Consider the following 72,089-nt stretch of genomic DNA (forward strand, 5'->3'; position numbering starts at 1 on the left):
AAGGAAAAAAATAATGTCACTGGGTGTGGTGGTATCTACTAGTATGTTAATGACAAATGTTCCTGATGCTTACCGTCAGAATACACAGTCCCCAAAACGTCTAAGGCTATTCAGTAACCATCTGTTGACTAGCGTTGTTCACCCTGTAACAGACGTTTACACGGTACGCCTTGAGCCATTTAATAATGTGAACTTGTTGGGCAGAAACTACAACCAAGTCATCTGTTCGACATCCTTGAACGATGATACTGATTATGACCACGTAACCCAGGTTTTTTGATCCAAGTAGCTGTGCAGGTTGAAAATACTATTCAACCGAAGGTCAGTTACGGGAGATTATACAATGTCAAAGTGTATTTACAGAATATCTGTGATTCCTTGATTTAATGAAACGGGTGCCACAGTAGTTAGTTCGAGATGGCACGATAAATAACAGGTTTTTATTGATAATGCAATGAAATGCCGAATATGTCTGCTCACTTCATTCCGCTTGTCACTCCTCAAGGAACATAAGCCACCGACCATGATTATCCAGCCAACTCTGTATAACTTGTCTTTACTCATATTGAACATATTATTCATTCTTCAGCCTAAATGTGTCCTTCAGAAGTACTAAGTATCATGTTATTAAATGTTACGAAAAGATGAGTTGATGTAGACAGTGATGTCATGACAAAGCAGCCTGTTATTAATCAGCAATTACGATTATTCACATATGTTAACCTATTATTCTATTAGTCCTCTGATTAATGCTTACATGATTCTCAACCATCGTTTTTTATTTGAGCTTGGGAACGGCATTAGCCTTTAAAAGTCTTTACGTGTGACTCGCAGTGTATATCTCCACTCATTACTCAGACAATTGAATACTTTGGCGAGCACAGCTCAAAACGTTTCCCCTGTGTCATCAACGATGATTCAGTAAAGGTAATAAAATCTTTATAATTACATTCGCAAGTCACTACATTTATCTCATGACAGACTGTTCATTTCAAACTTTCTCATGCAACTGACAATGAAGAACGGTATAATATAAAAACATCTTAACATGTCTTCTCAAAATATTTTGTTTCTACATAGGGTGAAGTTTCACAGAGTTATTCTATAACACAGGTGCGATTTGTTCTTTATACTCGCACCTGCTCGAGCTAGCATCCCGAATCTCTCAGTTGTAATCTCATTTTCAGACAAATATAAAAATTGAGGTTGGCTGCCATGAGAGAACTGTGGTGACTTGCAAACATAATTATATCCATTAAAAATGAATAAAGTGCTAGTCAGTTATGTAGAGCTTTTATTTGAAATGGAAATGTCTGACGATAGATAAAGATGACCGTATTTTCATGTGAAATCTGTCTACATTCGATACAGGGGAAGCGCAGTAAACACTGAAATATCAGTGGGTAATTACTCGACCGGATAGAAGCAACAATTTCCAATCTGCTTGATTGACCGACAATGTCTGGTGACAGATAGAAATTGATTCATGTGAAATGAAGTGATTATGAACAGCTGAATTTGGTAAAGTTTATATTCCATACGACTTTGTGTGTTTTCAGTTGAACAAATCTCCATAAGATGGTAAACAGTAAACAATGACTATAAGATTATGAGGGAAAGCATAGGTTGTAACCAAGTGTAGTGCAACTGCTAACCGAAATTATTGATAATGGCATGAACTGTTGTCAATGTTGTGGTAAATTCGACAGTAATGTTTTCAAGAGGTCTGCCTGACTGATTACATCTAGATGTTTCGACAAGTTGTTTGCTTTTATCTTTTTTAACACATCACTATGTCTATCAATCGTAAAACCTATACAGATGTGTTTACGAAACAACCTATCTCGGTACAAGTGACATAAAAGCCAATCCGGAATCATCGTGCTTGCTATCTTTATGCATCGAAAATACTGTACATCCTTCAGATATCGATTCGTGAACTGCCGACCTTTAACTGGAGATCACTAAGTCTTTATTGTCATTACTCACCAAGAAGTAGTGAGAAGAAGCTTGTCGAAGTACTCTGTAATTAGGTTATACTTTGCATTAAAAATATAATATTGAGTAAAGATAACAATAATAATTACGCATTGGTGACTTTCACGGTTGATCGTGACACTGAACCTTCGATGAAACGGACAAAGATCTAAGCTGTTTGCTTGATGGGAAACTGATAGAAAAATATACCGAAATCTTCTATGTAAGATAAAGACAACTACGAGGGAACAACATCAGTTAATGACAAGTGACGGTCAATTTATCGACCGAGTTATTAATGATGGGTTAGTCAAGTTTTTTTTACCCAGTTTATGTGATTGTCAATTCGATGCAATGCTTGGTAACGATGTTGAGAAACCGTTAAGAATAACTGGTCATGTTGTTGTTTGGACATTAGCCAGTGGGAATTTCGTGGTTTTGTTCTGGTTCACGATCAGTGATTCGGAAGTGTCAAGGACTTAAAATGGTTTGTATAACAATCGCAAATCCGAGTTGCCTGATTGTATGCCAAATCATGACATGGAAATATCCTTTACCTTGGTGCTAAGTTTAAAAGTGCATATCACTGTTAAGTTCCGAGCACCTGTATTAGAAGCAACTGTATCATGGTTGAGAGGTTACATTTGTGTAGTACGATAGCATTTTATCGACGTGACTTTAATATAGCCCTTTGTTTCGGCCGCTTATAACTGTACACAAACTCATGAACGTGAATACATTCAACCAAAAATACTATGGTGGTTTGGTGGAAGATGTATTGTGACACGTGTATTCAATTGTTTTTATAACAAATGAATGACTACATTTCTGTTTGTAACACATTATGTTTAATCAAGTGTATATTCTGTAACTATGGCTTCTCTGTGTCAATGGTAAAAAGGATCTGATTGTTTGGCCTTACTGATAAATATGCTCAATACCGCTTCTATCAAAAACTAAACGCCAACTACGTCGTTTGTTCTCCTGCTTTATTGGCCACCGCCTGCGATTAAAATTGAAATGGTGTCATAGCATTCTATTAAGCCATTTTACACTACGTGGAATCAAACCGTCGGATTTGATCTTTTTCATTACGCTGTTGGTGCCATCACGTACAGAAGAACCTTCCATTATCAAGGGAACTCGTTTGTGATCGTAGCCCCAGAACGAGCTTACAATTAACACTCATTTGAAAACAATTGTCATCATTTCGTTAACCTATATGCCACTTCGTCGTAAGTGCAATTTCTTACCTTTCGCTTTACTCATAAACTTACACTTGGGTTTCTAGAGTTCTTCTTATTAAATCATTAATAACTGTGTATTGTTATATCTTGAAAAAGCTCTTTTACCATGCCCAACTAGAAATATTAGAGGATACATAATTGTTAGAAACCAAAGTATGAATTTTTGGACGACTTTTGGAACTGCAGTTAGAAAAATCGGAATAATACGGAAGTTTTATGAGAGGTTTCTATAGTTAGCTCATCAAAATTCGTGTGAATTTAAATTATGTGAGGAAATAGTACTTATTTCAATCAATCTAGAACTTCGACAAGATACAATCAAGGACCGGAATCTGAAGTTTGGATTTTGAAATTTTATTGTATCGTTATGATTGTTTTAAAGACATTTGAAAACACTTACTTGTACAGAATGTGTGTTTGTTACTCAACACTCCTGTCATACGTTGACCGTTTATCTATGTATCTAGAATGCATTATGAGTTGGTTTACAATTCTATAAGGCCTTCTCAATTGTTCAGCATTCCGATTTTTATTTCCTTCATCTATATGAAATACGGAATTATTAAAAGAGAATTATTAACAGGGGAATCATTAGAAACAATATTAGAAGTAGCTTTCTGAAGTTAAGAATCATCTTCAGAATCAGGATTAGTCAGAGAATGATCGTGAACAAATCGGAATCACCCACATCATTAATCTTCACCTAGTCTATACGTTTGCTGTGAGCTAAATGGTCATTTAGATCGAAAAGGTTTGCCGTCCGAATACCCATTCACTGATTTTCAATTCATGTAGATTGTCGGTAGTTATTTTTCACATAAAACTGTACTTCTGATAATGTATTGTTCCCTGCATTAGTTCAAAGTACGCAAGATTTAATGGGTTCAGCCTGACTGTTATGAGTTATTGAATGTTATTCATTGAAATATTGAAGCCAGAAATTGGCGATTCACCATTCCAGCTCCTTAAGGATGTTTGTATCCACTGATGTGCTATCACTCCTTAAAGTTTGAACGGAATTATCTGCTAAACTGTCAGGTTGAGAATGTCGTGGATCTGTAAATGGGTTACACCATACAGTATCAGAAAAACGTCTCTCGTGTAACCGGCCCCACTATGTGTTACTAATATACTTAATATTGCTTCAGGAAGAAATATATTTTTCATCGCTATTTGAGTAGTGGCAGCTCGGACTGTTTGTGAGTTTCACATTTCGCCATCATGAATATGAGTCAATAACAACTGAAGTACAATATGAGTTGAAAATTGGGCAACAGCAATTCTCATAAGCGTGTTGCAATGAATCATAAGATGCAAGTCAGAGATTTCGAGTAAGTTTATCAAGGTTAGGTTTTTCCACATATACTAATGGATGGGCACAGACAAGATCAAGATATCCGAAGTTTTACCATGATTGATAAAATGTTCATGAAGTCATACCTTGGAAAAGATCATTGAGAACCTGGAGTCATTAAGAGAAGGAAACGTTTCTATAAAAAGTCGGTGGGACTATTGGAGTGTGGATTAGACAAATCAACTAAATCCACAGCGAAATAAGGACGTTGAATATGGCAGATGAACGATTGAGTCAGATGAGATAAGTGCAGATTCTTTAATGACAGGAAATGAGACAGGCATTCATAATTACTGGACACGAAGAAAGTTAGGACGCCGCACGAAACTAGTTATCAAGCTGAAAGTAGATAGGGAGGGAAAGTCTGACACAAGAGAGTTTAGGAATGGGTGGTTTGAGGACTGCCTCCGGGTCAACTCAAAGAATTCCTAAGAATCTCAGGAAGAGATGGAAGCATTCCGTCCAATCATCTTTTAGAATAAAACCACAAAACCTCGATGCGTAGCTTTCCAACTGAACAAATGCTAAGAACCACTGCATGTGGATTGGATGAATGTAATGATGATTTCGTTTTTTACTAAAGACGAATAATAACTGACAGTTTCGTACCATAATTTACACTGGTTCGAATAAGATTTTGTGATGTTCGGTTGAACCAATGATTTCTTTGTATTGATGACTGTTTTGATTTCGAATTTCAAATACAGTACACTCGTTTGTGCTCATCTAATACTTCTTGATTAAATTGCGTTATTCCTGGGATTACTAGTTTATGCTACAATTTAAATACTTCAAATCATCATTATTGGCGTGGCGATTGAACTCGTGATGGAACGGTTGGTTATACATTCAGATTTTATAGCTTTTGAGGATTACATGGAGATGTTCGAAATCTGGTTTATGACCAAGGAAGATGATGAGGATTTTAATAGACTGGCCTATTTCCCCACATTCATCGGAAAAGAAGCATACAGCTTAGTAAGGACTTTTACACTTCCGATTTCACTCATTTATGCAACTGTCAAACAACTACTGTTGGATCATGTGAAGCATACTAATTTCAAATGCGGTAAAGAGAAAAATTCAATTAAATGACTCGCCAGGACATCATGGGAATCATTAGAAATAATATTAGAAGTAGCTATCCGAAGTTCAGAATCATCTTCAGAATCAGGGTTAGTTAGAGAATGATCGTAAACAAATCGGAATCACCTACATCATCATACAATGAAATGACTCGCCAGATTATCAGGAATTCTACCACTTTACTACGTCGTCTCAGTCCAATTCGCACTCAAGGTTATTCAGATAACAACTCATTGAGTTGCAATACAGTTGACGTAGATGAGCACAAGTTTGGTGAGTGCTTGTTCTGTGACAAGTTTTGCTCATGTAATTCATGTGTAGCCTTTAATTCTAAATGCTTCAAATATGGTATAACTGGACACATTCAGTCAGTTAGTAATAACATGGTTCGTTTCGCTGAATCTAAGGCTACGCTGGAACTTCCTAATTGTCACATGTCTTTATTCAATACTTCTACAAGCGGTATGACGTCACACAACACTCCACAGTTGAATGAAACTCAGAATTATTGTGAGACAAAAATTTCTAATCAACCAACTTATCATTGGATTTTTCATGTTATTGTACCAGATATGGTTTGGCATAATGATTCACATATTTCTGATGACATTTCAAACAACTCTGAGATAAAATGTTGAATTAGTCAAATCATGATCAAAAACCGGATTCGCTTTTGGTAGATGCTGATTTTCCTAATGATCCATTATTCTCCAATGAAACTTCGAATAAATTTGAGGGAAATATTTCAGAAAAATCGAATTCTGATGTCATATCAAATGTTAGTGGTCCTCACAATGAATTTATCCTTAATTATATTCCTGATGAATGTGACAAATATGTTCAGGATGAGTGGAATTATAGTCACATTTCTGATGTTATTGTGTCAGATGTTGGATATTATCACAAACAATGTTCGTTGAGTAGAATCTGTAGTCAGTGGTGTGATGAATCAGAGGGAAGAGCAGGTTTTCCTGAAACAATCAGAGAGCTAGCTTGATCAGAAATGGAGTTTTCACAGGCAGAGAATCCGAATCAAGTCCAAGATTATCCTAATGAATATAAGGCAGACGAATATTTTCCATTCCATTGTTTCGCAGGTGAATGAAGCCTAGATGAATCACATGTTTTCATTACATACATCAATTAATATCTATCTGTGTATTCTAACATGTTTAAGGAAAAGAATACGTATCATGAATTTTATGCAAGTCAATGTCACATGAAGGAATAATTCAAATTATGTATCAGTGTGTATCCCAAAATACTCACATACAGTAATCGAAGCGTGAGATTTGAGAAGATAATGCAAATTGAGATCGTCATATTGGTTATCACATTGCGACTTAAGAACCCATCATTATTTCGTGGGGAAGGATAGTCTTGGAAAGTCAATGATGCAAATTCTAAATATCAGTGGTTTCACTACACGACCGACATGATGATTGCATACAATTCCAGGAATTAGATGAGTCTGTTCCAATTTCGGTTATTAATACCAATACTTACGAGCGCATTCCAGATAATACAGAGTCTACATTCAACACACCGTCGAACAGACTTGGGATAAACTTACGAAGAAGACGTACAGTCGATTACAAATACTTACACTCCAATTTGAGCTGTGGTGGATGTGGTGTTTATATGAACCAATGATTCACTTGAGTTGATAATTGCTTGATTTGGAATTCCAAATACAGTACATTTGTTCGAATTCATCTGATACTTCTTGATTTGATTGAGTTATTCCTTGGTTTACTAGTTTACACTACAGTTCAAATACTTCTAATCATCACAGATTTCATCCACTTAGTCTACTGTCTTTTACTTGTGACCTGGAGGGTTCAAGTGTTCTAGTGCTCAAATACTACGTGGTATATCAAGGATATGAAATATAGACATGACACAGACCATGCAAAAAGAATAATGAATTAAATTAAACTGAAATTTGAAATGTTGTAAAGATACGTCTACGAGCGAGGATGATACATTCTGGGTTGGAATCTCACTAGGCGCAATCGTGGATACGCACTGCTGATGGGACCCACAATAGGACGAAAAGACCGTTCAGTGCTTCCAGGTTTTTATGGTGGTCTATCTTCAAATGACTCATGTTTCCAACTATAAAATTACTTAAATTTCCACAAAATCCCCTTCTGTTATTCATTAATAATTTAACAATCAAGGAATCCTCAGAGAACCATATAAATCGTGAAGCAGTACTTCAATCATCTCGAGTTAATATTCCTTACATATGGTAATACAACGCGAAATGACAGTAAAAAGACAAACACTGAATTAAGTAATCAGTATACAGATAAACAATCGTACACATAAGATGTATGCGTATAGAATTACGGAGATACAAACATGTGAAGTATATGCATTGAAGGTCCGCATTGCTTCTGTGGCGAATAGTTACTAAGTTGATAATAATAACAACTTAATAGTCACATACTATCTGAATTATGAAATTCCAACCAAAAGCCAGAATAAATGATGAAGGTATGTACTAACATAAAATTTACAACAAATTCATCGAATACATGCAATATAATTTACTAAAACTGGTTACACTACTTAATAATAAATAAGTAGTCAACAATAATAAACAAAATAAACCATCTATGATGTTTAAGAATTCAAACGAGAGATTTAACGGGCCAGTATGCATAATCCAATGATATACACTCCAAACAAACACACACAAAGTAATATTTATGTTAGAATATATATTCATTGAGTTATATTTCTTTTTTTGCATTAGCTGACTCAAAAAATCTCTTCGTTTAAAATCTTAACTAAATTCATGGATGCTACTACTGAAATTTATTGAGTTTAAGGGAAAATGTATTTCAGTCAAACGATATCATATTCCTGAAATTCAAATAGATCTATGAAAATTGTTATATCCTAGTGAAGACATAAGTATGGGTCATTTCCACGACCTATTAATGGATGTCCAGTGCTTCCAGGCTTTCCTTGGTGGTCTAGCTTCAATTGACTACTGCTTTCAACTATGATAAAACTATAAAAAGTTGACAATTGATTTTCAACTCACTTCTATAAACTGACAACGCTTCTTGTTACATTAAAATATTCTAATTTCAATTTTAAGTAGGATCGTAAATATCTGTTGCTTTAAAAGTCTTTCAGTAAAACAAAATCAATTAGTCACAGTGTAGAACTTCGTAGGTTCGTACATCAGTTCAAGTTGCCATACCACGTTAGAACAGAGATGCAGTTGTCGATTCAAATCACATAGTGGTAGAAGTAGTAAGAGTAGATAGAGACATGAAGAATTCAGAAGATTAGAATTTAGAAGAACACAAACAGTGGATGCACCTTCACCATTACAAACGATTTTGAGCTACGTTACTCAAGGTCTTTAACTATCAGTCGCTATCGTGTCGAGGATCCCAGCCAGGTGGTCTAAACTTACCATAATGGCTCAGTTCACTTGTCAGTGACTTCATGAATTTGTACCACGTTTTGGTTTGGCCACCCCTAGCTTCCATCCAACCTACTCCTACATTATAAAACATCGTTCGTCGGGGCACTCGGTGGTTCGGCATACATAATACATGTCCAATGCATCTCAACAAAAAAAACTAATTAGTTAATCATTTAAAACAATTCTTACTTTACCAGAAAGGGGTTTTCTTATGTGGATATTATCGAAATTTAATAATTTTATTCCATAATTCAATTGAAGCTGAACCATTGGTAACGTCAACTTGTCCATGAAGTTGAGTAACATAAGAATAAATCCATCAACAAGTATCAGTTCCATCATGAATAATACAGGTAAATGCCAAATAGCATAAAATTTAGGTCCAGAGTATTCTCATGAAATCATGAAATGACATATTTATACCTTTATTCTTTTTCTTTCTTTTCTCTCTTTATTTCCTCTTTCCATTTCTTTTCTTTTCTTCGCCTTTATTCTGACATGATTTTCAATGTTCTATAATATCTAACTAATCATATTCAAAGTGACGAAACTTTACTAATCAAGAAGAACAAAAGAGAAGAACAACTCCCTCCACCGTCCAATCTTTTTTTTTAATCTGATAATAATGGGATATTATATTACATAGATTAGAAAAGATTCATTCAGTGATTATATGTAAAATGGAGTAAAGTTCTTCATTTCAAAATTTCCAAATAATTTTATAAATTACTTATATTAAATTCACTTGATGCTGTTTGCTTATACCTTCTTATTATTGTTGTATAGGACTTCAATTGATCAATCTCTGGTTGGCATATGTGCATCTTATGCGGACTGTCTCGATATTGCCTGAAGTTACAAGCATTATAGGCAATAATGAATAGTGGCTAGTAGTGGAATCCGGTTTGACGCATGTTTCGTCCTATTTGAAACTCGTCAGCTGGATGTATCTACATCTCAGTGTTGATGTTCATTCTGGGACTCGTACCCAGTACCGTTCGCTTCAAACACCATCACGTTATCCATTCACCTACTGAGTCCTGATAGCCACTTGCTTGTGTAATGGGGGTGAAGTTTAAACTCATTTGATATATTCCAGTGCTAGCCCCTATCCATCTTTGTTTATAATGATTGTGAATTAAGGCTATATCCAGGCAATACGCACAGTACACACATATGTCAATAAGAGACTGGTCAGTTGCAGATTCAAACAAATAATACTAAATGAATAGAATGGATTGTCTGCATATAGATGTATTGAAAAACATACTATATATCAATAATGTTTACCAATAATGTCATATTGTAATGTGAAATTAGAGATTACTATCTAATACAACTTTTGTTTATTTTTGATTGAGATCATGAATCTGTAGATGGCATCGAGTCTCGATTGACTATGATAACCCCTACAGTAAGAATACGCACCGGAAAACAACTTGATTCCTTTGATAGATCATAAACCAGAAGGCTGTAATTGGTCCAAATTGAGTATATTTAATGACGATCTCGTGGTCTCGAATGAATATCGACACATGCCAAAGGTTACAGGCAAAAAAGCAGAGCGTAAGAACGTTCGAATGAACAAGATGGACAACGGGACGAAAGTGATTTTGATATAGTTAAAAAAACGAGTACAATAAAACAATCACTGGTACAATTGATTATAATAATAATTGTCTCCATTATACCAATCGCGTTCTCGTTGAGAAAATAAGGTCACTACAAATCTATTGATGTCAGAACACCATTGAAAAACTGGAATCACTGGACGGTCATTTCATCCTAGTAAGAGACTTCTTAACTATACTCATGCATGATCCCTCTCGTGGGATTCGAACCTATGGGCTTCGATCTCACGCGCGAACGTTTAACCTCTAGACCACTAAACCGACATCGAACGATGTTAATGTCTAACCTCAATCAATCCATGAAATTGCTCCATCATCTTGTTTGTTTGTTCTTGATCAAAACTAAAGTGTTGACATTCATTCAAGAAGAAAATTTATGAAATTCCACATCGTAGAGATAAATATATGTTTTCTTTAACAACTTCACTATTCTACATGCATATACAAACTTACTTACATACAAATACACAATTGAAATGATGCTCATAGATCTACTATACAAGAAGAAAGTGTTGATTTCATGAATTCATTCATCACACCCCAAAATGGCAATATAGTAATGGTGGTAGTTATTAGTGATGAATAGCAAGATCATATTAAGAAATTTGATATGAACTACTTGTTGAATGATTGAAAGAATTTCTGTAATATGATACTTATGATAACAACTTTAATAAGGTTTCAAATATCCGTTGTCATTTTATGAATGTTCCATTCTCTTTGTTCTCATACACAATAGTCTTAAGATATTGTGTGGTGTGAACTACTTATATCCACATAAGTAGTATATGACGATAGTCGGGCATTGAATGTATTTCAACAAAAGATTGATAAGGAAAGAATGGGAACCGGACACAGTTGGTATGAGAATGCATGGAATGGTCAAGATTGTGACAATTGATTGATAGCTTGCAAATTCACTGTTTACTTTATGGTTATCAGATTTTACTGAGATAGTACCTGTTTGTCTTCTCGTTCACTACAATTGTAGTAATGAGAAGAGCCTGTAAATTGGATTTTATAATAAGTGGTGATCCAGGGAATAAACTATCCTGCACATAACTAAGAGTCCCATATTCGATTCCCAGTTATAAGGATATAGGTATGCACTGTTATGGAGTGTGTGTTATATGAAGACAAATCGATCGTGCGATGCTATCGGGTTTTAAACATTTGTTCATTTGTTCATTTCACTAAGTCACTTTTTTGTTATTTACATAATCGATGGGTCTCATTAATCCCTAGGCCTTCTTTTTAACCATACAGTAAGAATAATGGAAAGCTGATATTGTCATTTGTAAATGAAAATTAAATATTCAAACTCATTTGGTATGATTTGTTTGAATCTTCTCATTGATCATTTCAAAAGTTTTTAAATAAACACATCGGTCACATCTACCAAGTTTTTTTTGTAGCAAATGTCTTGAAACAACAGAAAGCTCTTACTATTCACAGAAAGAACACTGAATTGCATAGGTACAAAAGAATTGATCAATATTAAGCCAATATTGAAAAACCGGGAAGCACTGAACAGCCGTTTGATCATTCAGAAGATACAGGTGTTTATTAACAGTTGTCTACGCAAGATACTTCAGATCCTTTGACCAGACACTATCAGCAACAATCTACTATGAGAGACAATAAACCAGATTCAAGCGGAGGAATAAATCAGGAAGAAGCGTTGAGAGTGAATAGAATACACATTGAGGAAATCATCCAATTGAGTCCCAAGACAAGCCATCACATGGAATCCTGAAGGCCAAAGGAGAAGAGGAAGATTAAATAACACATTACGCCGAAAAATGAAGGCAGGCATGATGAGAATGAACAACAATTAGATAGAACTATAAAGGAAGGTTCAATACAGAATAGGTTTGAGAATACTGGCCGTTGACCTATGATCCACTGGGAGTAACAGGCGTAAGTAAGTAAGTAAATTGTCAATCGGTCATCTTAAACTTCATTGTTCTTTCGTTTCCACACACTAATCATTATTAGTTCTCATTCTACTTCCTTTGATCCACTTAACTTTCAACCTCCAGGTATTTCATTTTCCATTGGTGTTACATACTACTTATATCTGTCAACATTAGTAGCATATATACAGTATTATAAGAACATAAATGATTTCATATCTGAATTTTATTCTGTATACAATGATGTATATTTATTCATACAATAAGAAAAGGAAATATATTTTTATCATTATGATTCATTATTTAAGCATAATATTTACAATATATGTCAATAAGAATATGAGTAGTATATGATAAGTTCTGTAAAAAAAAGTAATATACACTTTATGGTTGCATTCATAATAATAATAATAATAATGGGGGGGGAAAGTGAGAGTGAGTAAGTGGGTGGGTGGGTTGTAGTGAGAGTGAGTAAGTGAGAGACAGAATGGTATGGTAACCAAAAGAGTAAGTGGGAGTGAGTGAGTGAGTGAGTGAGTGAGTGAGTGAGTGAGAGTAACTGAGAGAGCGAGAATGGCATGGTAACAAAAAAAGTGAGTAGGTGGGTGAGTAAGTGAAGGTAAGAGAGAAATGGTATGGTAAGAAAAAGAGTTACTATAATATTACCCTGTTTTCATAAAAGAAAAAAACAAGAAAAAAGACAATATTGATTAAATCTTATAAATACTGAATAGAATGTTGACAGTTTATTTGTTATTTATATGAATGTAACATAATTGGATAATCAAATGTTTACTCAAAGATGAATAGACTAACAAGCGTCATTATGTAATCAAGAAAGTTGGGGGTATATTTTTGATGAATGTTCTAGTCATTTTAATAATTGAATTCATAAGTCAATGAAAGCAAAGATCATCATGGAATACCTGGAAGTACTAGATAGTTGTTTCTTCCTAGTATAAGACTCTTCAGTAGTGTTCATTTATAATCCTACCTCCCGTAGGATTCGAACTCAATAATGGATCGTAGATATACATTGCTGAAAAGTCCAATACTAGGAAGAAACGACTGTTCAATGCTTCCACGATTTCCCATGATGGTTTACTTTCAATGGACTCATGATTTCAACTATTAAATGATTATATAATCATTTACATTTCATTGATAATAAACATCCTATTCATAAATGATAGAAAATTTGTTTGTTTGAGTAAACATTATTGATTTTTGTTGTTGTTTACCAATAGATAAATCCAAAAAAGATTAAAAGAAAAAAAATATGATATCGATTTTTCTTTCTTTTTTTTCTTTCTTTTTTTTCTTTTTTTGTTTGTTTGTAAATGTGATTAGAGCCAAAAAGTGAAAATCAAAAACAAAAAAAAGTTTTTAAAAAATAAAAAAAACTCATATCCAAGCGTTTTAGAAAGGAAACATTTTTTTTTACAACCTTAGCAACAAACAAAATAAGAAACCAGCATTTAATATTGGATATTATAATATACATTGTTAAATAGGATTCATTATATTCAATAGATATATACTACTTATTTAGCTACTTATGCCTGTTACCCCCTTATAGAGGAGTATAGGCCTTACACCAGTTTACTTCTTTCAACCATGTCCTGGGAATGGATATACATATGTATTACATAACTATGATATAGTTTTATATTAATAGATTAAATAAATAATGAAATATGATAGTTTTCTAGTGTAATATATCAATAAAACCGATGAGGAAATGAATGTAACGCAGATTTTTAAATTAACCGCCAAATCAAATTTCAACGATTAAAACAAAAATGAGAAAGATATATAGAGAGAGTGAAGTATAATATAGATATGAATGTATGTTAAAGATTGTTTTATAATGAAGATCAATGGTAAGTGATTCATGTTTGTTTGTTTGTTTGTATTTGATCTTTACAGATGGCTGTTGTTGTTGTGAATGTGGTACTACTATTTGTCTATTATTCAACTGGATCATCAGCTAATAGCATAGCTTTAAGTTGACTATCTTCCATACAACCTTTCATAAATTCTTCACGTGTTAATACACCATCACCATTTTCATCCATTTTATCAAAAATTTCTTCAGCTCTAGCTTCTGGACTAATATCAACAGCTGTATTATCTGTACCAAGCATTGAATAAATAGCCTATAATATAAACGGAAATAAATATATCATAAAAGGTAATAGAAAACGATGACTATAGTTTGTTAGGAGATAGGACAGCTCATAAAGCTACAAATACATAGAGTGGATTTGAAAAAGAGAGGCGAATATGTGTATATACGAGTAAATATAGAGTAGGATTTACCGTCAAGTCGAATGACGGCACACAAGGGCAAACGCTATTCATACGATTCCAGTACATATATACATGGGGAAGAGAATGATTCACCGAACGAGATATGTGAGTAGGCTGTTATGTGATCAGGTGTACACCTCTATACAGATCAGATAGTGATCATAACAGTACAAAGAAATGGATGAATTGTCACCGTTCAAATAACACAGTCTGTTAAGTGAGTTAATAGAATGTCTTAACGAAAAGTAGCCATAATCAAAGTTAATTATAGACATATATGCATCCTGTGTGGATTGCCTTGATATTGTATTAATTCACAAGCATTATAATCAATGATGGATAGTGGCTAGCAATGGAATCTAGTATGACGCGAGTTTCGTCCTATTTGGGACTTGTCATCTGGATGTATCTGCACCTGATTTAATGTTCTCTCTGGGTCTCGAACCAAGTAACGTTAGCTTCAAGGACTCAGTAGCTAAGTGGATAACGCGATGGTGTTTGAAGCGAACAGTACTGAGTTCGAGTTGCAGAGTGAAAATCAACTCTGAGATGCAGGTACATCCAGCTGACAAGTCTCAAATAGAACGAGACGTGAGTCAAACTAGATTCCACTGCTACCCATTATCTATCTTTGTTTATAGCATTATTAAAAGAAACTTATTTTGAGAAAAAATATGATCTGATTTGTTTTCTCACAGTGGAAATGAAAGTTCCATGAATAAACTATCTAGTTCAGAAAGCTCAACGATGCGTCTATATATATACCTGTTGCCAGATAGTATGTATATTTGAAAATCTATCTTCTTTTATAATGTATTTTAAGTCTATCATATTTGAACATCAATGAATGTAGAACGGAATATCGTAAAAAGAAAGGAAGACAACCGGTGCTTTCAACGTGATATGGTCGCCGGCAGAACAGAATATCATAGTAGGTTGAAATTAGCTAATCCCATCGCAAACAAATAGACTATCATATGTTATGTTAACTGTCTAACTGACTTATTTTGATTTGATATATTATGATGTCAAAACTATGTTGGGTGATGATACATCTGCAGAAATCACTTGGTAAACTTATTCTTTATATAATTTAATTGCAGAAGTTTGAATTTATCACTTTCGCGCTAAAGTCTTATTAATCAACTTCGGTTTGTGTTTCCCTTCTGGAAGGACCTCGAACACCATTGATTCGCTTTATTTTCTGGTATGCTATTTTTCGACGCTTTCTAAGGGCATCCTGGAATTAAATAAATTACGTATGAGTTGTATGCCTATTTTTCGTTCTTCCGGGCTTCTTCTTGGATTTTCTTAGATATATCTAATTTTCTTTATCTAGTTAACAGAGTTGAGGTGTAGAGAAACAGCTTAACTTGTCCTGTTCCTGCATTGATGTTTCTCGGGTTTTTTTTACCTTGTCCAAGGTGATATTATAATCCCTCGGATATACCATACTCTTATGACATCAGTGGAATATTAAGATGACTTAAAAGAAAGAGGTTAACCGGTTATTAAAATGTTCTACAGATGACTAATAATCCATCTTTTATTTGAGCTTGTTTTATTAATTATGTCGATATTTTACATCGATTCCATCGGTGTATCAAGAATTATTATTAATTGTATGTGAATGAAAAATGCAATTCCGCCTGTAGGTCTTCCACAGTTACTGCCTATCCTAACCCCGAATAAAAGAGGAGGTTTGGGCATGAGGGTCAGCAACTTCATCCCTAAAAAATCGACTTTGTTAAAATAACGCTAACCAGTAAGTTAATGATATATACTAATAATTTAAGCCTATCAGCATGGCTATACGACCAAACTAAACTAGACTAAATTGCTAAGCTTATAATGAACGTGTAAATGTTTTTGTTCACGGTTCATTTATGAAACTATGGTTCGGAAATAGTATTGGAAAAAAGAACCAGGATGAAGGTACTCATCTAAAAATAACATCAGTTATTATGTAAGAATCTTGAAATCCATATCCTGGCCCCAATTAATAGAACAATAGTTTCTTAATCTATTCTTGCTTTCTTATAGTTAGCTAAACAAGTTAAAATTTGCAATGTTATTCAGTGGTACAATTCACCCTTGTCTACTGAAAACATGCCCAACCGTTGCTTCTACCTTGATATTGTGGTTGGGCTTGCCTTTCATGATGAACCAATCGATCTATACCGGCTGAAACAATCATTCCACAAGATCCTACCATGCCAGACAGGTCGGTTGACGAGCTGTAAGACTAAAAACAGCAAACTCAAGGTCCGAAGGCGAAGTCGTACTGCTGACTGTTCAGAGGTGTAACACCAGTAAAGTGTTACCCTCAGACAACCAGCATAACTACGATGCCACCTTCCAACAAGGAGTGGTTGGGTTAGAGAAGGTCAACCATAAAAATCCACACCTCACCTTATACCACCGATATTTATCTCCGGCGGTTAAGTCCCAACAAGTACGAAGCTAACAGAAAAACTATCTACAAAGCGGTCGCGTGTGACCGACCTCAAGTAGTTTTCCCTTGGGCACTGTGGTCATGCTCTCAGGTCATTAAGACCACTTCTAATCTAATTTTCTTTTCAGGTACCTCTAGAAGAACCCTTCTACGGTGTGGACAGCCGGGAAGTGATAACTGCCATCATACCTCTAACAGCCCTCAAGATCACTGACTGAAAACAATTTGAGAGAAGTAATAGAAACCCTAGATCAAACAATAACTATTACGTTAGCCAAACACTGACGCTGTTTATCAATACTTTGACGACCATAGTCTTTAATAAGGAACAATATATGTTGAATTTCACACCAAGATCAATAAAATTGCTATCACAATCCTAATTGGTCCAAAAAGACAGTTTGGTACTTTTTCTCCCCTTGACTTCCTCTAATCACCAAATATAAATCAATGGTGGAGAGGAGCACTTTGTAACTAATCTAGCAAGAGACAATGTATATCTGACAGACTAAGAACTAAGTCATTTTGTTTTAGTTTTCGGTAATGACGACCCATATCATTTGAAATGTATCCAGGATAGAAAATAATCCCATTATGAGTTTTCTCTTTTTCTTCAACTACTTACTAATCTACTTATTTCACTAATATGAAATAATCAAACTTACACACACACACATACATACATACATACGGACATCCATAATAGATTACCACTTAAATTAAAACTTTAATAACTTCGTTAACAACTTTCAATCATCATTCCAAATAAATTCTCGTTGCCTTGGTTACTGATGACAATCATTTATGAAGGCGCGCGCGCGAGAGTGTGTGTGTGTGTGTTAAGGTTGAGATAGAATCAAAAGCTGAGAATTGCATAATGATTTGACTCTATACAATCTAAGCAAATATATACCAACCCCTTAATCACTTGTAAACCAAATAAAGTAATTTACTTTGTATGATTTTCAAACAGGACTGGTTGTTCTTAGTGACCAGAATACAACTAATATGTTGTATCCTGTTATAGGTTGTTAAGAGAGGGGGAGATTTTTATGCGGTACATTAAGTCCATCAACCAACTGATAAATTATAATCGTCAATCAACAGGGATAGTTTATTCCATTCCCTACAACTGGATACATATATACATATACGTATACTTATCAATTTGTTAAGAACAATATCCGGTCCTTTAAATTCCCAACGTTTTGGATATTGATTGTATGTATTGTATTCTCTTTACTCTATATATACATAATATGAAAGGAGTTTTAAAATATTCCTAGGTACACTGGACAGTCGTTTCGTCCTATTGTGGGACTCCTCAGCAGTGCACATCCACTATCCCGTCTCGTGGGATTCCAACACAGGACCTATCAGTCTTGCGCGTGAGCGCCTAACCTCTAGACCAGTGAGCCGGTCGGTTTTCCAACGGTGTTAATGTCTAACTTCAAGCAATCCACGAAAATGAGCAACCATTAACCAATGTCTTCAGTGAGTTACTATCTCACAACAGACATAATTGAACTCCACGAAATTGATAGGTCATGTGTTCGAATCTAGTGAGGCGGGATCGTAGATGCGCACTGATGAGGAGTCCCAGAATAGGACGAAACGACCGTAAAGTGCCTCCAGGTTTTGTATGGTGGTCTAGTTTCAATTGACTCATGATTTCAACTATAAAATTACTCAAATCTCCACAAAAATACCCTTTCTTATATTTTTTAATTTTATTATGTTAACTACTTGTTAGTAGTGTTAAAATTTCTGTTAAAAAAATTGATTTCGGTGAAGTTTTGTTCTCTAAGTTGTATCATGACAGGAAGGTAACTCAGTTAAGAAGTTTGTTATGATGATGTCATTCAGAAGAATAATGAACACTTCACAACAAAACCATCCAGTTCAAAGAACAAAACGCTATCGAAATCATTCAGCTAAGCTACAAATCTTCATCACCATCACAAAAAGTTTATTATTTATCAGAAAGGGTTTTGTGGGGATTTAGTATTTTCATAGTTGAAAGCGTGAGACAATTTATTGTGGGACTCCTCAGCAATGCGCATCCAACATGAGATATCAATTCACTGAAGACAATTGGTGAACGATTGCTCAACTACGTGGATTGGTTGAAGTTAGACATTACCACCGTTGGATGTCGGTCAGCTCAGTAGTCTATGGGTTAAGGGCTCTGGCTCGAGACTGTTAGGTCCTGTGTTCAAATCTCGCGAGTGCAGAATCGTGGATGCGCACTACTGAGGAGTCCCACAATAGGAGGAAACGATCTTAAAGTGCTTCCAGGTTTTCCATAGTGATCTAGCTTCAATGGACTCATAATATCAACTATATAAAAAACAAACAAAAACAAATCATACTAAATTTCTTTCAACTTACCCTAATTATTTCAACCATTTCCGTTCGTTCAATTGTACCATTACCATCAATATCATACATTTGACAGGCCCATTCTAATTTTTCTTCTGGATTACCACCTGATGTAATATTAATAGCTAATAAAAATTCTTTAAAATCAATTCGTCCAGAATTATCTTTATCAAATGTACGAAATACATGAGTACAAAATTTTTCAGCATTACCATCAGGGAAAAAACCTGAGTAGACTTCAATAAATTTTTTTTTACTTAATTGACCTGATGGACAATCACGCTATAGAAAGAAAAGAAAAGAAAAAAAAACAAAACAAAGGAATGTAAGTTTTATATTATTGAATGATGATAGTAATGCCGCTTGTAGATCCTAACGGAGGGCTACTGTCGGTCTCAAGGTCAGATGAAAGAGGAGGGTTGGGCATGGGGTTAGTGACCTTAAAAAATGATTAACAATATACAACTTGTTCAAATAATGTAAGAACCTGACTAAGATTGTAGTGTGGGTTACTTATATCCACATAAGTAGTATATGGTGAGAGTCAGGTATTGAATATATTTTGGCAGAAGATCGATAAAGAGAGAACGGAAACGGAATGCAATTGGTATGAAAATGCATGGATAATAATAATAATCGGAGACGATGAACATCAACTCTGAGACGCAGGTACATCCAGGTTACAAGTCCCAAATAGGACGAAACGCGCGTCGAACTGGATTCCACTGCTAGCCATTATCCATCATTGCTTATAATGCTTGTGAAATAAGTCTATATCGAGGCAATGCGCACAGTATGCACATATGACCAATAAGAAACTGACCAGTTGCAGTCCTAAACATCAATAGGAAGATTCAAACAAGTAATACTGAGTGAATAATTGAATGATTTTATTAACTCCTCTTGTAGATCCTCCGATGGGTTAGTGTCGGTCTCAAGCTTGGATAAAGAAGAAGGGTTGGGTATAGGGTTAGTGACCCCATCTCGTAGAAAACTAACTTGTTGAAAGAAACGCTAACCAGAATTATGACGTCTCATGTTGAAAGTCAAGCTCCATGATTAGATTGTGTGGTCAAGATATCTAAGGTGATGAATTCCAGTACCAGTCTGAAAAAGGACATCAGTTCAAATCTCACATCCAATATACTATTCATGATAACCTAGTAGTAAAAGTGTACAGTTTTCTTGTCCTCAGTCTATTAACCGACTGTCAAACATCACCTACTTTCATGTTGATTCATTCAGTAACTTTTGTTGAACAAGATTTCAACTGTTTGTTTTTCTCTCTTTCTTTCTTAACATTGAATATAATTACTTACCATTTCAAATCAGTTTAACATGGGCAGTTTATCTTATTTCACTGATACGTAGACGAACTAAGGACATGTTTGAACCAATTTGATTACCATGATATGGCTCTCTTGTATATTCATTAAAAATAGGTATCTAGGTTGATCTTTTATTATTGAAATTTGAATTGGTATCTCGAAAACAGGAGTAGGTATATATCTATATACTGGACCTATCAGGAATAATAACTTCCCTAGTGAACTCCCTAGTACTTAGAAGCACCGCGGATAACATGTTTGGCGTTTAGAGTTTAAAATTACTGTAGTTTGAGTCCCAATATGAACATTAACAAAGAAGTGTAGCAGATATATCCAATTAATGAGTCCTGAATAGTATGAAACACACATTGTATATTCCATTGATAGTCACAATCTAGTTTCAGATTATAAAAACCAATTTATAAACTACATACAAATAGTCTTTTCATTAGCTTTTTCTGCTTAGCGTTTGTTTTTAGCGAGTTAGTTTTTTTTATACGGGATGGGGACGCTAACCTCATGCCCAACCCTCCTTCTTTACCCCGGGCATGGGAGCGGCGGTAACTGTAGAAGAGCTACAGACGGAGTTCTTTTCATTAGTAATCTCATTTTTATATTACTGTGGCGTGTACTATTGATATCCACACATATAAGTAGTATGTATCATCAATCAAACGTGAAGTCCCTGATGACTGAAAGTTAGAAAAGAGAATGAGAACAAAGAATATTTGGTGTAGAAACAAAAAAACAATAAAGTCAGAGACGATTGAAGTATTTATCATATGGTTATCAGATTTTACTAAGTGATTCTATAATTGTGAGGACGGTTCACACAAGAAATTGAGGAAGCTCTAAGAAGCTCAGAAGAAGCCGAATATGTTCCATCCAATCAGATTGGGGAGGAATATTCTAGAATCACTACGTGTAGCTTCCCTATTGGACAATGCTGATAACCCCCTGTGTGCAGACTGGATAACTATAATGATGATTTCATTTCAACTAAAAACTATAAATACCTCACTGTTTTGTACCATAACTGACAATGTATTAGGTAAAACTTTCCTCCTATTTGTCTTCTGTCTTCTGATTTTCCGACTTGAGAGGGTTCTAGCGTTCGAATGCTTAAGTAATACGTGACATACTAAGAATCTAAGTTCGAGATATAACAATAATTTGGTATTCAAATACCATTGATTATTCCCACTTGTATAATTTTTCACTATATTACCATAACTATTAGTAAATAAACAAGAGTCCCCAAGAGAATGTATTCATTTGTACATAACATTTGTTGTTATCAATAGTAAACAATGTATGTATAAATTTAATTTAGTATTGTTTGTTTGAATCTTCGCATTGATGTTTAGGACTGCAAATGGTCAGTCTCTAATTGGCATATGTGCATAATGTGCGTATTGCTGCCTCGATATAGCATTGTAAACCGAGTGGATAACGTGATGGCGTTTGAAGCGAATGGTACTGGGTTTGAGTCCCAGTGTGAACATCAACTTTGAGATGCAGGTGCATCCAGCTGATGAGTTCCAAAAAGGAAGAAACGCGCATCAAACTGGATTCCACTGCTAGCTATTATCCATCTTCGCTTACAATGTATGTATAGTATACTTATATAATACTTATATAGTATATATATATACTACTTATATAAGTAGTTTTGTTCAATAACAAGAAATGTTCAACAATACATAAGTTGTTCAAATAATGTGAAAAAACCTAACTACTATGAATTGAAATGCAAATTTTTTAGATAAACCCTAGTAAAGTTAATGACGTTGATCACACTCAGTGAACAATCAACTACAAAGTTACAAGGTATTTACGTAATACATATACACAGCCATTAATTATCCATTTGTATCTTCCGGTGTGCTCCACAATCTGAACTTCCTTCTCGACTGGCTTCCCAGTGTTCTGCCAACGCCGTGTTTTCAATGATCTATAACTCTTCAGTCTGTCCAGTAATTGTTTCAAACTTGACACCACATTCTGGTACACACTACTTAAAAACATCCTTGTCTGTAACATCAGTTGCAATATGATTCATTATTTTCGGTGTACTGTAATTTGGAATTTTAGATACAGAGTCAAGTGAATTATGAGGCTAAAATTAATGAAGTAGAAGGAGCTTCTGGTGACTACTGAATTTTTTACTTTATATCACTCAATAACCTTAGTTAGGTCACCATTAGGAACTAGTAGATACCGGGTAGCTATGTTGACCTAGTGTGAAACTCCTCAACACTATGTATCAACGGATACTCTGTGGATCCAACCCAGGGTTTTCAACTTTCTCTGAGAACAAAATTTATAGTCTATCGAATTAGTATCCAGTGGATTCCATAAATTATAAAATATTGACAAATACTTCCGAGAGTTTTATTAGGAAACTGACATGCACACCGTTGAATGCCAACATAATGGTCTGATGTTTAAGGGATCGTTTGAAGAAGGAACAGTCAAGATTGAGATAATGAATTAATTGTTTGCAAATCAACTGTTTACTGTATGGTTATCAGATTTTAATGAGATAGTCTGTAATTTCATGTTACGGAAGTTTGATTGTCCCCACTTGTGTTCTTGTTCACTACAATACCAGTCATAAAGGAAAAGCCTGACATCAGAAGGTTCAAAAAAATCAAATAGAAGTGAATGGGACCAGAGAGTAATTGATGTAGAAATAAAAGAACAATCAAGTCTGAGACAATTGGTGAACATTTTGTAAATCAAGTATTTACTGTATGGTTATCAGATTTCATTAAGAGAGTCTGTAATTTTTATATTCAAACAACTTAGTTGCTTCTAACTTACACTTTTCATTTATTACATACCTACCGAATTCATTTCATTAAAGTAAAGTTATATTCACTTGATGTTGTTTACTTGTATCTTCCCATCGATGTGTTAGGACTGCAATTGACCAGTCTTTTGTTGGCATATATACATCCTATGAGGACTGCCTTGCTATTGTCTGATGTCACAAGCTTTATGAACAATGATGGATAGTGGCTAGTAGTGAAATTCAGTTTGATGCGAGTTTTGTCCTATTTGGCACTCGTCAGCTGGATGTACCTGCATCACGGAATTGATGATCAGGACTCAGTAGCTAAACGGATAACTTGAGCGGTTTGAAGCGAATAGTACTGGGTTCGAGTCAGTCCATCTTTGCTTATTGCATATATTGTTTATTAACATTAGTGTAGTAATATATATTATCAGAATATCAGATATTTTAAATCGTGATCATTTTTTAATTGTTCACTCTGGGACTCGAACCCAGTACCATTCGCTTCAAATGCCATCGCATTATCCACTTACCTATTGAGTTCTGTTGCGTTTTTCATTTGTTTTACAGAGTTTTAGTTTTATTATCAAAACATCAAATAGAGCAGATCAGATAGATCAAAGACAATGAAAGATGAAAAGAAATTATTATGATCAGTTAGTTTCCCTCAGGCTGTGTGTGTTTATACATTAGTATACAAACAATACTATTGTGGTGATCAAGAACTGGACTGAAGACAATCAAATTTATTTGCCTTGGAAATTACAGACTATCTTACTGAAATCTGAAAACCATACAGTAACCAGTTAATTTGAAAACTGCTGGGGAGTCTCATAATAGAACGAAACAGCCGTCATACGGTGCTTCCAGGTTTTCCATGATGGTCTAGCTTCAATTGACTCATGATTTCAGCTATGAAAATTTGCAAACTATCAATTAATTGTCTCAATCTTGACCAATTCATAGTCTCCGATTATTATTGTCCATGCATTTTCATGCCAACTGTGTTTCATTCCCCTTCTTTCCTTATCGATCTTCTACTGAAATACATTTAATGCCTGACCATCATTATATACTACTTATGTGGATATAAGTAACCCACACTACATTATAACAACAATAATTTGACTTTAACTGTTCAATATTTGTCTACCTTCATTATCTTTACAAATGAATAGATTCATTTGCATCTGAACAAAGGAATATTCAACTATGTATCTTGATAATCTATAATAATGACCAGATAGAGATTATGTTACTATGTGTGTCTGTATGTGTATGTGTGTGTGAGTGTGTGTGTGTATGTTGAACTGTTATTACAAGATAAACAATGAAATCTTTAACAGTTATCAACTGATTATCGAATGTTTAATTTCACAGTTATATGATATACTCATATGGGCTAGGGTAATCTTGCATTGGTTTTCAGATGAACCAGACACCATTCGGACTTTCATGCGGCAACCCAAACAATACAGCTCAATCCCGTTTAACAGGAGAGCTAGACACTGCCCTCAGGCTTAACCCGAGCAGTACAGCTCAATCCTGCCCCACAGGAGAAGCAGATACTATGTGGGCTTCAACGCTACAATCTGAATAGTACAGCCTGATTCTGTGGCGCAACCACTCAGGTACCAAACACCCTGGTGGTGTTTAATTTCTTTTCTTTTAGAATTATTGAATCAAAGAAAAACACAATCAAATATCAATGAAAGAACTAGTATCCAAGCTTAGACAAGATTGCCATGTGAAACGTTGGATTTACTTTACGTTTATTCTCTGAGATTTTACAAATATGCTATTCTCATTTTAACGTCTTACGTCAACTTGGAGCCAAAATACTGTAAAAGTATTCGATTTAATTAAGATGAAAGTTGTTATGGATGTAATTGTTAAGTAATATTAGAAGAAGGTTTTGGGGAGATTTTAGTAATTTTATATAGTTGAAATCCTGAGTCAATTGAAGCTAAACTACCATGGAAAACCTGGAAGCACTGGACGGCCTTTTTCGTTCGTATTGTGGTTAAACGCTCGCGAGCGAGACTGATACTTCCTGGGTTCGAATCTCGTGAGGTAGGATCATGGACGCGCAATGCTGAGGAATCCCACAATAGGACGAAACAGCCTCAAGCAGTTTTTCCAGGTTTTCCATTGCGGTCTAGCTTAAAGTGACTCATGATTTTAACTATATTAAGTAATATGTTTAATTGTAAGTAACACTTGAAAATATAATCTTCAGGTTCAAATTAGTCAGTTGATTAGTGGTAACCTCACTAATCTTCCCTAAAAAAGTCCTAGTACAAAAACATTATATCTGATAAGTAAGTAAGTAAGTAAGTAAGTAAGGAAGGAAGGAAGGAAGGAAGGAAGAAAGGAAGGTAGGAAGGAAGGAAGTGGTCTTCAAGTCTTGTTTGTGGGTGCGACAAATTTAGGCTACTTATTTGAAACTAACCGTTTTATACTTTTTATGTTATATAGTTAGTGATCAACAGGGAACTTCAGAACATGCATATCCCTTTCAACTGGTTGTATTTGGATCCCATTATTGATGCTTTGATTGAAACCCTTAACAAGTACCTGTCAATTCAACTGCAAATGTGTTGTCCATCGTGTTGCCAATTTCAAATAGAAGATTAATTGTGACTGATCAGTTACAATCCATAATATCAGCAAAGGGAAATACAAGCTGTTGAGGAAACTCAGGAAACTCCTCGAAAAAAGCTTAATATGGCCCTGAAAACGCTGGGAAACATTTTATCCAACCAACATTCATTACAAGTTTTGCACAAACATCTAGGAAATGAAGTCATATGCCACATAACTAATTACACTGCTACTATGTTTAGACGGATTTCATAAGTTTCCGAGAGCACAAAGCCATCTAAAATGACTTAAATACCCTAGAGTTTGGGTACATAAATTAACATTAGAGTAGAGTATTCTTTCCGTATTTCTCACCTTTTCTCTCGTTTTCCAGTTACCGTGTAAATTTAGCGTGAGGGTGATTAAAACAACTTAGGAAACCGATTCAACTGTTCATTTATATTAGTTGTTTAGGTCTCTACATTGATGTTTAGAACTGCAATCAATCAGTCTCTTTTAGAATACGTACACGTTATGTGAGTTGCCTATGTATAGCTATCAGGTCACAAGTAGAATTGAATGATGGATGGAAGTGAAATTCAGAAATCATGTTTGTTTTTATTTGAGACTCATCAGTTATTTACCTAATTGTTATTTTAATAGTTGAGATCATGAACCAATTGAAGCCAGACCACCATGGAAAAGCTGGAAGCACTCCATCGGTCTAGTGGAGTTCAACCAGTTCTGTTGTGAGATAGTTACTCATTGAAGACATTGGTGGATGTGTCGCTCAATTTCGTAGATCGGTTGAATTTAGACATTAACACTGTTAGATGTCGACCAGCTCAGTGGTCTAAAAGTTAAGCGCTCGCACGCGAGACTGATAGGTCCTGTGCTTGAATCTCGCGAGGCGGGATCGTGGATGCGCACTGCTGAGGAGTCTCACAAAAGGACTAAACGGCCGTCAAACAGTGCTTCCAGGCTTTCCATGGTGTTCTAGCTTTAATCGATTCGTGATCTCAACCATCAAAATTACAATAATATTCACAAAACCCATTCAGATTATAAGATCTTTGTGTAGACGTTATTATTTAAAAGTTTATCTCACATGGTGTACCACTGAAAGCTATGGAGCATTGAATGGCTACTTCATCATAGTATGGAACTCATTTAATATTCAGTATTCATGACTACTTGGAGGTCGTTCATTAGTACATTTTTACAGTCTCAGCCAATTTGTTGCATAAAGTGATGATCAACCTATCCTATTGGTCATAACTGTTCTGTTCTTCACAAGACTCAAACTACATCAATCACAACTTCATATTAGAATTTAGAGAATAGTTTAAATGTAAATCTTTACAAAAATGTTTTAAATTACAAAACTAATGGTTTAGGGAAATATTAAAGAGTTTTCATTAGAATACCAAAAGGGATTAAACAGTTATTTCGTCCTATTATAGAATTTCACTCCACAATCGAAATCAGACAGACAGACACAGACAGTAATAACGTAAAACATCGTACATACGTACATCAGTTCGAGTTACCATACCACATTAACACAGAGGTACAATTGTCGATTTAAATCTCGTAGTGATAGAAGTAGTAAGAGTATAAATAGTGATGTGAAAGATTGAGGTTTGAACATGTTATCCAAGGACTACAATCCAGTGAAATAAAATTGGAGTGAAAGATAAAAGGGATATGTCGAATTCAGGGGAATACAAAGAGTGGATGCACCTGCGCTATTGCAAACGATTTTCAGCCATATCATTCAAGGTCTCTAGCCATCGGTTGTTATCATCTCGCGGATCCCAACCAAGTAGTCTACACCCACCATCATGGCTCAGTTCACTTGTCAGTGACTTTATGGATTTGTGCTATGTTTTGGTCTGGCCACCTCTAGCTTTCTTTCAACCTACTCCTACACCATAAAACATCACTCGTTGAGGCAGTCGATGGTTGGGACGCGATAGAATACGATCAAGATCTACTACTAGTAGATGCTTAGACTGTTAGGTTTTCTTTTTACATTCTCCAACTTCTAATCTCCCATTTTATCCATTAATAAACTATCCAACAAATACTCTGTATTGATTATGACCAAGTTAAGTAGACATTATGATTCCTTAATTGAATTACTAAGTTGTCAAATATTTCAAGTATAATATTACGTGAATTTGCAGTCATGATTGAAGTGAGTACAGTGGATAACTGAATTGCTTTCTATCTTCATCTTTCTGGTTGGCCACTGGGTTAGAAGGTGCTTGAGAACTAATAAGCTTTAAGGTTTGATTTACTGTTGATTGTTTGGTGTTCTTTAAATACTTAGATGGTCAACAGTCCGTACAACTGCTTTCCAATTATCAAAGCGCAATCACATGAGAACCAAAATACAACTTGCTCAAACCAAATAGAAAGCACTTGCTTTTTCCAGAAAGCAGGACTTCGATCGTTATGTTGAGATGGGTTTGTGAAGCATGATGAAGTCCCCAGAAGCTCTAAATTTGCCGAAGAGATTCCATTCAATCATAACGTGAGAGAATATCAACACGGTATGCTGCGATTGAACGATAGCGTAACATGCCTCCTTTCAGATTGGCTGAATTACAGTGATGTTATAGCTAACAATAATAATTATAAATACTTGTTTTTTGTACATATTTTGATTCTTACGTAATGAACACTTTGCATGCTTCTTCCGTCTTCTGATTTGTGATTGTGTGGTTCTACACATTTGAATGAAGTTAGTTGTATATCATATTCTACCATGTTCAAGTAGAGGGTGTAATAAGTACGAGTTTTTAGTTACACACAAAGTTTTTCACCGGGTTTCTTTGAACATCCGATAAATTACATTTTGCACGTTCACTCGATTTATATGTGCTCATTAATTGTCATCAATAATACGTGTCTTATCCCCAAAATATGATTGGATTTCCCCACAGTCACCACTCAGATTGCTCAGTGGTAACAATTCAAATAGTAAAAATTGGTGACCCATATCTGAATGCCATAGAGAATATAAATTTCTTGCTGACAAGTGAGAACTAGTACATAATTTAAGTTGAACAGTAATCACACCGCTTCCATTGGACTACTTTAAACCAACACACATAATTGGATTCCATTGGTCATAGTCACTCCACAATATTCATTTGGTATTGTTTGTTTGAATCTTCCCATTGATTTTTAAGACTACAATTGATCAATCTATTCACAAGCAGGTTTTGTGGACATTTTAGTAATTTTATATAGTTAAGATGACGAGTTGATTGAAACTAGACCACCATGGATAACCTGGAAGCACTGGACAACCTTTACGTCCTATTGTGGGGCTCCTCAGCAGTGCGCATCAACGATCTCGTCTCGCGGGATCCGAACGCAGGACCTACCAGTCTCGCGTCAGAGCACTTAACCGATAGACCACTGAGCCGGTCGGCATCCAATGGTGTTAATGTCTAACTTCATCCAATACACAAAATTGTACGACCAACTTCCATTGTACTGAGGGAGATACCTATTTCTACATGACATGGATCAGCTCCACTGGTCACGACTTCTCATTAGAACTCCAGGAATTACCTGATGGACGAAACAACCGTCCATTGCTTCCAGGTTTTCCATAGTGGTCCAGCTTCAATTGACTCATGATCTTAACTATACAAAATGATCAATCTCTTATTGGCAAATGTGCTTCCTGTACGATTTACTTCGATACTTTGTTAAGTCGAGACTTAATAACTAAGTGGATGCTGCGATAGCATTTGAAGCGAACGGTACTGGGTTCGATTTCTTGAATGAACATCAACACTAGGATGTAGTTACATCCTGAACAAGACGAAATACACATCTTCCATCCCACTGTTAGCCACCAATCCTGTGGCACAACCACACAGGTACCAAGCACCCTGTTTCACCATTCGCACTATTCATATACACATTCACATCACATTTATCACATGTATTTCGATTAGTGATTGCGTTTAAAAACCATTGTCTGGTGTCGGAATAGTAATACAACACCACCAAGATCAATTTTATTGCATTTGCGAAATTTTCATGTTTCCGACTTTGCAGACCCTGAGTTAGGGGTAGTACCCCTATATAACATGTCGAGTAAGAGCAGGTGTAAATAGTAACATTTCAATTTCAATGTACATGTACATGTTGTACATCATTGAATAGCACTTCATTAGATAAGTAACAAAAAGGAAACCGCATTGTATCATGTTAATACATTTGTAACTGTAAATAATTCTTCAAAATCGATTGCTCAACATGTGCTCGACATTGGATGCTGACGACATTATTTTTATTGGACTTGTTTCACTGAAATTTTTTCGTTATGCATCCGTACCACATCACGTTGCGATCTAGCGTGGGAAACTGTTTCTACGTTCGCTATCCAGAATGGAGTAAACGCTTCTCGATATATTGATAACGAACGAAATATATCTTTCCAATCTCTTTGAATCTGATTTCTGTTTTCATCCGATTGGAGGACGATTCGTACATAGAAGGTTTTACTGGTTTATATATGTAAAACTACAATACCGGTCGTATCTTCAGTGGTGAGACCGACGTGATCTGGTACACCAAGCGCATGATCTGTGAGTCTGTTCCTGTTTGGAACTTCGTTATTCATTTTATTTTTTTATTTGAGTTTTGTATATTGTGATATACTTTTTTTATTTCGAGTTTTTCGGATATATTTTAATTGTATATTTTTCGTTTTTTATAATACTTTGACAGAACAGACACCTAAGTTATTTAAGATAAAAACTATTCCTCCACCATCGATTCAATTAACTCTCTTATGGCCTGATAATATCGAAGCCTGGTTCTACTACGCAGAAGCTGACATTTGCAGGCACGGAATCAAGGACTCGCGCACGCAATTCCTCGTGGTCGTTAAGGCATTACCGCGCGAATTTAACAGTCACGTAACACCTAGTATGTTTACTTGTGATGTTTCGGAACCTTATGAAACATTCAAACGGTCGATTCTAAAACGCGTAGATCTAACCGATGGACAACGGTTGGATCAACTACTTAACAATATCGACCTGCAACATGGTCCCGCGACGGACATGTTGTTAAGGATGAGAGAGGTGATAGATCAACGAAGGTTCGACGATGGCCTATTTAAACAGCTCTTCTTATTTAAACTCCCGAAACAGGTAAAAGCAGTGCTCGTCTCGTTTCAAAACAGCGCCGTAGACGAACTGGCTGCATCTGCTGATCGCATTTTAGAAATTACGAAATCGACTAGCGCCGAGGTATTTTCCGTCAAAGAAAAACCTCAATAGCCGAACTATGTCAAACGCTCACAAGATATCTTAGATTTTGTAATGACCGTAGTCGGTCAAAAACCTCGCGTAGAAGTGTCTCACGTAGGCAATCTGTCTCTAGATCACGTGAAACAGATAACCCCAACTGGTGCTGCTATCATAAACAGTATGGTAAGTCTTCCAGAAAGTACAGGAAACCCTGCAATTAGCCGAACTCTAAATCGGATTTTCGTGATCGCAGATGTTTTTATGCCGATCATTGGTATAGACCTGCTACAATATCACAATCTACTCATCGACACACGCTCACGAAGGTAATAGACGGAAACACTAAATTATCTGTTTGCGTAACTCTTTTTTCTGGTTGCAAGTAATCCCCAGTCACAATTAAGCACGCCATAGACCCCTTATATCAACCATTACTCGATAAATACTCCGGGATATATCAACCACAACCGAAATTGCCGTGTGTAACCAGCAATGTTACACACATCTCGACTACAGGACCACCTGTATCCTCAAAAGCACACCGACTGGCTCCCGAAAAGCTTAGGTTAGCTATAAAATAATTCGACCACATGATAGACTTAGGAATAATTTGACTGTCAAATAGCCCTTGGTCATCCTCCTTGCACATGGTCCCTTAAACGGACAGCAATGATTGACGTCCAACTGGTGATTACCGGCGTCTGAATGCTGAAACCATTCCCCATCGTTACCCGTTGCCCCATGTTCACAATTTGACAGCTACCTTGAAAGGTACAACTGTCTTTTCGAAAATCGACTTAGCTAAAGCTCACAATCAAATACCTATGGCAACTGACAACATTCCGAAAACCGCCGTTATAACAAGCATATGACTACTGGCAGGATCAACCAGTTCGTTCACAGTTGTATAATATACCCTTATGGGCCAGGGTAATCTTGCACTGGTTTTCAGGAGAACCAGACACCATCCAGACTTTTACGCAGCAACCCAAACAGTACGGCTCAATCCCATTCATATACATGTTCACATCACATGTATAATTATTCCGATTGATGATCGTGTACATCCATTATGCACAGCATAAACAAGCCAAAGTTGACCTATTCCGCTTACACAACAGTCAAACTCATTAATGTTAGCAATGACGACATTCCTTACAATGTTCCAATATCAATGGCCCTTCAGAACATTGAAAAATAACCATCAATATGAATGAAATCGTTTAACCGGGAAAATCAACTTTCCACATGAACAATCAGCAAAAATTGACAAAGTAATACTGAACCATCCACAATGTTAATGGCTAATCTTCTGTCTCAAAATTTATTTTAATAACTTTTGATTGGTTGAATGGATTATACTGATTCATAGTTTATCTTATGCAACATTGTATGATCTATTGAATAAAATAATAATCAAAGGTATTTGTTCAATAGATTAATGAATGTATGCAGGTGATTTTCTGATCCACAAGGCAGTGGAGCATCGTAAGGAAATGCATTCCCATGGTACCCGGTGACCTCACGATACTAGAGCACATGTGCACTATTAGTTTGAAATCAGGGTTTTCCAACTCTTCTAGGTGAAATTTCCATGTCCACCAACACAGTAAAGCATCGGACCTTCGCTTTTCGTCTTCTCAATTTCGTAAGCAACAGTGTGTAGGACTTCTCTAGCAGAGGCTATATACGCGTTGTCATATGAGAGCATTTGGAGAGGGATGGCGAACTCACCCAACTCTCGGCCGTGCCAGGGCATTTGAGGGCTGTTTAATAGATACATAGATACAATAGATACAATAGATGAATGTATAAGGTACATACATTTAGACAAATACGAAATCATTTCTATATTAATTAAAAATAGTTATATCAACTATCCTTTTATTAACTAACTTACTTAACAGACATTGTTATTTGGATAGTAACAATTAGCTTATATATCTTTATAGTGTTATGATCACTAGAGCAACATGAAAGACTCTAGCCAAAACGTTGATTGTTTAGATATTATTCGATGACTTCTCCTCCTCATATCTGTATGCATTTAAATCCTATTTATTAACTTTTGCTTTATCTTGCTGAACTCTAATACAATTTAACTATATTTGACTAATAGGTCGCGCTTGCTTGCTGATACTTATTTATGTACTTGTAGCTTTATGTGGCCTGCATTATTTGATGATAAACTGTAGTTGTAGCTTCTCTTTGTCTTCTGATTTCATGCACCGTTTAGATTTGTATGATGACGGTTATCGAGGTGAAAGAGAAAATATTGACTGTGTACAATAAGATACTTTTATGAATACTTACTGGTCAGTATGGTAGTGAATGAACTTTAATGTATAGTAATCTTCTTTCAACTTCATCAAATAAGCCTTAGTTTACAATATATGTCCCTTGGAATATCCCCGGGACAGGAAAGAAGGGAGCTATACAATGCTAATGTGGTGTATGTTACTCAAGCTGGCGGATGCATGTAATATGTAGCACTAATAGGAAGTGAAAATACTTGTCAGCAGAAGATTGAAATGAAGAAAAGATTAAGGAAATTGGAGAGTAGTCGAAACAATAGAAGAATTAGTAGTATGGTAGAATATGTAAAGGACAATGCAACGAAACTATGTAAATAATGTGTTAAACGTATAATCCTATAATTATTGGACTAAAGCACTGTGTGATTTCACAATAAACACTAAATTAGAAATCTTCATCTAAGTTCCTGATCACTACATTAGTATTGAAGTGTGGTTAACAGTTATAGCGATTACTACAGAGGTATCACTAAGACCAGTTGGTTGTCATCACTCCAATGAACTTATTATCCTAAGCTATCTCGCGATATAGACTGGCGGAAATGGGAGAGTCTATTGTAGCCGATGACAGTTGGATAGAAATTTTGTTCTGGATTAAGATGCTACAACCATGACTGAGATTAAATCTGGAATCGTCCGTTCTTGTAGATAGCAGAATAGTAAATAATTAATGAATGGAAGTTCAATGATCCATGGTTTCAGCTTATGAAGTAACATGATTGTCAACCAGTGTGGTCGCTAATGTCTCACTCAATCTTACCGTGAATGAATTCCCATTTACATCCAAGTGACAAACTGAGACATCTATTTTCCAGATTCCCTCCTTTATTGACAAAGATATTTCAGCGAAAAATGTAACCTGATCCCAAAAAGTCGTTGAAATGAAATAAGAAGTGCTTTCAGAAGTAATTCTATGATAATTAAAACAAAAACACATACGATAAAGGTGACAGCTAGTAACTATCTCAGATCAACAACACGGGCCAACAAATTAAGATAAGCACTGGGGATATAACTTATCTAGACTACGACAAATCAAGCAACACAATTGAAACGATGATACCTGTTAAATGTTTTTTTTAGAAAATGCAAGTACAATTATAAATAGGTTAGACTCCACTTACTTACTTACTTACTTACTTACGCCTGTTACTCTCAATGGAGCATAGGCCGCCGACCAGCTTTCTCCAATTCACTCTGTCCTGGGCCTTCCTTTCAAGTTCTATCCAGTTCTTGTTCATTCTTCTCATGTCTGTCTCTATTTCTCGGCATAATGTGTTCTTTGGTCTTCCTCTTCTCCTTTGACCTTCAGGATTCCATGTGAGGGCTTGTCTTGTGACGCAATTATGTGATTTTCTCAGGGTGTGCCCAATCCACTGACTCCACTGATTCAAATATATGTTTAGAATTAACACAGCAACGATGAGGTACGAAGATGGATAGTGGCTAGCAGTGAAATCCAGTTTGGTGTGCGTTTCATGCTATTTGGGATTCATCAGCTTGATGTACCTGCGAACGGTAGTGTGTTCGAGTCCCACAGTGAATGTCAACTCTGAGATGAAGGTACCTCCAGCTGACGAGTCCAAGATAGAACGAAACGCGCGTCAAAATGGATTCCACTACTAGCCACTATGCATCTTTGTTTCTAAAGCTTGTGACTTCAGGCAATATCGAGGCATTCCGCACAGGATGCACATATTCCAACAAGAGACTGATCCATCGCAGTCGCAAATAACACTGAGATGATTCAATTAAACAACACCAAGTGAATTTAACTATGAGGTACGTTCAAAAATGTTTACCAATAATTTAAGTTACTGAATATTAGCAAGTAGTATAATGTAATGAGCAAAAGAAACTGAAATGACAAGGTAATGGTTATGGAAATAGGAAATATCATCAGAACCTATCATTTATTAAAGGTCAGTCAAGCATCTAATTCCCAAAAAAATAATAATTGTTTAATCTTCTTTTCATTTCAAAGCAGTAAATAAACTCGTCAATAATAAAGAAAAAGTTTTAGTAAAGTTGTCATTTGAATGACTAATCTCACCAATATCATAAAACAGAACCCACTAAGTATTGTTATGGCTTCGCTTTGTTAATCAATCATCTTGATAATCGTTATTATATAAATCCCATGGTATCTGATATGGGAAGGCAATAAGAAGCTAAGACTACAGTTTGTTTGTGGATAAGAAAGCTCACAAAGCTACAAACACATAAAGTGGATTTGAAATAGAGAGGTGAATATGTTTACATACGAGCAAATACACAGGGGAAGTTATAAACAAATAGAATAAGGAAACAGAATGACAAACGCTATTAATAGGGTTCGCCTACATATTTACATAGGGAAGAGAATAATTCATCGAACGGTATTAAAGCAATTACATTTTTATCTAGTAAGAGATATGTAAGTGGATCATCATGTGATCAAGTGTACACGTTTATACAGACAAGATATTGATCATAACAGTACAAAGGAATGGATGAGTTGTTATTGTTCGAATAACATTGTCTGTTGGGTAAGTTAATAAAACGTCTTAAACATAATCGAAATTGATTGTAGGAGAGTTGTTTTAATGTCAAATATTGGGTTGATGATATTAATAACTGAATAACTGGTAGGTCCTGGGTTCGAATCTCGTGAGGCGGAGTCGTGGATGCATACTGCTGAGGAGTCTTATAATAGGATGAAACGGCCGTCCAATGCTTCCAAGTTTTCCATGGTGTTCTACCTTCAATTGACACATGATTTCAACTATGAAAATACTGAAATCTCCACTAAACCCCTTCTGAAAATTGCTCTTTGCCAGTGTCACAGTTATCTAATATTATCGGATGAAATATTTGCATTTATATTAATTTAACTGATAGAATTTGATTAGAACTAGGAGCTAGACAAACACGACATAGATCACAAAACTCAATGATGGATCAATGTAAATGTGTTAACCGTGTAAGATATCTGTGGAGGATCTGAACAGTTCCATTGTAATATCTCAGATTATGAATTTAAATAATCCAAGAATAAATGACAAAGGATACTGCATTCATCAATCTGTTTAAAGGTTTCTCACTGACACAAAATCATTCAAGTAAAAAGAAGATACCGAGTATGATATCATAGTCATTAAAATCGACATGTATTTGAAAAGAATTTCGAGATTGTGGAGAAGATTTGTAGCTCAGGTGAGTGATTTCGATGAAGTTTTGCTCTCTGAGCTGGATGTTTTGGTCGTAGAGCTTTCATCGTCCTTCTGAATGACATCATCAGCACAAACTTCAGGTAAAAATGAAGTGTTTGAAACGGAAACATAGGAACGAAAATCAAACCAATGGGAGATAAAACCGAAACAAAGGAATAAACAATGACAAATTGAGGGTCGATAACAAACAGTCAACATCGAGGTGTACAGGACAAGCTGTAAAGTACATGTAGAGAAACTCAAACACTTCACTTCTATCCGAAGTTTGTGCCGATGATGTCGTTCAGAAGGACGATGAAAGCTCGACGACCAAACCATCAAGCTCAGAGAACAAAACTCCATCGAAAGGGATTTCATTGAAATGATAAACTAATGATAGTTGAGATCATGAGTCAGTTGAAGCGAGACCACCATGGAAAACCTAGTACACTGGACGGCCTTTTCGTCCTAATATAGGACTCCTCAGTAGTACGCATCCACGACTCCGCCATGCAAGATTCGAACCTAGGGCCTATCAGTCTCGAGCGCAAGAATGGATGATGTTATGAATGTGACAATATAAATGATTATATAATCAAGCCATTTTGATGATATAAAATAAAGCAAGTGAGTATTCAAAAGAAAGATTGAATGCATTTATTTATCATAGCCTATATAAAATTCATTCCTTTTGATTAATTCCAATGACTGATAGATATGTTATTTATGTTCACTATCTATTCAATAAACAGTGATTATAATTGTAAACAATTTAAGCAAAGATGGATAGTGACCAGCAATGGAATCCAGTTTGACGCGCGTTTCGTTCTACATCGGACTCGTCAGGAGCAGGTGAATTCTGTCCTATTCAAGAATTGTCAGCTGGATGTACCCACATCACAGAGTTGATGTTCACTCCACAACTCAAACCCAGTACCTTTCGCTTCAAACGCCATCGCGTTATCCATTTAGCTACCGAGTCCTGTTCATCAATTGTGTGATGCAGGTACATCCAGCTAACGAGTCTCGAATAGGACGAAACACGCGTCAAACTGGATTCCACTGCTAGCCACTATTCATCCATCTATGCTTATAATGCTTGTGAATTTAGGCTATATCGAGTCAATACGCACAGTATGCACATATGCCAATTAGAGACTGACCAGTTGCAGTTGTAAAAACATCAATGGGAATATTCAAACAAACAATACTAAGTGTATTCCAGTCCGAACTAACTTCTTGACTGATTGACATGTTTGATCTGATTAGTCATTGAGTAGTAATCAATATAAAGTAGCATTAATTGGTTCTAACTTCGTAGACAATATCTCAATGCTTAAAAGGATACTGATAGGCTTCACTAACAAACAGTATTTAGATCCATGATTTCTTCCTTGACTACTTTCAATCAGTTGACTGATAGATCCTAGGCCGCATACTATCAGCAACAGCGTTTTATGGTAGAGGACAAACCAGCTTCCAGCTGAAAAGGAAATTAGGAAAAAAAGTTGGAAGTAAATTGGACAAACATTAAACAAAATCACTAAACGGCATCACAAGACAAACCCTAACATGGAATCCAGAAGGAAGGCGGAAAAGAGGGAGGTCAAAGAACACATTACACCAGTTAATAGAAGCAGATATGAAAAAGGATGAATAATAACTGGAAAGAACTTGAAAGGATTGGCCACAACAGGGTTGGCCACAACAGGGTTGAATGAAGAATACTGATATGCGGTCTGTGCTACTCCATGAGAGTTAACAGGCTTAAGTAAGTAAGTAAGTAAGTAAGTCCTAGTTTCGAAAATCTCACAAGCCAAGATCGTGAATGTACACTACTGAAGAATCCTACGATAAGATGAAACAATCATCCACTGTTACCCAAGTTTTCCATAATGATCTAACTTCAATTAACTCATGATCTCAACTTCTTTATTTGTTTAAACTTATCAAAAAAGAAATGAAATTCTATCTAATCTAACAGAATTGTTTACAAATATTATTTTCATTCTTATTTTGTTGTTTTTCTTTTTCTCTCTTTTTTTGGTTGTTGTTGTTGTTATGGAATGAGATAAGAACTAGATATACAAGAGATCATAATGAATAATCTAATTAAATTGAATGATTATTCATTTACATGAATGATCATTTATGTTTATTGATCTATGATGTATGGTTTCATTGATAATAGTTATAATGAATGAGGTGAATACACAGAAGCAAACAAAAGAGTGAAGTAGAATATTAGAGCTAACAAGTAGAAATATGTGTAAGATAGAAGGAAAAGTTGTAAGAGAAGGATTCGAGAGGTTAAGTGCTCGCGTGCGAAACTGTGTTCGAATCTTTCCAGGCGGGATCGTGGATGCGCACTGCTGAAGAGTCCTACACTGGGACGAAACGGCCATCCAGTGTACTGGGTTTTCCATAGTGGTCTAGCTTCAATTGATTCATGATCTCAATTATGTGATACAATGAAGAAACTAGCAGGGAAATGTAGTAAATTAGATCGACTAGTTAACAATAAATGAAGCTAGCCAATCAGTGAGATTTTAGAACGGTAGAACAGGTGACTAGTGCACTCTGAAGAGCTCTTTAATATACCAGCCCTACTGAATCTACTGGATATGGAATCAACATACAAAGACCTTACTATAGATGTTATTCCACCAACTGTTGAAGAAATCAGGTTTGTCATCAGACAAATCAAGAGTGAGAAAGTTGTACGACCTGATAATATACTAGTTGAAGCACTAAAATCAGACAGAGAATTAACTGCAAACATGCTCCATGTTCTATTCAGGAAGATTGGGGAGGTGCAACAAGTGCTGATAGACCAGAAAGAATTATGTCTCATCAAGATACCAAAAGAAAAAGATCTGTGTAAGTGCGTGAACTAACTATACAGCTACAACACTATTATCAGTACCAGGAAACGTTTTCAATAGAGAGTTGTTGAACCGGATGACAGATTCAATAGATACCTAGCTTCAAAATCAACACATTGGATTCCTTAAGGATCGGTCGTGCACAGACAAAACCTCTACATTGTGTTTCTTTGTTTAATAATCAAGCGAATGGAAATCATCACCGTAAACCAACTTGTTTGACGATGAGAAAGAATTCGATAATTTGCTTGTCTATTCTTTTCATTTCAATATTCTGCTCTCAGACACTGCACTTCTTATTGATGTTATCGACTACTTATTTCTGTAGATATAAGTAGCATACACAACAATACAAATTAATAATTTAATCGGAGGAGGTTTTGTGGATATTATAGTAATTTTAATAGTTGAATTTATTAGTCAATCAAAGCTAAATCATCATGGAAAAACTGGAAGCACTGGACGGCCGTTTCGTGGATTGGTTGAAGTTAGACATTAACATTGTTGAATACCAGCTCAGTCATCTAGAGGTTAGGCGCACGCGCATGAGACCGACAGGTTCTGAGTTGGAACCTCGCTAGCAGGGTCGTGAATGCTCACAGCTGAGGAGTCCCACACTAAGATGAAACGGACGTCCAGTGCTTACAGGTTTTTCATGGTGGTCTAGCATTAACTGATTCATGAATTCAACTGTTATATTAATAGGAATGTTATTTAAATAAGTCAACGAGGTAAAACTATGATATTGAGGCAGGTCAATCACAGTTCAGAATACTATTTAGTACTTTGTGGCATGAAATTCGAAGTTGAATAACTTTATCATTTATCATCTAAATGTATTTGTTATATCTAGAGCCTTGATTCTTAATATGCCGCGAACTACTAGACTACTTGAACGATAGAACCCGCAACGTCGAAAAAGAGAGAAGACAAAGACTAGTAAGTAGGAAGTTTATTCCCCAAATCAGTGTCAAAATATAGCACAGAAATCTCGTGTATTTATAGTTTTTTAGCTGAATGTAAATCATCATTTCGATCAACCAATAGGCACATAGGGGTCATGCTAATCCATCCAATGGGGAAGCTACACGTCGACATTCTAGAACATTCCCCTAGCCGTGATTGGATGGAATGTCTGTGGCTCTTCCTAGGCTTCTTAAGGCTTCCTATAGTCTACCGACGAGCCGTCCTTATAGTATTTGTATGATATTCACAATGTTAAAAATTGGTTAGCGTAAAAATAACAATGTTGAATGTATAAAGTGTATATGTATAGATATATATGTATAGATTTTACATAGCAGCCCCCGAATTCTCTGATACAGTCGAGAGTGGAGAGGATCAACTCTCCTTCTCGAAATGCTCTCATATAGCCATGCATATACAGACACTTTCAGGGAAGTCCTACTCACTGCCTTCTCATGGTAGATATGTTGTTTACTGAATTGAGAGTATGAAAAGTGAATGTCCAGTCCTTTAACCGGGTTGGTGAACATTGAGGATCCATAAATCGAATGATTTATATTGGCGCATATCTATTTGGTACTTCCTTGTACGAATGTTTATATGTTTAAATATATAAAATAAAATGAAATGATCGTAAAAGTGATAATCAACTATGGTAAATAAATAAACTTCTTACTATATTAGGTCAACTACAGTTAAGATGTCGTTATATTGATTGAAAAGATTGAAAATAGAGTTTTTTGTCTCCAAGAGTTATTTCCTGGAGTTCTAGTGAGAAGCCGTGGTCAGTCGTATACAACCTGGTCTGTTGTGAGATATTAACTCACTGAAGACAATAGTGGACGGTCGTTCAATTCCATGGATTAGTTGAAGTTAGACATTAACACCGTTGGATGCCAACCAGCTCAGTGGTTCTAGAGATTAGGCGATTGCGTGCGAGACCAATAGGTCCTAGGTTAGAATCTCAGGATGGTGGATGCGCACTGCTGAGGAGTCTTACGCGGGGACGAAACGGTCATCCATTGCTTCCAAGTTTTCCATGGTGGTCTACAATTGACTCATGATTTCAACCATGAAAATTTTATTTACCAAGGTTTATTTCTGATTCCTTAAACTTTTCATAAATCTTCAATCAAAATCCCCACCCACACAAAATATAGCAATGCAGACAAATGTACATAATTACCAAATTTGTTCTTGGAAAACCTGAATGCACTGGATGGACGTTTCATCCTAGTTTGGGACTGATCAACAGTGCACATCTACGACCCCATCCGTGGGATTCGAAACCATTTTAGTTCGAAATACAATCAGAAAAGGTTGATTTTGATATTAGAAGCTCATCTTAGTTTTATGATGTGTATAACAAAAACATACAGTTGAATCGTCATTGAGCGTGTCTAATGATATTCCGACCTGATGAATTATATTACCTCCAGGACCCTAATCACAATATCTTGGTGGAATGATAGTTATCAGTTCTCCATAACTATCTTCCATATCTATTTTGTATCTAATAAACTGTTCAACTCTATATCTACCACTCAGTCCCACCATCACTAAACAGTGTAAAATTTGGTAGTCTTCGGAATGACATTCATAACACACGAACAAGCCACCGAAGCCGTTATAACTGTGCAAACACTGTCAATACACAAAACTACCAAAAGAGTACTCATACTAGATTACAGCAATCCTTCAGAGATAACTGTAATCAAATACAGTGGGTTGCTCAGCATCATGAGCTCGAAAAGGGTCAGTTATCAGTAACATAAAGCGGAACTGCTCTCTCTAACTGATTCATCTGCCTCATACACTATTTGTTCCATCAAGATCATGAAGCCTATGTTTAAAATTATAATGAAATAAGGATTGTTCAACTAACCTAGGTAGACGGCTTGTATTCACAATCCCGTTTCAAGCCCTGGCAGTTTTTATCGAGTTGTCTCACTCTGGTAAAATAACCCTTAGCCACGTGAAGACAATGAGTATAGGTAGCAAACGCATAGTCGTATGGGAGCATTTCCGCAGGAAAAGTGGACTCATCATTCTTGACCATACTAGTTGACTGAAAGGTGGGCATTATCTGCCTGTTCTTCACTACTAACTCACATGATCACACATGTTATGTCTTGAGAATTCACTGACAGAATATACCGGTCACAAGTCAGAATCCTACTCCTAGTCCAATCTGCTATTTACTCTGTAGCTCAATGTCTTTGATATATACAGCTACACACCTTATCAACTCTATTGTCGTTGACCTGATAGCCAAGTCCCTGTTAGTTCATCATTCTAAAGTTTCCCTTTACGTCTGTCTCTTGAGTTCAGAAGTCAGCAATCAACCTGTACCACATTTCTATTTCAAACAGAAGTGATTTATATACAAACATACTGGAACTGCATTACACAACAAAATAAGAAATAAAAACCATACATGAACAAGCCAAAAATGGCTGTGAATAGAGGAGACTTTAATTAATCGATTGACAACAATTTAAGAGTAATAAGTTGTACAACAGTAGTGAAGGTGTCAATCAAAAGATTATTTTATTTTATTTATTTAAACACATGAATATTGGTACAACGGGGCGCCAGATACATATGCGCCACACAAATCTCACTTGATTTGTGTGAGGGTTATGATATTGAAGCAGGTGGTTTTTTTAGAGGGTCACATCCCGAGCATTTGACCTAAAGATCTGATCCACAAGGCAGTGGAGCATCGTGAGGCGATGTAGTCATATGGTAGTCGGTGACCAACGATTGATTCATACGCCATTTGTTCGTTCAGGCTACTGGAGCCCATTTGTGCCATTGGTATGGAATCAGGGTTATCCAACTCACTTAGATGGACTCGCCGTGTCCACCAACACGGTTAAAGCGCCGGACATTGGCTTTTCGTCGTCTCAATTCGGTAAACAACAATTCTGCCACGAGAAGGCAGTGAGTAGGACTTCCTTGACAGAGGCTATATATACGTGACCATGTGAGAGAATTTCGAGTGGGAGGGCGGATATTCCCCACTCTCGGCCGTACCAGAGCATTTAGGGGAATATATACTCACAGTAATCGACTTAGTTAATGATTATAAAATAAAGTTATAATTCTGATAGTTTAATTCATAAGTCGATCTAGGCTAGACCACCATCGAAAACCTGGAAGCACTGAACAGCCGTTTCGTCACAGTATCGGACTCCTCATCACTGCGCATTCACGACCTCGCCTCACGAGTTTCGAACCCAGTACCTTAACTTCTAGATCACTTAGCCGGTTGTCATCCAACGGTGTTGATGTCTAACTTCAACCAATCCACGAAATTGAGCGACACATAATACTTAATTTATTTGAAACGATCAAGTCCATTCAACTTTGGTATTGATAATTATAAGTCATTGTTAATCTCATTATCTCAAATGAATTCATCAGTAAATATGACCTTTACAAGGTAAGATTAGAATATATTAATTAAATCAATGATATTTATAATCACATTGAAAGATGAATATCATATTCAATGATTGAAGAAGGTCAATACGACATTGTTGATTCAGGTTTTTTATGTGAATGGAAACTTGTAAGCAAAGACTGCCCTGGGGACTTGAGGGGACTGGGTTTTTTCCTATAAAATGTAACCGTATGTCATTTCTTACAGATATCATTACTAAAATAGTTTATAACTGTTATATTGAATGAGTGCATGCCATGTTTGATATATATGACGTAATGATTCTCGCCAATCAGAAAGGAGTGAATTATCGACCGGATCCAATGATACACGGAACCCGTACGAGCAGTCTAGAGTACTTGTCGGTCCTGCTATCTACCTAGCTCAGCCAGTTACGTCCAGAACACCAATAACAGCCTATGCGGTAGGAATCATTTCTCACAAACAAACTGGGTTTATATACCAACCAGATAGACCACATCGTACCATGTAACAGGAAACAACATGTGTACAAGATTCAACTAAATCTGGTTGTGAATAGGGGGAACAGTAATTAATAGACTGCATAACTCAAGAATGGTAAATCGTACAATAATAGTTTATGGGTCAAGATATGTTAAAGCCTTATATATAAAGGAGATAGGAATAGCAAATAATGGGACCCAACATGCATGTTCCATTCCATTTGAGACAAAGCTTAACGTACCTATTGTGGATTTTGAAGTTCAGCTAGTTATCACATGATTTATTTGCCAATCGAAATATGACTTATCTAATCTAGTATTGTACCAAACAAACGACATTCGACCAGTATGAGCAACCTAGCGTCCTTATTGATCCACCTCCCGTCTAACCCGTCCGAGTGAGTCCAGAACAGCGACTGCAGCTTCTTTTATGTGAATCATTGATTTCAGGCATACTTGGTTTATATATCAGACAGACCGACCACATTACACCATAAAATACGAAATAATGTTTGTACAGGATCAAGCCAACTGTGGCTGTGAACGTGGAAGTCACTAATCAATAAACCGAATATAATTTAGAGACAGTAAATCGTATCATAATAGTCTATATAGGTCAAAATAAAGCTTATAGTATGAGGGATATAGTGTAGCGTCAGTGAAATGTCACTAAGCCCTAGCCAAATCATCACTGAATATCGAACAGATCATCGATCCCTGTTAAAGTCAAGGATAACAAAACGCGCATTAGTTAATCATACGCCATGGACTGGCCCATGCTATGGTGATTTCATTAACATCTCTGTACTCATTCTTACTAATATATTTATATTATCACGCCCTTTGTGTTATACAGTCTTCGAAGCAGGCATAGTACTTTAAAATGTTGAATGACGTAATCCACGTTAGATGCTGACAGCGAGGTGTGTCTTCGAAGTTAGTTGGTTCGTCACCATTCTCGTCTAACTCCTCAATTCCTTAATCCTCAATCCACTTAACGACTAAGTTCAGGCAACCACTAAATTATAATAATCCAACTCGTTATAGATTAAGATAACGCCATTTATCATTATGATTTTCGTTATTATTAGTATTACTATTTAAAAATCAGCTTATTATACCTGACTCTTTAACCTGAAATAACCACACTCACCATAAGATAAAAAGATTTTCAATCCTTTCCATTTGGATTTCTTTCGTGTGCAGTGTTGAACTATTTCAGATTAAAACGAAGATACTGTCTGAATACCTACTAGTTTTTGATAGTTCTTCAGTCGATCTCAGTTCCAGGAATGCTCCTATGCTATGTTTGAAGCCATTATGTATTCACCTAGTCTGCGAACGGAACAAAGACTTGTGACCAAAGACCAATATGCTAGCTATTCTGACGTGTCCCAGGCTCGCTAACTAAAGTGAGAGGTCCAAAGCGGGGAAATATACTCCTCAAACAGCCGGAAACACAAGCAATCACAACAGGTACAAATTAAATGTATATATATACAACATAAAACTGTCTTTGGGAAGCTTTACAAAATAGTATACTAAAAGATACAATGAACCAATAGGGTTTAAGATTTTCCCAAGTGACAAAATACGACATAAAGGTGAAAAGAACGCTTCTGGCACGAAAACAAAAGAATTCAAAATTTCAAAATAAAATTACAAAAATAAGATATTTACCAAGTGATTTCTGGGGATCTAACATCCCCAACATCTTGTATTGCTTACCCTTTTACCTATCAGAGACTTTATACAATGTACAAACTTTAAGGTTCATATTACGAATTGGCACTGAATTAGACAATCATTGAAAACTAATAAGCTTTAAACAGCCTTTTAACTTTCGCTTGAAACTTCTCAACTATGTGCTTCTATTATGACTAGAGAGTTATTCAATGCGTTGTAGTCTACAATGATGGTCTAACTATAGTCAGTTCTTAGTATAAGCTCTAAAATTGTTTGGTTATATCTTCTCACTGATGTTTAGAGCTGCAATTGATCAATCTCTTATTGGCATATGTACTTCATGTTCGGATGGACTCTATATTACCTTAAGTCCTGGAGTAAACATCAACTCTGGGATGCAGGTACATTCAAATGACTAGTCTCAAATGAGACAAAACACTTGCCTTGAATGCCACTGCTAGCCACCATCCATCTTTACCTATAAAATACAGATTCATGATTTGTCAACATTGTATTACAACTACATTCCACGGTGATGATAATCAAGTGCTTATCTTACATACAAATATAAGTATATCTATGTTTATTCTAATGTTTTCTTGCACAGAAATCAACGTTTCCCCAATAATTATTTACATACTGTCATCAAAATCAAAATAAACACAAATGATGTTATTGGTAAGTGTGAGGACGATGCACAGGTGAAGTTGACGAAGGAGTCGAACATATTCCATCCAATCATCTTTTAGAAGAATATTCTAAAATCACTGCTTGTAGCTTCCCTATTGGACAATGTTAATAACTCCCTGTGTGCGGAATGGATAACTATAATGATGATTTCGTTTCTACTAAAAACTATAAATACCTGACAGTCTTGTACCATAATGGACATTGTTTGAATTAACATTCCTTCTACTTGTCTTCTATCTTCTGATTTTGCGAATTGGGAGGATTCTAGCGTTCTAGTGCTCAACTATTACGCGACATACTAAGAATCTAAGTCCGAGATTTTACAGTAAATCTTACTGTTCACTTGGTATTGTTTAGTTGAGTCTTTTCATTGACGTTTAGGACTGCAATTGATCAGTCACTTATTGGTCATATGTGCGTACTGTGTATATTGCCTCAATATTGCCCTTATTCACATGTTCTGGCGCGAGACTGGTAGGTCCTGGGTTCGACTTTCATGAGGCGGGATCGTGAATGCGCACTGCTGGGGAGTCCCACAATAGGATGAAGCGGCCGTCCAGTGCTTCCAGGTTTTTCATGGTGGTCTAGCTTCAATTGACTCATGATCTCAACTATATAAAACATTATAAGCCAAAATGGATAGTAGCTAGCAGTGGAATCCAGTTCGATGTGCGTTTCATCCTATTCGGGACACGTCAGCTGGATGTACCTACATCTCAGAGTTGACGTTCACTCTGGAACTCGGACCCAGTACCATTCGCTTATAATAATATAATTGTTTTCATCTTGTAATTCTATTCCTTTTAGTCAATCAAATGATTACATAATTTGTTTTTGTTCATTTCCAATATTTTATTTGTCTATCTCATAACTAACCAATATAATTTCTTATTACGAAAACCTACAATCATCTATGTACATAAGTTATCCCTACCCTATGTCTATCTGTTTGTTGTATATTCTATCTATGTTTATCTCATTTCATTTAAACTAATTCTACTTCTTTATTTAAATGAATAGAAAACTACTACTTATAATAATTATAGTAGTATTCATCTTGGACATAATCAAACTTTATTCAAAAGAGGCATAAAGTAGTAAAACAAAGATTCATTAAGATATTCACCAAAGTATAGTCAATTTATAGATTATTAAGACAGAAAATATTAACCATGATGTCATAGTAACACACTTAGGCGGATATGTATATCCATATACAACAATATAAGTCAATGGACATAGTGTCTACGTGTTTGTACTCACTCCCTCACTCATCCACTCATTCATAGTCTAACCGATATGAAACCAACCCAGCCAATAATACAGACTATCATTTACTCAATTTTTATATTCTACACGGTTTCTGTGTGATAATAATAATAATCATAATAATTTTTATTATTACTGTTATGATTATTATGATTATCTCTGTTACCCAACGTTTAGGGGGAAGGAGGGAGGGAGGGGGGCAATGATATTACAGTTAAATAAGCATAGATACAAATAATGTACATAAGTATATATAGATATATACATACAAATGTATATGTCTAACTTTTATATATATACAATCAGGTTAAATTCAGTTGGTTAAATTCCAAAAAAAAATTTTTTTTAATTCAAAGAAAATAAGGAAAATTTTTTTAGTTGATAACCATGATAGAGTGATTCAGTATAGAAAATCAAAAAACCTTATTTTATCCATTCATTATATATTTTTTCACTTTCAACTTGGCAACAAAGTTATATTATTACTATTCACATTATTCAATACATCATCTTTATCATTATTAGAAACAAACGTTTTTTTGTTTACCATAAATCAACATCAAACTTGGAAAGATTCATTGAACCCCTTTCCCCCCCCCACAAAAAAGCAAATTGATTATTGAATCTTGTTTTATTTTGTGTTTTGATTATTGGCGGTCAATTTGAATTTAAAAAACTCAACATATCGACTATTATTTTTGTGTTTTTTTGTGCATATAATAATCGTTTATCTTTTTTGTTGTTGTTGCTGTGGATTCTTTGGATAAAATATTAAAGAGATATATAAGAAAAAATTAGAAGAAATTGGTAAGTTACAAAGTTAAAAAATTCTTTTCATGAATAAAATATTATGATATTTCATGTTAAAGGTACTTTATTCTATGTTGCTAGGTTATTTATTTATTTGAACATCTACAAGGCAGTGGAGCAACGTAAGGAGATACAGTCTCAATGTAGCTAGTTACAGACAATAGGTGCATATACCATTTGTTTTCTTAAGATCATGAAACTCATGTACACCATTGGTTTGCAATCAAAGTTTTCTGACTCCCGTGGGTGGATGCTCTTTATCCACCAACCAGGTTAAAGCGCTAAACATTCGCTTTTCGTTCTCTCAATTTTATAAACAACAGTAATGCCACGAGAAGGCAGTAAGTAGGACTTCCCTGTTAGTGGCTGTATACGTGTGGACATTCGAGAGCGTTTCTAGAGGGAGACCTCACTTTCCTCACTGTCGGCCGTGCCAGGGTTTTTGGGGGCTAGGTTAATTTCAATATTATATTTATGTATGTATTCATACTCATTTCCTTATTGTAATTTGAGGTAGTATGTATACATACACACGACCTTCTTCTGAGTAATTTTCATGTTAGATTTGTACTTGTTGAGATCTTATCGCCGGTGACGGATATCCGTGGGATTAAGCGAAGTGTGCATTTTTAGGGTCGACGTTTTCTAACTCTACCCCTCCTTGTAGGAAGGCAGCATCATTTTTGTGCTAGTTCTCTAAAGGAAACAATTTACCGCCTTCACACCTCTGTACAGTCAGCAGTACGACTCATGATCTCAACTATTATAATATTTTTTTGTAGAAAAACTATAAAAAATTAATTTTGTTTTATCAGCACACACGATCTGATTGGTTATTTTTGTCGAATTATACTGTCCACTATCTGCACAGATAATTTGGTTGGTTATTTCATAAACCTTGGATTTAATTATAATCCTTTCATTGGTCAATAATTTTAGTCTTTATTAGTATCTATAGATTGTACTATAACCTAAATGTGTTGCTATGGCTCTCAAAGGATTGTAACGTTTGATCATTGGTTGATATGAATATATTATCAGAAGGGGGGTTTTGTGGAGATTTTAGTAATTTAACAGTTGAATTCATGAGTCGATTAAAGTAAGACCACCATGGAAACCTGGAACCAGTGTTTTAAGTCTGTTTCGTCCTAGTATGGGACTCCTCAGCAGTGAGTCAATTAAAGCTAGACCATCATGGAAAACATGTAGACACTAATATGAGTCTCTTGAACAGTGTGCATTCACGATCCCATCATCCAGTGCTTTCAGGCTTTCCATGATGGTGTAGTTTTAATTGACTCATGAATTCAACTATGGTGTTTCTTTTACTTTTATTACAGTCTATTTCATTCAATTTGTCCTTGATTTGTCATTGGATCAATTAGTTTGAATAATACGAACTGAAGAGATTTTTGTTACCTTTCGACTTGAACGAATTCTCAATAAGTTTCACTAGTTTAATATTAATTTTTAAGCGATGTCTCACTTTTAATAGCAATGTGGTGTATGCTACTTATATCAATATAAGTATTATGTCATATTAATCAGATATTATTCAAATGCCCTGGTACGGCCGAGAGTGGGGAGAGTCCACTCTCCCTCTCGAAATGCTCTCACATGGCCAGCGAATATATAGCCTCTGTCAAGGAAGTCCTACTCACTGCCTTCTCGTGACGGGGGTGTTGTTTACGAAATTGAGAGGACGAAAAGCGAATGTCCGGCGCTTTAACCGGGTTGGTGGACAAGGCGAGTCCACCTAGGGGAGTTGGAAAACATTGATTCCAAACCAATGGTGCACATGGGCTCCAGTATCCTGAGGAAACAAATGGCGTATGAATCAATCGTTGGTCACCGACTACCATATGAGTGCATCTCCTCACGATGCTCCACTCCCTTGTGGATCAGATCTTTAGGTCAAAAGCTCCGGGTGTGGTCCCCTAAGAAAATCATCTGCTTCAGTTCGGGCACCTGGGCAGTATCACAGCCCTCAAGCAAATCGAATGAAATTTGTATGGCGCATATTTATCTGGTGCTTCCTTGTACCAATATTTATGTGTTTAAATTAATAAATAAAAATCAGGAATAGAATGTCTAGCATCAGAAGCTTGAAAGGATCGTGGAGAAAAGAACAAGAACAGAAAGTAATTGATATGAAAATGTAGGAACAATGAAGTTTGAGACGATTTTTTGACATTTTGCAATTAACGTATTCATTGTACGTTCCCATTTGTGTTCAATGAGATAGTAACCATCTCATTAGAATATCATGATAAGTATATTTATTAACTTTCAACATTGAACAAGAAGATCTCATACTTACTTACTTACTTACTTACACCTGTTACCCCTCGTTGAGGAGTATAGGCCATCCACCTAGTATTCTCCATTCAATCCTGTCCTGGGTAATCTTTCTCAGTTTTTTCCAGTTGTTATTCATCCTTTTCATATGTGCTTCAATCTCCCGGTGTATTAAAGATCTCATAAAATTTGAATATTCGTAACATTTAAGATCATTAAATTCACTTAGTATTGTTTGTTTGAATCTTCCTATTGATGTTTAGGACTGCAACTGATCAGTCTCTAATTGGCATATGTGCATACTGTGCACATTGCCTCGATAGAGCCTTAATTTACAAGCTATCAGGACTCAGTAACTGAGTGGATAACGCGATGGTGTTTGAAGTGAAAGGTACTGGGTTCGAATCCCAGAGTGAAAATCGACTCTGAGATGTAGGTACATCTAGCTGACGAGTCCGAAATAGGACGAAACGCGCGTCCTGGATTCCACTGCCAGCAGTTATCCATCTTTACTTACAATTTTAGATCATTGTTTGATTCATGTTATTTTGATGTTGATGATAATTGATATGATGAGATTAATTTATGAAAGACCTTTGAGTGATATTTAAATTTTAATAGTTGAGATCATGAATCAATTGAAACTAGACCACCGTGGAAAACCTGGAAACACTGGACGACCGTTTCACCGTATTACCGGATTTCTCAGCAGTGCGCATCCACGATCCCGCCTCATGAGATTCGAACCTAGGACCTATCAGTCCCGCACGTGAGCGCTTTCCATGGTGACCTAGCTTCAATTGATTCATGATCTCAACTATTAAAATTACTATAATATCTCTCATTTCTACACTCATCATTCTCTTTTCTTCTATCTGCTTAGCCTTTTACCGCCAGGCATTTTATTTTTGACTAATGAAACATACTACTTATGTCTGCCAACATCAGTAGGAACACATCACAATGTTACTTCTTATAGTTCTAATTATCTAACGTAATATATATACATCTTAAGTAAGTATTTCAACCTACTTATGAAGAGTTCGATATTTGACGTTAATCTTCATTGGATATTGTGAGTATAGTGCACATTATTTAAACTCAACAACTGCCAATCTCGACACCTGTTATCTGTTGGTTGAGGAGTTGTTTAGAAGAAAACTGGGAGGGGCCAAATCAAAAAGTGACATTAATCCATAAAGTCAATAAGTGATGAACCAAGCAATGTCGATAGATAAAGATTATTAATTTATGATGATCGTAACCAATGATCAGAGATGCAGGGTGATATGGTTCATACTCGATCACAATGGTATAAATACGTTCACTGTCTTGGCGTACCTATCAGATATTGAATTCCTAAATTATTTTTGTGAATTCTCTCTTTTTTCTTGAATCATTCTCTCTGCCTAATATTACATCACTTTCACTGATAACACTGTATCTATTAATTTACCATTTCTCTCGATGTAGATACATCTAACTGACGAGTCCTAAAATGGGACGAAACGCACGTCAAACTGGATTCCACTGTTAGACACTATCCATCTTTGCTTACAATGCTTGTGAAATAAGGCTATATCTAGGCAATGCGCACAGTATGTACATATGCCAATAAGAGTGACCAGTTTCAGTCCTAAAACATCAATGCCAAAAACCCCGACAACAATTGTTTTTTTTTGCCGAAATCCCCGTCGCCACTGTTATGTCTCGTAGGTTGAACGCTTTATTCGGATCCTAGCTATTCGGATAACCCCAGGCTAGCACTACTCAGCGACTTGAAAGACCAGAGAGAAGACACGAGTATCAGAGAAGCACTTTACTACAAGGTTCATTATGTACAGAAAAAACAGGGGTTTTATAGTAATTAAAAGACCTTGAGATTCCATAGTAGCAGTATGTTAACAGCCAATCAGGACCTCGTTATTTTAGTAGCATAGCTTCTAACTAATCGCTGATTGGTTGGGCTCTTTATGAGCCTCTCTGGAGGCTCTGATAGGGTTTATTGTAAGCCGACCTAACACTAACCGTACCAATAACATGAGTATTAGGAACTACTCTGGTTCCATTGATGTAACTTGAGACTTGTTCAGTCTGTACTAAGGTGATTTCTCAGTATAAATCACTGAAATTATTTTAAGACATAGAAGAGCTTTATAGAGTTGAAATCATTAGTCAATTGAAGCTAGACCGCCATGGAAAACCTGGTAGCACTGGACGGCCTTCACACATAAGATCTATTGAAAACTTTATAATTCGGTATAGGACATGCATAATTCTTTACAAACAAACCCTATATGATTGAAACTTAGAAAGGTAGAACTTTGCTGATGAAGTCGTTCAGAGGGACAATGAAAGCTCCACAACCAAACCATTCAGCTCAAAGAACAAAACTCCATAAAAATCATCCACTTGAGCTACAAATCTTCTCCATCACTGAAGAACAGATTTGGATATTGAACGAGAGCAAAATTGAAACAGAACGACTGTATACATATAACAAAAATACATGTTATTGTGATACAGGAAAACTAGTCAAAACTAATAATTTTATGTAGTAGAGATCATGAGTCAAATGAAGCTAGACCATCATGGAAAACCTGGAAGCAGTGGACGGCCGTTTCGTCCTAGTATGGGATTCATCACTAGTGTTCATCCACTATCCAACACGCGGGATTCGAATGCAGGACCAATCAGTCTCGCGCCAGGGCACTTAACTGATAGACCACTGAGCCGGCCTGCACCCAACGAAGTTAATGTCTAACTTCAACCAATCCACGAAATTGAGCAACCATTCACCATTGTTTTCAGTGAGTTGATATCTCTCAACAGACATGGTTGAACTCCACTGGTTACTGCTTCCCACTAGAACTCTAGGAAATACCTCGTGGAGCCAGTCACTAGTGCTTTCAGGTTTTCCATGGTGGTCTAGATTCAATTGATTCATGATCTCAACTATATCAAATTATTAGTTTTGACTAGTTTTCCTGTATCACAATAACATGTATTTTTGTCCTAATCAGGCTTTACTCTAATAAACAATAATATTGATATGCATATACGAAATGATTAAACCAATCAAGGCAGTTTATGAGTCAATGATAATAGTGGAATAGATTACATAATAAGCAAATAAGTACAAATTGGTAGTGTGATGATAAGTGTACTAATTGTGATAAGAATAATAAAAGTTTGAATCAATTTTGATAGTTGAGATCATGAACCGATTGAAGCTAGACCACCATGGAAAACCTGGAAGCACTGGACGGCCGTTTTGTTCTATTTTGGGACTCCTCAGCAGTGCGCATTCAATCAATGTTACATAATAGAAAATAGGTCATTGATTAGAAAAAAGAATATAGACACTGAAATAATATTCATAAAAATGCTAAGATTACGTAGTAAGAAATGTTCAGATAATTGGACTAACTGACTAATTCATTTAAGGAACTAAACACGATCCACTTAAACCCACTGGATTGAACACCTCGCGACTCTATGGTTTACCCAAAATTCACAAGACAGGTCTTTCTCCTCGTCCAGTTTTATTTATGTATAATTCACCTTATCATAATACTGTAAAGTGGTAAGTTCGAATCCTAGATCCTTCACACGAACTAATCATCAACAGAAGTGTGAAAGATGTTTTCGACTTCATTTCGAAAGTTGAACATATGAACTTAAATGGGGAACGGATGATAACTCTAGATGTTACTTTATTGTTCACTAATGTACCATTAACTGAGACTATGGACTTTAAGTGCCAACAACTACTTGAAAAACATATCTATATATCAATTCCTGAGGTTATTCTTATAGAGTCGCTTCTGAAATGTACAATGAATGTCCATTTTGTCTTTAATAACACATATTATAAACAAATTGACGGTATAGCTATGAGTTCACCTTTAGGTCCTATCCTTGCTGATTTTTTCCTTGCGAAACTAGAAAAAGGATCTCTCAAATATGTTGTCGATAAGCTTGACTTCTATCGTCGGTACGTTGATGATACTTTCATTATTGTCAATCAGAACATTGGAAAAGAACTCTTAGAGCTACTTAACAATAGATATTTAGCAACCAAATTTAAGTGTGAGGTGAAACTTGATAATAAACTACATTTCCTCGACGTTTTGTTAAACAGAAAAGAGAGTAGTTCTATCAGTAGAAGTGTGCATTGAAAAAGTTCTTCATCAAGCCAGTACACACATTCCTTGAGATTTGTACTCATTCACTGTAAGAGAAACTTAGTTAAATGTTTAGCAAATAGAGCTAGGAAGATATGATTGGTCAATGCAATTAACAAAAAGTTAGAGCTAATGTTGAAATGCGTTATCCACAAGGTTTTCTGAAGAAACACTTGCGTGTACCAAACAAGAAAATAGCGATATATACAGCTAGTAAGAAACCTCTCTTCCTGAAGCTGCAATCCAATGGAGATGTAGCTGGTGATGTACTACGTGACAGACTTACTAGATCAGTGAAGAGAACGTTTAATTCAGCCGACCTCTGTATATCATACTCCACCTGATCTATGGCGATTCCTCAACTAAAGCATAAGTTACCCGATTATGACACTTCTATGTGTATCTACGAATTAAGCTGCTCCTGTGAAGAAAGCTATGTTTGTGGCACTACCAGACAACTGAACCAAAGAGTTAGTGAACACCTCTCGTCGTGGTTAGGAAAAGGTACTATCAAGACAAAACGCAGCTCGGTTCTATCACGTTTGATCGATAGCGATCATATAGTACATAGAAATAAATCATTTAAAGTTATTTACAATATTCCTACCAGTTTTCTTTATGGCGTTCGATCTCGTCTCTTACACATAGCAGAGGTATAAGAATTCGAGTGAACAATCCAAGTCATTGTGTGATGAGGATCTAATCAAAAACAATATTGTTCACTTAGATATATTGTTCTAAATCACAATATGGGAATTTTCAAATTTTGAAATTTATATACAGCAGATGGAATGGGACTAACAGTGAAATATAGAATTTACATTTTGTCCTATTTGGACTCGTCAGCTAAATGTACCTACATCCCAGATTTCATGTTCACTCAGGGACTTGAAACCAGTACCGTTCACTTCAAACGCCATCCACTTAGCTACTGAGTCCCGATGTAAGGCAATATCAAGGCGATGCGAACAGGATCCTCATATGCCAATAAGAGACTAATCAGTTTCCGTTCTAAAGATCAATAGGAAGATTCAAATAAACAATACAAAATGAATTTGTACTCTATTATCTCTAACTCGATCTCTGTTTCTTTTGATTAAAAGATGTTTAACTAGTAGACATATGCTCAGGTTATTTGAAATAATACGATTTTATGGCAACAACTAAGGGACTTCACGATTAAGTGACGTATATCGGTAAATGCTTCATTTAGCTAACAATAGGGAGGTATGAATTTGACAGTTGATCAAGTTTTGATGAAATTAAAATAAGCCTTACAAACTCTCATAGTAATTAATCATGTGTTCTCTAGTGACTAACTTCGAGGAGTAACTCTAGAATACTAGTGAGAAAACTTGACCACCGAAGTCCAACTATGCCTAGTGTAAGGTAGTTTCCCACCAACTACATTGAAAGGTGGTTTCACTAATTCTTTAAAGTTAAACATGCGAGCAAGTGAATGTTGTGTCAGTGATTTACAGCTTAAGCCACTGTGATCTAGACCGAAGTTCCTGAGTTCAACATTTAGTTTTGAAGTCATAGGTGCAGACTTTTGAGAAGTCTCATACTAAGAAGAGACAGCTATCCTAATGACTCCTCGATGACTCGATATAACCTTAATTCACAAGTATAATAAGCAAAGATGGATGGATAATGGCTAGCAGTAGAATCCAGTTTGACATGCGTTTCGTTCTATTTCGGACTCGTCAACTGGATGTACCTATATCACAGAGTTCATGTTCATTCTGGGACTCGAACTCAGTACCTTTCGCTTCAAACATCATCGCGTTATCTACTCAGCTACTGAGACCTGATAGCTAGTTACATGGGCAATGGGGTGAAGTTTAAATTCACTTGGTTTTCTTTGTTTTTGAATCTTCCCATTGATGTTTTTAGGACTGCAATTTATCAGTTTCTTATCGGCCATATATGCATACTGTGCGTATTGCCTCAATATTGCTTTAATTCACAAACATTTTGAGCAAAGATAAATGGATGATGGATAGTAGTGGAATCCAGTTTGACGTGTGTTTCGTCCTATTTTGGGACTCGTCAGCTGGATGTTTTTCATCATAAGATATATATATATATATATTCTACATGTTCTTTAATGTTCAATATACCCACATACATTTTCTCTCTCTCTGATTTAAGAGTGAGAAAAACAAAATCAGAGAAAAAACAAAATTGTGACCTTGAACGAAAAAATTTTTTTCCTTTTTTTTCACCCCCTCAATAAAACAAAAAGTCAAAATAGGATTATATATGTATATATGAACTTATTTTTTTTTATTGGACTATAGAAAATCGTTTGTTGTTGTGGTTATTGTTGTTTTGGTTTGGGCTTTTGGAATTCCCATATGGATACAATAGAATAGTTACATAATGATATGAATTGTAAAGGAAACAACCAAAAAAAATATTCTACTTTAATCAAGATGGATAATAATTATTGATTGATTGATTAAGTAGCCTGAAGGTATCATTTTTGGATTACTATGTAACAGATAGAAAATTATAGTATCTATGAGACACCACCCCGATACAATTAAATTATACAGATCCTAATGTGTGTTTTACTTACAAATTGGGGTGGGGAGTGGGGGGGGAAATGATTAGAAAAAAGAAATACAGTGATCACAAGTAAATGCCCTTGAAAGAAACTAGGAAACCAGGATAATCGCTTTACTGTCAATGTTGACTTTTTATACAAGATTAATACTACTAAAGAACAAATTTAGACAATCTATCATACAACTTAATCACTGAAGAAACTAATTCAGATACTGGCTCAGTTGTCTGGAGGTTAAGCGTTCGCTCACGAGACCGATAGATCCTGGGTTCGAATATCGTTAAGCTGGATTTTGGATACGCACTACTGAGGAGTCCCATACTAGGAAGAAATGGCCGTCCGGTTGCTTCCAGGTTTTTCATGGTGGACTAGCTTCAATTGTCTCATGAATTCAACTATAAGATTACTAAAATATTCACAAAACCCTTTCTGAGAATTCAGAAATTTCATGAATTTTGTTAATCAGTTGTTTAACTTTAAAGTTTGAATGATGACTAATTCTATTTGGTAAGAAGAACCTTCACCGACGACCTTGACAGATTTTCGGCCAATCAGAAAACGCTATTAGTTGAAATACGATTTTGAGTGAAAATGTGATCAAATAACAGTGAATAAATAATTCAGCATAAATAATGACCAATATATTCTAATTAACTGTTACCTACTTGGTCTGACTCCCGATAATATACAAGGCAAAACTTGTCTAGACCTAGGTTCAGGCTTAGATACGATAGGCTGACTGTTCGATCTTGATGTTGGAAATTCATGAGTTCGAATTCGGACTAACGGTCTTGAGCAGAGTGACGAAAAGTACTCTATTACTTGACTGGTTAAGAAGCGAAAGAGTTAGGACGAGTCATGTAGAACGCTATTCGATTTATTTCTAATTTTCCTTGAACTCATAAACTTATGAATGTTAGACTGCCACTGAAAACCCGGAAGCACTCGATGGCCATTTCACCCTAGGCTAGTACTCCTCAACAGTATGTGTCCACGATCCTACACAAGGGATTCAAACCTAGAACCTTTGATCTCGCACACGAGCGCTTATTCTGTAGATCGAAGGTTCCTGGATCAAATACTGCGAGAAGGATCGTGAATTTGCACTCCCTAGGAGCCCCACACTAGAACGAAATGGTCATCGAGTACTTCCGAGTTTTCTATGGCGGTCTAACATTGATCGGTTCATGATTTCAATAAAATTCAACAATGTTCACAACCTCAAACTTAAAATTACTCCCAATTTCTGATTCAGATTAGTATAGGAGGATACGTGAATGAATAGATGACTAACACAACCACAATCCAAAAATACTTGTAAAAAAAAGAGTACGAAAGGTTATGTTGCAATTACAATATCCTTGGAATAGAAAAGGGTATCACAGTGAACCATACATCAAATGAAAGCTTGTGGTGTATAGTATAGACAAAGCTAAACGTTAGTAATGTACGAAATTTGAAGCAATGTTTCCAAAGATAGCTCCCCTTCTTCATGGCTTCTTTATTCTGCTATTCTGATCATTAACTAAAAAAATACTAAATTAGGGATATGGAAGTGGGTTGATGAGTTAGAGTTTAGTTAGGCGAGTATGTTGTAGCTATTAGGGTGAATAAATATATAGTTAGCTCATTCATATTCATTGATCGTTCCGTGTGTATGAACTTTAACTTTCTTATAAACGGCGATCTGATTTCGTAACAAACGAACCAATGAACAATGAATGAATCATAAACATAAATCCTCAATTTGATTTTGTATATTATACTTAGATTAACTTCGGTTTAGGTGATAGCGGTAATACAAATTCAAATGAAACTTAAGTTATTCACTTGTTATGGTTTACTTGTATCTTCCAGCTGACGAGTCTCAAATAGGACGAAACGCGCCTCAAACTTAATTCCACTGCTAGCCATTATCCATCTTTGCTTTGAAACATAAGTTGGATTAGATCCACTTAGTGTTACTTGTTTGAATCTTGCCATTGATGTTTAGGACTGCAACTGGTCAGTCTCTTATTGGCCATATGTGCATACTGTGCATATTACCTCGATATAACCATAATTCACAAGTATTATAAGCAAAGATAGATGGATAGTGACCAGTAGTGGAATCCAGTTTGATGCGCGTTTCTTCTCATTTGGGACTCGTCATCTGGATGTACCTACATCTCAGAGTTGATGTTCACATTGGAAATCGAACCCAGTACCTTTCACTTCAAACTCCATCGTGTTATTCACTTAGATGGAGAGATATAAAATGAAGTACGTAAATGTATCAACTCTGTTTATTTAAACCATAGTCTAATATTTACAAGTCAGACAGGAAAAAACAAAGTTAGGCATGTGATAAAGAGAATAAGCGACAAACATACAAACACACACACACACACCTTCAGTCATAGAAACAATAAAAGTTACAAACGAACAAATAACAAGGCTAAATTTATATTTGGAATAAGGACTTAAAAAGGATAGATTAGTTGATCTGCCTAAAAGTTAGAATAATTCATAAAAGCATGGTAGAATAGTAAATGCTACACCAGACTGTGGGACATAAAAATTTGTACAACTTATCTATTATCACGTTAAAATTTTACTCACACACACACAATTGAGCAATGATGCTTGTTACCCTTTGTGGAGGAGCATAAGCCGCCCACCAGCATTCTCCATCCAACCCTATCCTGGGAAAAACTGGAAAGGTTTTCCCAGTTGTTATTCATCCTTTTCATATTTGCTCCTATTTCCCAGGACTCGCGTCCTGGATTCCATTACTAGCCACTATCCATCATTGCTTACAATCAATATTAATATCTGACAAAAAAAAACTAAATAAATAATAATGGCTCTTGGATAAAATCGATCTAAGTTATATTCTACAACCGGAAGTAAACAATTTCCAGGAATAATATTGAAACTTTAAGTCTTTAATTTGTCAACTGGAACATATCAAAAGTTTAATGAATTACAGTGTATATATGACATGTATTTGTCATCCTACAAGATGGGGTAATGAACCCTGCGGAATGGAATCGAGGATGCGCACTACCGAGGAGTCCCACAATAGGACGAAACGACCGTCCAGTGCTCCTAGGTTTTCCATAGTAGTCTAGCTTCAATTGATTCATGATCTTAATTATTAAATCAAATTTTTTTCTTTAGAAAACGATTCGTTTGATTGGATTCTTGTGATTTTTATGTCATTTGCTCTTAATAAAGATCGTGTTACTTTCAATGTTGTTAGGTCATTCAAAATGATTAAGATCTCATATTACATAGTGACAGAAAAATCTTATCCTTACAAATTTTCAATTTGTTTAGGAATTGTATTTCAATGCCTTTGAAGGTTGTACCAAGTTCATCATTAAATGTAAGAGACTGTAGTCATGTTGGTCATTACAATTGAATATTAACATCTCACTATTCAGAGAGTAGGTATTTGAATGATTAGTTGAAATTAAGTTTTTTGATTGATGGTAAGAAGATGGGGGTAATAATGAAGGATGTAGGGAGATGGATAGAAGAATCTCTTACCTTTGAAAAACTGTATACTTCTTTTCCGATGAATGTAAAGGAAATGAGCTACAATATTAAAATCTTAATCATCTTCCTTGGTCATAGACCAGATTTCGAACCTCTTCATATAATCTTATTGCTAGTTGTACTGTTATTTCTCTTATTATTAAGGGATTTGGGACTTCATCTCTTGAAGCGGATGAAGTGTGGCAACTTGAATTAATGTACCTACTAGATTTCACGTTGAGACTGACTGACAATATTGATGTAGTTGCGCGGCTATGTATTTGCTGACATAAATACGGACAATTTTACTAGTTTGTCTGAATTAGTGAGGTGGATACTAGTCAAAAGATTGCTTGTAAGTAGTATGTGGAGGAACGTGGCGTCAAAAACGTCAAGGTCGTTGAATGGAGGGGAGAGTTTCAGTGTATCAAAGTTACGGTATAGAAAGAATACTTGAAGACCAGACGAAAGGATAGTTCGGATTACAACACTGTTATAATTTCTCACATTGCTTAGTATTCTTTGACATAAATTCACTCGATAAGTCCCCAAATCAGAACACGGTTGAACAGGAAAGAAATTATATTCCAAATAACAATGGTAAATGGAAGTAAGAAGCACAATAAGAAACACGTTAGTGTATTTATAGTTTTTACATGGGAAGATACTGGAGTATTCTTGCACTATCGACTAGCGTTGATTGGATAAGAATTAGCCCCCGGAAGGGCTACAGGCGGAGTTTTGAACAGATCTAATTATACTGAAAATTTTTTATTAGTCCCTTTATTGTTCATTGTTAGGATTTGCGATTAGGATTATTATTAGAAGTTTCAATTAAGTAGCTCAAGATTAAAAAGTTTAAATTAAGGATCCAAGTCTTTATCACTAACTAATAACAGTTATAATGTAATCAGAGGGGCTTTTTGTAGAGATTTCAGTATTTTCATAGTTGAAATCATGAGTCAATTGAAGCTAGACCATCATGGAAAACCTGGAAGCACTGTTTAACGACCGTCTCATTCTACTGTGGGGCTCCTCAGCAGTGCGCATCCACGACCTCGCCTCGCGAGCGAGATTCGAACCCAGGACCTACCAGTCTCGCTCCAGAGCACTTAACCGTTATAATGTAGCAATACTCAGTTGCTATGTGGATAAATGAATTACAAGGAGAAATCAAAGAGCTATTCTACAGATTCAGCCTATGTAGAACTTGTTCCTCTTCTTCCAGTACATTTATTCTTTGCTACACTACAATAAAAACATAAACAGACTCACGTTAGTAACGTCACATGTAATGCCTTTACACATGTGTAACACGTGGAATCAGCGATCAGAAAAAGGCAGGACAGATCTAAAAGCACAGCATACAATGCTAATCGAGAACTTCATAACAAGAGGGAACACAGAATGGAAATCACGAGCCTCTTTATTTTCAAAATCAAAATGCGAGGGCGGGAGAGTACGGACGGTAAAAGTCAGTTTACAAAGTAATCTTATGATTCATCCTGTAACCTCAATGTAAGTTGGCCTTGATCTTCCTTCCTCTAAAGAGTTTATGCTGGGTCGCTCTGCAATAGAAACATCATACATGGCAATTTCAACTCCGTTACGTGTATAGTATTTGAATTTTACGAAAAAAGAAAGTCCTTAAATCTCAATTCTGATTGACTCATCTTTATACCTTATTTTCATTATAAAACAATATTGTTTATTCAATCCTGATTCCATTGATTTTAGAACAATGATATTTATACAATGTATTATTGATGAGTGTACCCTTCATTTTTTTTGAATATATTTCCTGTTTGGAATGAATCATAAGTAATTACCGTTTGAAACTGTTGCTATGACTCATATGTTGTCAAGAGAATTATTGATGACTTAATGTTTTAAACATTGAATGAATAATAATATCTTAATAGTTGAGATTGTGAGTTAATTGAAGTTAGACCAGAGTGGAAAATCTGGAAGAACTGGATAGCCATTTCGTGGATGAGCACTGCTGAGGAGTCCAACAAAAGGACGAAACGGCCGTTAAACGGTGCTTCCAGGTTTTCCATTATGGTCTAGCTTCAATTGACTTATGATCTCAACTATTAAAATCACTATAATATCCACAAAAACCCCTTCTGATATTAATCAACATATACTCACTAGTGGCTGGTTTCAAGAGGTGTTTCCTGGAGTTCTTATGAGCCGCAGTGACCAGTGGAGTTCAACCAGTTCTGTTGTGAGATAATAACTCACTGAAGATAATGGTGGATGTGTCGCCCGATTTTATGGATTGGTTGAAGATAAACATTAACACCGATGGATGTCGACCGGCTCAGTGGTTCTAGAGGTTAACCACTCGCGCACGAGACTGTTAGGTCATGGGTTCGAATCTCATGAGGCGAGATCGTTAATGCGCACTGCTGAGGAGTCCCACAATAGGACGAAACGGCCGTCCAGTGTTTCCGGGTTTTCCATGGTGGTCATATTTAAACAAAAAGAAACTTTTAGTGAACATATATATATCCATGTGTTGATAATTATGATAAATGTAATATTTATCGGCTATAAGTAATTGTTATTCTTTGAGATTAATTTTCTTGAAGGATCTTTACAACTTTCAAAGTTATTCTTATCAGTGGCCAATCATATTTAAAGGAGTATGTCAATTCAGTAATCAAAAATATTGTGAACTTCAATCATTTCATCAACCATTTAATCGTTATCATATAAGTTTCAACTAGAATTTCGAAATATAATATATATAACGGTTTCAGAATTCATTGATCACTGGGTGGTGATCAATGTCATGCGTGTGAAGTCTTTCTTAGTGTAGATCGAATGCTATCAGTCAAGTTGCAAGTGGTCTCTAGCCTAGGTAGCTCGACGCTGCGTATACTATGTTGAGATAAGATGGTGGTTGGAAGTGGTCAACTTGATCGATAGCATTCGATCTTCACTAAGAAAAAATTGACACATATGACATTGATCATTACCCAATGATAAATCAGTTGTGATTACATCTCAGTCATACAGGATAGCTCAGTGCTAACGTCTCTGACTGTGAAGCTGGGTGACACGGTATCGAATCCGTCAGAGAGCAGCATTTCTCTCAATATTACAGGTACACCTTGCTGACGAGTGCCAAGTAGCGCGAAATCAGAGTCCAGTGTTTCCTGTTGACCACCTTCAACCATCATCATATATCAGTTTCTTCTGAATATGTTCCAAAATCAGAATGGAATACAGGGAAAACTGATTGGCAAGACATTTATCCTCCAATTAAGTAGGTTATTAACAAGAAATGGAGAGTATTTATAGAGTTACATGTGATCTTGATCTTGCAGAACTTTTTGGAAACATATTAACAATTATCCAATCGAAAACGTATCTCATGAACCTTTATTTCTCTGAATAATGCTCGAAAGCTTCTATTCAACTCTTACTGGACAAAATATATCCTGGAGTTTTCTAGGCTTCTAGAAACTGGTTGATAATCCACGAATATCATTTGTAAGTTCAATTGTTCATTATAACCAAACAAATAAAAGTAATACAATGAAATGACACTTTACTGACGACCTAGATCATACCCCCCCCCAAATGACCTTAAGATAATAAAGACAATCTTGGTGAGAGCATAATTTATGCAAGATCTTTGAGTGATACTAAAGTCACCTCGAGAATGTACACTTATTAACTAGAACTAAATAATGGATAGTGGCTAGCAATGGGATCTAGATAGCGCATTCCGTCTTATTTGGAACTCATCAACTGGATGTAACTACATCTCAGAGTTGATGTCAATTCTGGGATTCAAACCCAATACCGTTCGCTTTCAACATCATCGCGTTATTCACTTAGCTATTACTAAGTCCCGATAGCCATTTGTTAATGAAATGGAGTGAAGTTTAAATCCACTTCATATTGTTTACTTGTATCTTTTCATTAATGTTAAAGGCTTCAATTGATCAGTCATTTATGTACATCAATTACGAATTGCCACGATATTACCTTTAGTCACAATCATGATAAAAAAAGATGAACAAGCAATTAGCTATCAGAACTCAGTGGCTAATTAGATAAAATGATGGCATTTTAAGCAAACGGTATTAACATCAACTCTGAGATGTAGATTCATCCAGTTACTTACTTACTTACTTACTTACTTACTTACTTACTTACTTACATACTTACTTACTTACTTACACCTGTTACTCTCAATGGAGCATAGGCCACTGACAAGCATTCTCCAATTCACTCTGTCCTTGGCCTTCCTTTCTAGTTCTATACAATTTTTGTTCATTCTTCTCATGTCTGTATCTATTTCTCGGCGTATTGTGTTCTTTGGTCTTCCTCTTTTCCTTTGACCTTCAGGACTCCATATGAGGGCTTGCCTTGTTGACACACTTGAGTGATTTCCTCAATGTGTGTTCTATCCACTTCCAGTGCTTCTTCTTGATTTCTTCCTCCACTGGAATCTAAATACATCCAGTTGATGAGTTCCAATTTGGACGAAACCTGCATCCTCTATTCCATTGCAGAATAATCTAAGATCCAATTTAATTTGATTCATTCATTAGTAATCTTATTATCCTTGATCTCTTCTAACCTAATTCATTAGATCCATAAATAATGATCGTGTTTCTTTTCTATATTCACATGGGAATAACATGTAATTAGTATATTTCTAATTTAATTAATATTCTCTTTACTTAGATTGATTTAAACCTTTTACCCCCTAGTGATATCTCTCCTTCTCCCTCCCTCTCTCTCTTTTGAATCAGATCAATGTAAGATATTAAGGTCGTTAGAAGAGAAAAGAAAAAAAGAGAGAATAGTTATTCATTCCCTCCCCTCCCCTCCCCCCAAGCCTCCTCATTTAACTGTTACCATACTGTATCAGATGACTATTAATCAATCTTTACTCTATGATTTCTCCTCTTAGATATAATCAATATATGTAGTTTAATAGTTCTAATTTGAAAATTGATTTGCTCATGATATCTATGTATATGAACGGTTATAGCTATATTCTTGTAATACTATGCAAACTAGATAGATTGATCAACTAACACATGACAACATTCAATAATGTTGCTAATTCATATGTAACTAAGGTGAAAGTGACAAAGAGACAAAAAGAAGGTAATAGTTCAGAACTTTTTCTGTCCTAAAACGAAGAATCACTAACTGAATAAACAGTATGATATATACATATTATGGATGCGCATTGTTGAGAAGTCCTACAATAGGACGAAACGGCCGTCAAACAATGCTTCCAGGTTTTCCATGGTGATCTAGCTTCAATTGATTCATGATCTCAACTATATGAAAAGAAATTAATCAATAAAACTGATTCGAATTATCTGACTAAAAGTCAGTAATAACATTTGAGAGTTTGTTGAATTCCACATTTTTATATCCCTGAGTTAAGCTAGTCACTTAATGAATATCAGGATGTGCTAGAGAACTGTCTTAATAAAGTATGGAACTTTTCAGCAGACCAAAATCCACGACTTTACTGCTTATCGAAATCAAGATATTCAGATCTCGTAGAGAATGAAATATTTTAAACCCTGTCTTAATGTTGGATAACTAGAAATAACAAAACCATAAACTGACTTGATCTCATTCAGTGTATTATCACAAATTCATATCAAACACAATAAAGCTAATGAATAAATACTGATATGACTCGTCTGATAAACTACTATGAATACCTATTACATTTAATGTTGATGGTAAACATTATACCCTTCAACTATTAATTGAGAATCCATTGGTCAAAACCCGGCCGTTGCTGCTACCTTGAAGTGGTGGTCGGGCTTGCCTATCGTGGTGAACCGATTGAGATATACTGACTGGAACAATCGTTCCTCAAGGTCCTACTATGCCAGGCAGGTCCGTTGAAGAGCGGTAAGACTAAAAGCAGTAAACCCAAGGTCTGAAGGCGAAGTCATACTGCTGACGGCAGTAAGGTGTTTCCTTCAGAAAACCAGCATAACAGCGATGCTGCCTTCCTACAAGGGTGAGGTTGGCTTAGAAAAGGTCGACCCTAAAACTGCACACCTCGCCTTATCCCACGGATATCTGTCTCCAGCGGTAAGGTCCAAACAATTACGGAGCTAACACAAAAATTACCTACAAAAAGGTCGTGTGTGACCGACCTCAAGCAGTTGTCCCTTGGGCACTACAGTCATGCTCTCAGGTCATTAAGACCACTTCTAATCCAATTTACTTTCCAGGTACAACTAGGAGAAACCTTCCATTGTGTGGGCAACCGGGAAGTGAAAACTGCCCTCATACATCTAAAAGCATTCAAGACTAACTGATATCGGTCAACAATTCTAAGGTGATCTGAGTGAGTAAAGATTTGGCAAGATCGATATTCATTCATCATTAGTGAGCAACTATCATCCCCCTTATCTGCAATTTTGTGACTCAATAAATAGTAAACGGTTGTTTATTTCTTAATCAATCATAAGTATAGAGACGATTCTGTTGTTATTTACATAAATGTGTTGTTTTTCGTAACGTGAAAGTAAATTATCGGTGTCATAAGCATTGAAAATGAGTCTGTTGTCTTGGTTTAAAACTATCGGAGGTAGGTTTATCGATCAATGAGATTCCCATCCGAAAAATGCATTTCATGATTCTTTGAACAGCGCAAGAGCAACACCCTGAGTGTGTGAAACATTTTCCTCTTCATGATCGAAATACAACAGCATCTCTCGCGTATCTAGCCTTTGCTGTCCAGTTTGGGTTCAACAGATTTCTCTGATTCTGATTAATGCCAGTTTGTATCTCCTAATTTCCGTTGCTATTTGACTGGTCTTCCCGGTCTCCTACATTGTCCGGACGTTCCATGTACTTATGAAAATTGCTGTTGCAAACAATTTCGAACCATGCTATTCATGGTCTCTAACCATCGGCTGTTATGATCTCGCGGATGAATGAATCAATCTATAATCTTAATGGATTAAATAGTTATTCATAAACTTAGGTCTTACTCATTCAATTCTGAAGTCATTATCATTAATACTCATTATTCATTTACAAAACATTCGACTTTAATCTGATTAAGCATATTGGTTTACTGAAATGGATGTATGATTTTGTGAGGTTGTTTCTAAGTGAAGCCCTTATAGCAACTACTCTATACCCAATTTCGATCATGGTTAATTTAGTTACTTAACAGATATTGTCATTTGGATAGTAACAATTTGCATATATCTTTGTACTGTTATGATCACATGACATGAGCACATGACAAACTCTAGCCAAAACTTTGATTGTTTAGGTATCATTCGATGATTCATCCTCCCCCACCCAGATATGTATGCACTCAAATCCTATTTATTAGCTTTTGCTTTATCTTATTGCGCCCTTATACAATGTGACTATAAATTTGCCTATGTAATTGCTTACGCTCATCGTTCGCTGATACTTACTCATGTACTTGTAGCTTTATCTGGCCTGTGTTATTTGATAATAAACTGTAGTAGTTGCAGCCTCTCTTTCGCCTTCTGATTTTATGCACCGTTAAGATTTGTATTATAACGGTTATTAAGGTGAAAGAGTAGCGAAGCATTACACTACACTCTTTTCATTGTTCAATACAACATTCAGATTCTTCATAGTTGAAAGCATGAGTCAATTGAAGCTAGACCACTATGTAAAACCTGGAAGCAGTGGACGGCCGTTTCATCCTATTGTGGGACTGCTCAGCAGTGCGCATCCACAATCCTGCCTTACGAGATTCGAAGCCAGGACCTATCAGAATCGCGCGCGAGCGCTTAACCTTTAGAAATTATATTCTATTATGTAACATTAACCCTTTAAATGAATGAAGAAATGACTGATTTGTTGTGTACAATAAACTTAATGAACATTGCAAACGTTTCAAATGATCTAAGTCAGCAAAATGAAGTGAATTCTATATATCAGTCTAACGTAACTAATTATGTAAACGTAGACAGTTGATGTTGACTCTGAGATGTAGATACATCCAGATGACAAGTCCAAAATAGGATGAAACGCGAGTCCTCCATTTCACTGCTAACCATTATCATGCATCTTTGTTTATAATCCTTGTGACTAAAGACAATATTGAGGCAATCTACACAGGATTCATATATGTCAATAAGAGACTGATCAATGATAGTTCTAAACATCAATGAGAAGATTCAAACAAACAAAACCAAGTGAATTTAAACCTTATCCCATTGTACAAGCAAGTGGCTATCAGGATTCAGTAGCTGAGTGGATAACGCGGTGATGTTTGAAGCAGATGGTACTGGGTTCGAGTTCTAGAGTAAACATCAACTCTGAGATGCAGGTACATCAAGATGATGGGTCGCAAATAGGATGAAACGCGAGTCCTCCATTTCACTGGTAGTCACCATCATCCATCTTTGTTTATAATCCTTGTGACTTCAGACAATATTGAGGCAATCTACACAGCATTCATCTATGTCAATAACAGACTGATCAATTCCAGTCCTTAACATCAATGAGAAGATTCGAACAATCAATAGTAAACTAAGTTTCTCATAAAGCTTATTCCTTCTTTTTTTCATTCCTTTATCTGGTAATGAGACAAATTTAGTTAAAAATTTAATCCGTTAAATAAATTTTCGATCCTTTTTATGAATGAGTAGACTAGTTTGATTATATACCATGGTAACTAACTATACCCTATTCCAACTTATCATACATACATACATACAAACGAGTATATCCATATGTATATATCAGTGTACATTACATATATAATCAACTGTCTAGTTTCTAATCGTTTGTACTTTTTTCTGACCATAGAAAATTGTTTTCATCATAGACTGATTTAGATTGTAGATCTCTTTTTTTGAATATAAACAGCGTTAAGACAATTCTTTCTATCCAGCTTCACTACTTAACCAACATGAGACAAAGCTAAGTAGTTGAAATCATGAAGCAATTGAAGCTAGACCACTATGGAGAACCTGGAATCACTGGACGGCCGTTTCGTCCTATTGTGGGACTCCTCAGAAGTGAGCATCAACGTCCAGTACTTCCAGGTTTTCCATGGTGGTCTAGCTTCAATTGATTTATTATCTCAACTGTTAGAGCATCATAGTTCATTAGTCATTTAACTGGGAGAACATAATTTTAACAAAATATCTCTGTATATCTGTATAGTCATAATGACCAATACAATGAACAAGTAGATGGCCATCACATATCAGTCATTCACTGTCATGCTAGTAAATAACTTCAAAATATATCATTTTGGTACAAGGGTGATGACATGATGATTTGTGTATTTGTGGCTCCTATATCTAACTCTAATTAGATCATATATTGATTACTATTGAATGATTACTGTCGAAACCCGACTCAAACGTCCTCGTTGTGCCTCCCGGATCATAGGATTGCTTCCAATGAACCAAAGTGAGCGGTAATCTAGGTGGTGAAGATCGGCCTAATCATCCACTCTACCTATAACACACAAGTGATTACGAAGTGATTACAAAGAATCATTACATAATTATTGTTGTTTCAAAAAGAAAGAAAGAATGAGTCTGCCCAAAAAATAAAAGAATGATATAATGATTCTGCGTAAGCAACTCAAAAACAGCTATTGAGCTCCGGTATTTGTGCCGTGCTTCGATGTAGCACTCTTCTACATAAGGGCCTACTAGGTTTCAACATGTTATTGTGGCCACCACACACTAGGATTATTCTCTTACATAATTATCGACTTCAATCGCATTGGTGAACAATGGAATTAAATAAGTCAAATATACACACTCACTGACCTGAATAGACAATCAGAGGGAAGAATCAAAGGAAGGGCAGAGAATAGAGTGAAGTGAAATGACATTCAGTGGAGAAGGAGTGTGATCAACTACTCCCTTTAATCAAAGGTTAGTCGATATTTATAGTCACATAAAAATAAGAAGCAGTGAACAGTGGAGTGCAAACCACGTCTGTCGTCAGATA

General features: G+C 35.8%; 2 protein-coding genes across 2 annotated transcripts in view; one reads left to right on the forward strand and one right to left on the reverse strand.

Moving 5' to 3' along the window:
* Positions 1–14,632: 14,632 nt before the first annotated feature.
* Smp_158980 (neuronal calcium sensor, putative) lies at positions 14,633–21,134 on the reverse strand (the record flags this gene model as incomplete). Its single annotated transcript, XM_018797209.1, has 3 exons — positions 14,633–14,821; positions 19,822–20,094; positions 21,132–21,134. 3 exons carry the CDS (start codon positions 21,132–21,134, stop codon positions 14,633–14,635), a joined length of 465 nt encoding a protein of 154 aa, XP_018646810.1.
* A 27,923-nt stretch (positions 21,135–49,057) lies between these two features.
* Positions 49,058–72,089, forward strand: part of Smp_158990 (neuronal calcium sensor, putative) — a gene marked incomplete at its 3' end in the record, with an annotated part of 58,094 nt that continues 35,062 nt past the window's right edge. Inside the window, exon 1 of the mRNA XM_018797220.1 lies at positions 49,058–49,529. The remainder of the gene's footprint in view (positions 49,530–72,089) is intronic.

The sequence above is a fragment of the Schistosoma mansoni genome (genome assembly GCF_000237925.1).
Source record: "Schistosoma mansoni, WGS project CABG00000000 data, supercontig 0167, strain Puerto Rico, whole genome shotgun sequence".
NCBI lineage: Eukaryota > Metazoa > Platyhelminthes > Trematoda > Strigeidida > Schistosomatidae > Schistosoma > Schistosoma mansoni.